General features: G+C 29.7%; 5 protein-coding genes and 1 long non-coding RNA gene across 8 annotated transcripts in view; 2 read left to right on the top strand and 4 right to left on the bottom strand.

The window, feature by feature from the left end:
• The window catches only part of rk (G-protein coupled receptor rickets), a 133,290-nt gene extending 115,912 nt beyond the window's left edge, over positions 1-17,378 (bottom strand). For both annotated transcript variants that reach the window (XM_088186143.1, XM_088186144.1), the window contains exon 1: positions 17,270-17,378. The gene's annotated coding sequence lies outside the window, so the exon portion shown is untranslated. The remainder of the gene's footprint in view (positions 1-17,269) is intronic.
• Positions 17,379-25,181: 7,803 nt separating this feature from the next.
• On the top strand, positions 25,182-26,913 carry LOC148235002 (uncharacterized). The gene is made up of 3 exons (XR_015809488.1): positions 25,182-25,252; positions 26,509-26,667; positions 26,775-26,913. It is a non-coding gene; the product is annotated as an uncharacterized LOC148235002 (long non-coding RNA).
• LOC148235001 (uncharacterized) lies at positions 25,898-27,644 on the bottom strand. Its single transcript, XM_088185364.1, has 7 exons — positions 27,559-27,644; positions 27,397-27,493; positions 27,196-27,329; positions 26,967-27,132; positions 26,759-26,892; positions 26,363-26,675; positions 25,898-26,283 (listed from the first exon to the last, which is right to left on the bottom strand). Exons 2-7 carry the CDS (start codon positions 27,472-27,474, stop codon positions 26,089-26,091), a joined length of 1,020 nt encoding a protein of 339 aa, XP_088041490.1. The 5' UTR covers positions 27,475-27,493; positions 27,559-27,644; the 3' UTR covers positions 25,898-26,088.
• A 2,156-nt stretch (positions 27,645-29,800) lies between these two features.
• LOC148235000 (uncharacterized) lies at positions 29,801-35,622 on the bottom strand. Its single transcript, XM_088185363.1, has 7 exons — positions 35,078-35,622; positions 31,235-31,331; positions 31,033-31,166; positions 30,804-30,969; positions 30,600-30,733; positions 30,213-30,525; positions 29,801-30,132 (listed from the first exon to the last, which is right to left on the bottom strand). Exons 2-7 carry the CDS (start codon positions 31,310-31,312, stop codon positions 29,938-29,940), a joined length of 1,020 nt encoding a protein of 339 aa, XP_088041489.1. The 5' UTR covers positions 31,313-31,331; positions 35,078-35,622; the 3' UTR covers positions 29,801-29,937.
• Positions 35,623-38,508: 2,886 nt separating this feature from the next.
• LOC148234999 (transmembrane protein 53-A-like) lies at positions 38,509-55,811 on the bottom strand. The gene is made up of 8 exons (XM_088185365.1): positions 55,693-55,811; positions 44,592-44,718; positions 44,376-44,521; positions 43,474-43,639; positions 43,282-43,412; positions 43,088-43,225; positions 42,840-43,017; positions 38,509-39,139 (listed from the first exon to the last, which is right to left on the bottom strand). The coding sequence occupies exons 2-8, from the start codon at positions 44,688-44,690 to the stop codon at positions 38,999-39,001; spliced, it is 999 nt and encodes a 332-aa protein (XP_088041491.1). The 5' UTR covers positions 44,691-44,718; positions 55,693-55,811; the 3' UTR covers positions 38,509-38,998.
• Positions 55,812-57,685: 1,874 nt separating this feature from the next.
• On the top strand, positions 57,686-71,444 carry LOC148234998 (uncharacterized). 2 transcript variants are annotated; one of them, XM_088185944.1, is made up of 12 exons: positions 57,686-57,939; positions 63,178-63,361; positions 63,422-63,567; positions 63,638-63,957; positions 64,022-64,191; positions 64,265-64,401; positions 69,050-69,367; positions 69,530-69,666; positions 69,735-69,942; positions 70,034-70,184; positions 70,556-70,659; positions 70,731-71,444. In XM_088185944.1, exons 2-12 carry the CDS (start codon positions 63,199-63,201, stop codon positions 70,800-70,802), a joined length of 1,926 nt encoding a protein of 641 aa, XP_088042070.1. In that variant the 5' UTR covers positions 57,686-57,939; positions 63,178-63,198; the 3' UTR covers positions 70,803-71,444. The 2 variants fall into 2 exon arrangements, with proteins under 2 accessions (XP_088042070.1, XP_088042069.1); XM_088185943.1 differs by having other exon boundaries at positions 69,735-69,966; positions 70,731-71,381.
• Positions 71,445-72,089: the final 645 nt, after the last annotated feature.

Raw genomic sequence — 72,089 nt, 5'->3', positions numbered from 1 at the left:
AATAAATTTCAGGGACAATGCCTTATAATTGACAGTGTCAATTAAAAATCTAGAGTGGGCCTATTAAAATGATTATTTTTTTTAAATTCAGACAGTAAAATAAAAATATTGTTTGTGATAAGCTATTACAGTGGTTATGTATTGAATATACTAATACACAAAAAAACACATATTTGTAATAATTTAAATCATTGCTATCTTTTAACATCTCAGTTTCCAGTTAGAGTCTGAGCAACACCTAATATTTATATATATGCTCCATGTTTTTTTTTTATTTTTTTGCAAAATTAAAATACAATAAAATCTCGATATAACGGACTAATGCAGGTGACGAGCTGTTATCAGAGTAGGTTTTCTGAATTTGTAAGAAAATAAACGTCACAATACAATGTCAGTGAAGTTTCCATAAATGTATTGAAAATATCATCTGATTTTAAGCAATGATAAAGTAGGTATAAAAATTTATTTCACAGAATTTTTTTCATCAAATTAGAATAAATAAACATCTAAAATACACTTTATTTGTATGTAGGTATCAAGCTAGAGGTATGACGTAATTATCGTGAGCAGAACGTTGTTTACAAATAGTTACACTTGGATTTAAACATGCATAACATTAACAAGATGTTTTTAACAATTTTTCCATTTGATCAGATATTTATTTCATTTTATAGAGGTCCGATATATCCTGATTTACTGTACTCATTTACACTACTTGATGTTTTTAAGATTTCTCAAGAAATTTTAATTAAAAAAATGCAATATCGCTATATATTAGATAATCCCGTAATGAAACAAAAAAATACATTTAAATGTTTATTTTACCCGTATACCTGTAACGTAGAGAAAATTGTCAATAACAGCTGCAATTTAACATTTTTCATATTTCAAGCAAGATAAAGATAAAAATCCTCTTTTGATTATTGATTTTCAGGCAAATTTTATGGCTCTGGCATATAACTCTGTATAAAAGCGCCCATACATTTACGCAATCTGCTGATTCCCACGCGAAAGTGTAGAGAAGTTGATAAAATCGTAAACAATTTTTTGACATTCAAATACTTCCGACCTGTTTTACAAGCTTTTAAGAAAGCATGTATATTAATAAGCATCTGGTACGGATCCACCCTTACTTATGCAGCGATTAAAAAAATCAGATACTGAAAAACGTTTTAAAATATTCCCTCAAATTTATTTTTTAACAAAAAAACGCTTTCAAAATTTTTGAGAAACCACCAAAGATCTCGAGAAATGAAAATTCCATATTGGTATTTTTTATTTTTTTTTTTGTAATTCTCGAAAAATAATTCCCAAAAAGAAACATTGAATTTCTGCTTGTACTCGATTACTAAAAAGCATCAAAAAAATAAAAGTTAATTGAAAAATAGCGTATAATTTTATATATACATACGTCGAGATTCCATATCTTTGTGAAAAAGCTTTGATGTATAGTGTTATTAAATTGTATATAAAATAGGTATACATGTTTCGGACAAATAACTTGTGTATTAAGACAATAATTAATATTGAAACTGCGTCTCAGAATGGGTTAAAGGGATAATTACGGTATGATCTTGTTTATCACTTACGCTTAACGCTCCCATAATTCAAGATTAACACATAAAGTGTTTTGATAGTGAAAGATGATAGACGAGCGAGCGATAAGCATATTGGCCAACCCCAATCCCAAATTAACCATTGAGAACCGCGGAGGTTGGGTCCAAACTGGTAATTAACCCAGAGAGTGGGGTGCCAGGTGTTACGTAACACACGTGGTAACTCCTATGTGCCTAATCAACACTTTAATGTATGAAAAACATGACAAAACACGTGGACCCTCCCCGAGCAATTAGGATCAAAATGTATTCGATTAAATAAAACGATTTTTAATATATTTATGTAAGCGTTAATGGATTATAAAATATGTTTCGTTTTAACCCAAATTCTATTAAAAGCGAATCAGTTCAAAGTTAAAATTGCATTAGCATCACACGTGCAACTTTTACGCACGCTAACGGCTAAATATGTTGATCAAAACGTTTAAATATTATTAGTGTTACCATTTAGTATATATTTATACATGCGTGCTACCAATCTAAACATGTTATAATACAATATTGATACTCTTTCGAGATGTTGTTTTTAGTAAATGTTTCAAGCTATTCAATTAATATTTCATTCTAATAAATATGCATAATTAATTAGATCTGTGCTGAGATTTTAATCAAAGTAAAATAAAACCGAGTGAAATGTGATTAAGGAAGGTCTTTAACTTGAAAAGTACAAAAACCGCTTGGATTATGCTGCGATTAAGAGATTAAGAAAAAATACTAAATAATGAGACTACACAGTCTTAAGAATCTTTCTGTACTTACATAAATCGTGTTAATACTTACTATATAATATTAAAAAAAAATTAAATAATTTTTAATAATTTACATTATTGGGTGTATAATAAATAAATCAGTGAATTTGATATTTAATTTAACAAATTGAGTTGTATATGCAACTTACAGTTAAATAAGTATTCTGTTCAGCAACAGCCAGTATTTTATGATATTTATTATAGCACCCGAGTATATTGGAAGATTTTTTGCAAACGTCGTTTACGTCTAGAGAGACCTCCATTTGATTTTAATGGTAATTCAGAGATCATTAATAAAAATTTCTCTACAAAAAATAGATGAAATCGGTAAATATTATGTCATTTTCCGACACTAAAAGGCAGGCAGTTAACGAAAGCCCATCTCCATAGAGAATCTAAATCACTATAAAAAAAAGGTAGAGAAAAATAATACGCAACAGATCGAATGCATGATATAATGAAATACAAAAAGTTAAGTAGATTTTAGATTTCTATTAATAACTGAAGTGCTTAAACGTTTTTGAAAAAGCTATCTATATTAAAAGTCTAAACTGTAACTTTTAAATCGAATTACTGCCTATTTGTATTATATTACATTTATTACATTCATTCCAAAACTAGCTTGATTTTTTGAGACATTTAAAAAAAACAATAAAAAATGCCTAATTGGAATTTTTGGTCTACGTGCTATCTCGACAACCTCTGTCAGGACTACTTTAAGGGATTGGATCGGCATTGAAAGTAAATGATTAGTACATTTTAAATTTATTTTTAATTAAATCTCGATAAATATAACATTTTCTTTCAGGAACTTTTTAAGCAACACACGTAATTGTGGATAATATAAATACAATAACTTTCTAATTATATGTTTAAGAGTATACTTCAATAAAGAGGCTTTAAAATCGACTAGAAACTTTATTTAATATTAGGAAATATTAATTTTCTTATATACAGATGTATGTATATAAGATAAACTCAATAAAAATACAGGTGCATTACATCGCTTTAACTTAAAAAGTATCAACCATGTAATAACCAATACATACGAGTGGATTTTGTCACAACACTCCCTAAAGTAACTAAAATTCGTATTATCTATGTATAATAATTTTCAATAAATAATGTCGTCAGAGTTGTTTTAATAATAGTTGCATGGTAAGTTATATTTGATTCATCTGTACTATCTTAAATTTAGCTATTCCGAAAGAGGAATGATGACACAGATCAAAATTGATTAAAAACCATGACGTGTACATATTTTGCCACATCGGAATTAAAAATAACCCACTCTTAGATATTTTGACTATCGATTATTCCAGGTATGCAATCACATATTTATAATCATTGTAAAAGTCATGAATTAGATAACATCCAAGAAACTACACATATTTATATTGTCGTGAAAGATAGTATCCCCAAATATCAATAAATAAAAAAATGCGTTTTATTAGCATTTACATGGTTTGATCGACATTAACCTCAATTTTCATAAGTACTAAGTATATATTACATGTTCACATTAAAAACGCACCTGATTCAGTCAAATCTAACGTATATGTGCATTAAATCGGAAGCAATGATAATGTATATTTATTATAAAAGGAAAAACTCACTTTTCGGCCTCAGAGCTTCAGAGCAAATTTTGAATTCGGCCGTTGACGGGAATTCAAAATTTGAAGATTTCATTACGAAGACTGTTTTATGATTGTTTATCTAGTTTAATCAATGTCATATTATAATCCTTACACATATTATGTATATATTTCATTTTCATAGTTAAAACATACCTAGTTAATTCGCAATCCGAATATTTATATTCAGTCAATTTGAACAACGTACATGACGGTTATTGTCGCGTAGCAAAATTTTATAAATAAATAATAATTATTTAAAACTGTTGTCACGTTACTGTCGGCCATCTTGTTTTATATTTGAATACTTATTTTTCATTGGTCGAAACAACAGAATGCATTACCGGTGGCTCAAAAATCAATCGAGCTAACTGAATTTTTATTTTTATTATTATAATTAAATATATTTCTTTTGTTTGCGTGTATTATTATATACACCGTTTATACAAAGCGATACGATTTACAAAGTAGAATATTGAGCATATAATGTTTCATTTTAAGTTATGCGCGTCTGGAAGCGGCTTAGAACAATTATAATTAAAATATTGTTTTAAATGATTTTATCAATAAGGAAACAATACTCTTGGGAGTTCATTAGTGAGTAAATATCTCAATTCATTCCTTTTTTTCATTATTGAACATAAACGATAATATAGACACACGTTTGTTTATTAAACCAAGTTATTACCATTATAAATTATCTCGTCACTCATATAGAAATATTCGCAATAACGCCGAATTACTCTACAGTCCCGGGTTGTAAAAAAAGTATACGTTCGGATCGTGCGAGGCGATAATGTGTACGTGCCACCTGAATATGCAAATAAAAAGAAGTGGACGGATGCTGTAAATCAAGCTGAAATAACACGATGAAAACGGCACACGACCAAGAGACCTATAGTACGAATTAATTTAGTACGTGGGACGCAAGCCGAAAGCGTACCTAGATACTAAAAGGTCAACTGATCACTATGCGGAAAATGGACCGATTTGCGTTCGCGCAAAAAGTACTCATCTTCTTCAATTTATGTTTGATGAGATTTTTTTTATATTCACTTTTATTTTGTTTGGTCTTTTTCATACGTCTCCACCCTTTCCGAGCGCCGAGCCGAACTTATTATGCTGATTACCCTCAAGAGATGAGAAGGGACTCCTGGTAATCCCGAGATATATTTGAGAGTATTTCGTCTGACGTTCATGCTTGAAATTCCTAAAGTATATACATGTATATGTACACAATGTGTATAGTATACGGGCGAATCCCGAATTACGCGGTTAATGCGTTTTTGCGGCGCGTAAATGAAAAACATTAAATTCGCCCGAAATAAAGCCGAAGATTTTCCGAGTATTACATACAAATAAAGGATATTTGTGTATTGTTATTACTGTAAATCTACCGCAGGTGTTTCAACGTTACCCAAAACGTTTTAACGTTAAAATAATACTTAATACTATAGAAAAATAATATACGGGTGTAGTTTAATAAATAGAGACATCTATTTTTGTTGTTTAATGCTTCAATCAACAATTGATTTCCTCAAATTAAATTAAATATGTATTACTATCTGAAAAATCCAGTTTATTTTTCTGTTTATATTATTCATAGCAAAATAATAAAATATATTAAAAAACTGAAAATTTTGCTTTTAATGTGAAACAATACATCGTAATTCAATTAAATATATATTATTTATAATTATTAAGCTGTTTCTAAAACATTTATGAATTTCAAACAAATCATTATCGATGAACCTTTTCATGTAAAATTAGACATATTGTATCTATAATCTATTAGGAAAAAATTGAGATTAATTTAATCTACATACTGCGTTTTTAACTGTCTACACTAAAATAATAAATGTATGCTGTAAATTTAGGCACAATTTTATCAAGCTTATGTATTATAAAAACATATAGGTGTATGCGATTGGCAGTTGTTTGAATCGGATGTGTGCATATTTACCTGCGAGTTTATGCGGAAAACGGCAATACAATTGTCAGTTAGAAATTCACCGATTGAAGTGTGACAGGTTTGTAACATTTACATAACATTGGCAAACCAGGATAACAGCAAAAATATAAACAATTATCATGATTTAGGTGTGAACAATAATCATTAATAAATATAATGGATTTGGCGTTGCGATTCTCAAACTGTCAGCAGATACAAAAATTTCAATTTAGCTATTATATGTACGCATGTGTAATAGTATTGTTATGGATTTACACGTATATTCTGGTATTAGCCGGTACGCTGGGCTCTATACGATTACACTGGTCCCCAGGTTGCAATTGGGGGAAAACTCCCAGGACTTTTCTTAGCAAGGCTTTTCTTATAAAATATCACATCAATATAACTATTTCGGGATAGCGGCGAATAAGTGCCGCTACTCTAAAAAAATCACAGTTTGACCTAGAGGAAGTCGTCGTTTCTTATCGGGTAGAAAGGACTCGTAACACCACCTTTAAAGAAGAAGACAACTGCGAAGTTAAATCTCATAAATCTTGGCAGACGACTTATCTAGGAGAAGATAACTGTGAAAAAGTATCTGGGGAGATTAGCCTCATAAACTTTGAAAAGTTACTTGTCTAGGAAAAAGTAACTCTGAGATCAATACCTGATAGCAGCACTAATCAGTACTGTTACATTTGTTACAATGCTGAAGATGATCAAGATCAGTAAAAATTGGAAACAGAAATTCACAGGGGGGGTTGTATCAAAAGTATGGTTGTAGAATTACAGTATAGAAGGCAAAGAATAACCACTTTACTAATTTCCCGAGAAAACCAAAAACCATGACCCCTAACTTCTTGTGTTCCTCACACAGGGATAGGAGTGCAAAAAATGTCCAGACTTGAAATAGTGGATCTTTTGATGGTCACCAGCGTCTGGAATTAGACATGACACCAGAAGAAAAAAATACAAGCACACAAAACAATGTTCTATATAAATTGAAAAAGAGTTAGTGGAGCAACTGTTGATGTTATTAGGAACGCAATTCAGTCCATAATGGTATCTGACCCAGGACTTTCATGGCTCGCCGGCACATCATTTATGTAACATACTGTGCCGTACAAAACATAATTGATTATGCCTATAATTTTATTTAAAAATTTACTTGCTTAATATCTCTTCAATTGGGAATAAGTAGCAAATAATAATGATTGAGTTAAATTACAAGATTAAAATACTACTTTCATCCGACTTACACAATAAATGCACCCATATGGACAATTGCCAGTTGTGAAGATTCCGAGTGGCTTAATTGTAATGATCTGATAATAATTTAAACTCCAATCTAGCACACCGCACAATACCGTCTTGATTAATTGCCAAAAACAAAAAGTCACCGTGCTTCGAGTACCAGTCTATACACTATGAGTTATCTATCTATTATAGATCCACAAAAAGTGATTCACATGCGTCACATTAAACTGATTACCAGGCTAATTTATAAACCGCGACAAGCTCAAACTTTACTCGTTACATTCATAGTGTAGTACTCTTACGCCGGTTTTAAGCTTCTAGATGAACTTTTCTAAGAGCTAACCGACGCCGCTTAGAGCAGGTTAAGTTAGTCGTAATACAAAGTGCGCGTTAAACGTGAAAATGGGTAAACGTTGGCTAGGAACTGCGTTTTAACTTGTGAAATTATGCATTTTGGTGTGCCTGGAGTATATAGTTAATATAATTATATGTGATAATCGCGGCTACTGAATGAGCATATTCAAACATTAAAGGCACATGTGCAAATGTAGCTAAACTAAAAATGAACGTAACTATTTGGCTCGTTTGGCAAAACGCCTATTTGGTATTTAGTTAAGGAAAACGATGCTTGAAATTTGAACCTGATTTCCGGCAGAATACTTATTACTTTTGGCATAAACAGTGATACTACTTATACTTTAGCTAGACATTTAATTAAATTATCAAATTGTAAAAATAATATAGCATTTTTAACTCGTTCAGTCGAAGCAACGTTTTGCTTGAAATATGTGCTTAATATGAACGTATCAATTCTTTATCATTTATTTAGTAATAATTTTATGTTGTGCCAAAAGATTCAATGCTACTTAAATGAATCGCGAACTTGTGTATGTTATATAAATGCGACAAAATTTTATCATGAATTTTAGACAGGAAGAAGGGACGTTTATAGTGAAAAAGAGAGATGAGGTCAAAAAAACAAATGATGAACTGTATAACATATGACAAGAAGTTTTCAGAATCGTTTTGTTATATGGAACAATAACCGTAAGATTCAGCCATTGGAAAGTTTTCGTGCGTTAAGTGCTGAAAAATATAGCAAGTTCTATTACATCTATAAACCTGTTCCCAGGCCCACAAAATCGTAAATATATATAAAAAAAAATTGCGCCATATATTTTCTAGGCTTTCTAATATTTGATTTTTGAATATCCCTCATACATATATAGGTACGCTACTAACTTTATAAATAGTACATATAATTTGAGAAACCATCTCAGATTATATGTATTGTAGAATTACGTATTAGTTATCAATAAGTTTTTGTTTTGGTAATTATTAAAAATATTATTTTTTATGATTTATAAAAAAAACAGTGACTAATTTTTTTTTCTAAATTATAATTATAATTTACACAATTTATAAATTAAAATTATAGATTTTTGAAGTTAAAAGTAAAATTTACAGTAGTAATAATATTTAAGTCTAATACCGTTTTAGGTAGTCTATTTTAAGAAAATGCTACCTATTTTGTTATTGTCGATTGTATGGCCTTTTTCAATGCCATTTTTAATACATTTGATACTCATTATTTTGCTGTGATTTAACATAATTACAATTGTTTTGCCACAAATATTCATATTCATGCTCATATATATGTAAAATTATGCGTTTATTTTAAGCATTACATTACAAAGTAATAATCTGTTCATATTCCCTCTATATTTTTTGTATAACCCTGTTCTAAATATTCTTATATTAAATGTGTAATATCAAAATTCTTCTTTTTTACATGAATTAATATATAAATTGTCTAATTTTTACGCGAATTTCTTCATTGTTTTTATATTTCTTTGAAAAGCGTAGTTCATGTTTATTTCCGTACTTATCACTGTAACAATTATAAAAAATACCCAATATTAATATTTTATAAAAAAAATACAATTATTATTGCTGTCTCCTTGCAAGCGAATAATACAGATTTAGGCCCAAGCGAACACATCATAACTTCACATACTCAATGATCAAGAAGATGAAAAAATTGGAACCAGTACCTGGCTGCTATAGTAGCATGTTGATTAAAACTCGTTTTAAAACGTTCAATTTATTGGTTTACTTCTGCGAAACACCAACTTAAACTAATAAACTTAAACCAAAGATAATTTTGCACAACTTTCAGCCACATTTTGTACATTATATAAATATTAACGTAATATTTTATGTATGCTAATTCAGTATATTAAAATCGGATACATTCACGTGAGCATATAATACTACTTAAACAGGTGACCACAAACCATTTAGCATCTTAACTGCTGTGTTGATATTCAGATATATAAGCAAAATACAGGAGAAAAATAAGGATCATAACGATTTACGATAATTTTTTTTAAATATAGCACTATGGAATTTTCAATATTTTTTTAATTCGCTCGATAAGGACAGGCGCGATTTTCAATAAATTCATATTGTCTCCAGAGGCCTTATTACGATTTTGACGTGAAAAAACCTCTTCTTACATTTCCCTTGATTCTCTTGCCTTCCTCCGGGATGCTATTGAATTTGAAATTATATTCGGCGACCTTCGTCATTCTTTGCCGTCAATAAATCAACGGAAAAATTCAAGAGATTAGAGCTTCTAGCCGACGACACTTTTCAATTAAATTCGGCTCGAATGAAAGTGCCATTTACCCAATTTGTCCTCCTAATTAATTTTTCCCATTGTGTAAATGAACTATAATATATAAAAAAAAATTCATGTTATAATAATAATTTATACAAATGATTTTTTTTAATTTTATGTGTTAATTTTTTTAAATTTTGTATTAAATACATACATAGTTTTTAAGGTTATAAGCGATAAACATAAGTATTAGAACAGTAGAAACTACGACCCTTTTTGACCGTAATTTCGCGTTATTCGCTCCATTTGAGCTTTGAATCTAAGTGTATCCCTAGGTATTTAACGTTATGTTTCCTATTTTGCTCTTTGATAGTATGGGTTTGTTTTCTCGTTGTAAACATTATATTAGTTTTGAATTTGCCTGTTTGGGCTAATTATATATTAAAATATGAATAGTCAAATAATTATTAAAATATAAAGATTGCTCATATGTTAATTACATCCGACAAATATTTGAAAAGTAAAATGGTATCAATATTTTAATCGGTTAAAAACACTACCGCTCCTTATGCGGGAAAGAAGAAATTGCTGCTGAAATTCATCACAAAATTATTCTGTTTATGCCAATGGCTTTATGATCAGACAAAATGGTGTTATGAATTTAAAGCAGACATTCGTGATAAAGTAAAAAATGGAATGTTATCAGCGAGGAAAAATATTTTTACTAAGCGCTTAATGGTCCAGAAATGTATATTCTATTAATTATAAGCTATTATTACAGCTTACAATTAATATAAGCCAATAGGTCAATTTTATTTGTATTATTAATCTATGAGATAAGGAAATTTTAGAAAAACATCATTTCGAATCATAATTAAAAATATTAGAATTAAAATTACAAAATAAACGATAGAAATCAAAAAAACAGGGTCCATATTTAATTCAAGCTTAGATTTATTATGACGTTAGAATTAAAAAAAACAGGCTCACAAAATGTATTAATATATTGTGACTTTAACAAAAAATAAATGTCCTAGGCTTTCTGTCTGAGGTTTACTTTAATAAAGCAAAGTTTGCTGTTACTATTGTTATTTAATCTGTTATGCAATAATTGGAAAATCTTTCCGTGGGTGCGTCCGAAGACTGCAGGCGTTTTCGGCATGTATTTGATCTGACTTTGGACCAGTGGATGCGAAGAGAGAAGCAGCGGCTTCTACGCTGATCTAAATTAAGTCAGTGTAGTCCAAGTTGAAAGACTCTTGAAGATCTAACGCCTTGATCTCCGAAATGGATGTTTAAGTGTAAAAGTCTCTGAGAAAGTCTCGGTATAGTTATTAGATGAAGTGATTCTTGTTTGCCCACGTTCCCATCCCTTCTCTGTCAGATTTTATTGTTCGCCCTTTTTTGGTGGGACGACTAATTACAGAAGGGTGACTAGTTTTTTGAAACAAATTGTTATTAGCCGCTAGAGAAGATTAGCAATCGCCGTTTCGAGTGCAAGCCCGAATGTACACGTTATCTTTTCTCAAGGTGACGGATATTTTTAATCCTTCCAAAAAAAATGGTAATGGCGCGTGTTTTTCAACTTGAGCTTTTAAAAGTTTTTACATTCTAACAAAGAAACCAATTTTTTGTTAGATGGTTAAAACACTTTATCACAAGACGAACTGGCTTTTTTATGAATTAATTCCTCCAACTATCCTTTATAGATACAGTGATAATAATTAATAAAAAAAATATAACACAATTAGATGTAAAACCTTGATTTTCGCAAAAAAATACTTAATTTATTTATAAATATAATTGCATAATATATCAGATGGCATTATTTATATATTTGATCTTGATTTTTGACTGAATTTTATTTCTAAACTACAATTGCAGTATAAAGTAACATTTGCAGTACAAAAAAACAAGACAATTTACTGTAGTTTTTATATAGATGATTATTTTGCTTAAAATATTAATTTAAAACAATCACATTTATATTTATTAAAAAACTTCTTTATTTAGCGGTGAAATTAAAGCAATTTAAAAATTCTCCAGAGATCTTATTAAAAAAACAATTATTCATTCCCGACAAAGGGCTATTAAAATCGATAGATTACGGTCGGTCTTATCGACGTATACTGAATTCGGCAAGGTCGTGGTTCGGACCCTAAATTCCTGTAAGTAAGCGTGATTCCCGCGGGTAATTAAGGGCCGCGTCGGCGTTTCAATGGCAGATGGAGGTCTATAGGTTCTGCCGGAAAGGTTAAGGGCCCGAAGGGAAAATATGGCCCACGACTTTCGTTGCGCATTTTTCAGATGGCATAAAAAACCCAACGTCGTTAGCGTACTAATCCCACGATTTGTGGTAATTACCATTATTTTTTAGTTCACCGCAGTTGTTTTTTTTTCGATTTTCCTTTAAAATCTAACGACTCTATTACGCAAAAATTAGCATCCTTTGGGGTGCGTATTTTTTACTTAAAATATATACACTTTTATATCAGCAAGACCAGGCTGCGCGATGCGAGGAAAGGGCCAGAGGTTGAGAGTTTAATTTTACCCTTTTCTGACTTTGCATAAAATTTATTACCGACGTTCTTGCTTATGCCTTAAACACTTTAAAATATTTTATAAATAATAATAAGCGCGTTAATAATTATTAAGCTGATGCATAAATCATTTCATTAATTTATATTTACAGTATATGGAAAAATAAAATAGTATTTTCTGGCAAACGATCTTCAAAAGGCAATTTTTCTAGAGGTTATGAAGGACATAAGAATGAAAAGCAAAAATGCTATATAATATGAGAAAATTCTGTGCTTATATTACAACGCTAAAAATTAATTAAACATGTTTACATTCAGTGCTATTCACTTTTTATTATTACAATTAAAAGCAGATGTGTACACACATACCTCTCATTTGATTTATTCTTAACATCATTATTCTCAAATCTAATCATAATTTAATTATTGAACCATAATATAGTACTGCTAACTATTAGATTTCGTAAAATTAGTACAGTTTTTGAAAATATCATTATTTGCTAATATTTAATTGAGCCATAACCATTCTATATAATTCATTAAAAAATAGTAATAATTTAAAGTAAAAATTGTGTTTGTATATTTTTTAAGCAACAATTCAATATGTTGTAAACAATAGTTTTGAACTTGAAAAATAATACATGCAAATACATAATAAGCAGCAAGACATAATGTATGTTCCGAAGAGACGTTATTGTTTTGAATTTAAAGTGTTGGTTAAAAAAATTGTATGGGTAACATTAACCTTAAAAAAAATACCTCAAATAAGACCAGGGGCGTAGCTATGGGGAGCGGTCCGCCCCGGGCGGCACTTGCTTGGGGGCGGCATATTCGCGATGGAATCGTCTAGTGTGGTTCTTAACCCTGAATAAACTAAAATTTATGTAAATCAACGAATAGCAAGAGCTTAACAATAATAAATTTATTATTTTAAGAAATGCTGATTTTATGACCCTGCAAAATATTTATGAGGGGGCGGCAATTTTAAGAATTGCCCCGGGCGGCACATACCCTATCTACGCTACTGAATAAGATACCAAATTGTTGTTAATGAAGGATAATTAAACAACTTTGTTAAATCCACAAACAACTGCTCGAACACTTATAATTTACTTAGGCTCTGGCTCAACATTTTGGATGCCACTAAGTTAAATAAATAAACGCATTGCACCGTTTAAAGGTCACAATTAATAACTTACTACAGCAAAATAATTAATTGTGTTTTTCCTTTCATACTATATATTCTTACAGCTTTTTTAAAAAATATACTTGTTCATAATACATTAAAATAGCACTTAAAACTTCAATATATTTTTAAGAGGAATAATATATAATATTATTAAGTTGACAAAAGACAATTTCAGTAAATGTATCGCTTTTTATTTATTTCTAGCAACTATTAAACTCTTATTAAAATTAACGTATTGATCGTATATAAAAACTTGTCACAATACGCGTTAAAAGCGCAATAAACAATGCCACTGCTATCATAAATTCGAGATATAAGCTAAAAGTACAAGGAGACATACACAATTACACTCCAAATCTTCGTATTTGGCCGTCAGGTCGAGAGTAGAAGAGCAATGTAATCTCCCCATATCAGACTAAGCGTATATAGACGCATACATGGCACACATCATACTCATATTTAGAATTCGCTTTCGATAGCACTTCCATTCGGAATCTAATTCCGATAAAAACTTTCATTAGATTTGTCTAACTTTAACGGCCGCGTTATACTTTTTTTGTATTTTTTCCTTCATAATACATATTCTTTTAACTTATTTCTTAAAGATAGTGATTTGAAAATATAGTTGTTTCATTTTAAAATCCTAATATTAAGTCTTTTGTCGAATTCAGAATCTCCGACGTAAAAAAAATATTAACAGAAGGCATACTATCTTATATCTAGTTAAGAGAAGACAATCGCTGTGAATGCATCATATCAAGACAAAAACTTTCACCAAATTTTTTCTCAAATATTCACTCCAAATTTTGCAAGTCACATAAACCATACTTATAAGAAAAACAACATAATTCCAGTTTCTAATAGTCGCAATTAGTGAAGGCCTCGAGAAAGACAAGCATAAAAACCTCCCTCATTTCGACTAAGCGTGTATAATTGTTTATGTAGCGTACATTATTCACTTTCGTCAGATACTTCCAACTTGAGATACGCGATAGTTTGTCGAAACTCGCACCGTCAAGCATCTAAAGAGACTAAGAAGACCGAGAAAGCAGCCACTTCCCTCTTCACGTCAAAATCCAGAGTTCAACCCGACCTTCAAAGACGACTGGATTATTTAGGCGCAGGCAAGTCCACAAGACCTTCACGTATAAATATTTACACAAACTGTACAGCGACTCAAAAGTATTGTTACACAATAATAATAATTTATAACTAATAACTGACACTGGTTTAATACAAAAATATAAATATTCCCACTAATAATAAATTAGGTATTAAAGGCATACATAGATTAATTTATATTAATGCACTTTCTAAAGAACTCATATGCCTTAAAATAATCATCCTTTATTATTCAATGAAAGGATCATGTATGAAAACATATTGTTAATATAAAATTTTCATTAAATTAAATTGAACACGTTTTATTCCATTATAGATTATAACTACATATATACACTCGTATATTACATATTCAAAGGCGTCATATTACACCGTTGATATATTCAAACCTTCACTTACATAGAGCGCTCGTAATAATTGATCTACGCGACATTTACGAAAAAAGCTTGATATTAAAAAAGATTTTTTTTTTATATTAAATATATTAAAACGGCAATGTTAATCTGTCATTTCTGAGTTACGCCTTTTAACTTGGACACGGTCGATCACTCTCCATACACCATAATATATTATAAATCATGGTGATGACGAAATTACACTTTCGTTTTCTTGAAAATTTTGATTTATGCGTAGCGGGAGCGATTACGTTCGATCAAACGTAAATTGTAACCATACTATATATCAAGCATTTTCAATTTTATGGTTTGGTATAAAAATATAATTAATTACAAATGCTATGAATTGGAAAATAAGTTTAACATAGGAATAAAATACGTACCATTTCCAGTAGTGAAAATAAATCATCAACAAATTAAAGAATCACACAACTCACAAAGCACAATATACTATACAATTTTACAATTATATAGAACAAAATCAACCGTATAATCTATGCGAATGAATTGCCCAACTTTCCTCTTACGGTCACGAACGTATTTTTAAACATATGTCTTACTACTACTAATACTGTTCTTTACATAGGTAGAAACAGTGGATGCGTCATGTTATTTAAATAACCATAAATTTAATAATTATATTTTTAGGTAAATATTAACGTGAGATTAGCCTAAATTTATACAACAAAAAAATGTTAAGCATATTCAGCCCCTCGGCGTCATGTTTAATTAGGCTCTTTATTGTCCAAATTGCGAATTGCTTATTTTATGTACGGATCAGGCTGTTCTGAATCCATGAGGGGAAATAACGCTGAATGGGAAGATAAATTAATGTATGTATGCAAATATATCACTTGTATATAAACACGCATTAACTTCGAATTTTCGTCGTCTCGTAACGTCATAATCCTACTTCTTTGAATTAATGAGAGTATGCGAATGAAAAAACGAGCATATTATCAATGATGAATTGGCTGTAAATTTAACAGCAATTTATGAAATTCGCACTGAAGTTATTATTGCCATTTTTTCAGCGATGATACGTGGGCTTTAATGGGTTATTTTTCATATCGATTTATTACGGTTTTATATGTGAATTTTGCCAAATAATATAGTACAAAATAAATTTATTTAAATACTGTTACAGGTTGGATATAAATAAATAAAAATAAGATGAACAATAATATTAAAATTATGATATTAATATTGTTTATGTTGTAGAGCCTCTCACCCATGAGCTTTGGAATCTGACGTAATCCAATCAAATGTTGTAACACTATTCATCCAATAAATAATAAACACCAATGAAAAATTTATGCTAAATTTATAGAAAATATTTACTTATGAAAAATAGGGCATTTTTAATAAATTATAAAAACCTATATTAGACTCAGTCAATTGTGCTCTAATACATGAACTACAATAATTGCCGAAATATAAAAAGTTTTATTAAGAGTTTTGCCCCCTCCAAATGATTCAGCTTAAACTATTCTAAATCGCAAAAAAACAAAAAATACATTTGTTTTTCACATGAAATGTAAGCAAAACTAATAGGTATACTTTGTTTAACAATATACTTTTTGTCTAACAATATCTCGGTGCTTCTGTTTAAGCTATTGACAAAAATAGATAGAACTTGGCAATTTTTAAAAAAATATTTGCTACTATAAAAAGTGATTGATTTCAGTACGTTGTAAATTTTATTAATAAACATATTGAATTGTCTAAGTTAAATATCACATACATTTTAAAGATAAAATATTGTAAAATATAGATAGAAAATATTTTCCAAGTACAATAACTACAACATTTTAAAATTGTTTTCAAATTACTGCATTAGGATTTTTTTATATAATGAGATCAAGTTCAAAACTGGTAATACTTTCCCAAATATATCGATAGGGAAAGAACACTTCAATCGATTAAAAAACTAGTATATAATTTCGTCACTTTTTACAATGAAATGTCACTTTATCTTCTTGTTCTCACTACCATCAGTATCTAAATATGAAGCCTGATTTGTTTTGATTAAAATCTGATTCATCGTTTTTTGATCACTTTGCGCATATGGGCGAGAGGTAAAAACTTTTAAAATAATATCTCAGACACACGTGTACATATGTACTAAGGTGGGCGTGTATTGGTGATATTTATCGGTCGTGTGTGTGCGTGTTTTGTCTTATTTTGACCTACATGTGCGGTTTGGGACCGGTCCGCGAATCTGTCGGAGAGCGGCCGATCAAAACGCGCTATGTCCGCGACGCGGTGAGAGAGCGCCGTGAACGACGAACGGATCGCGACTGAGGCTACACACTAGCCGTGTACGGCGGGCAGTAGTCGCCAGCGGTGGCTCGCGGGCCACTCATTCATATCACGCACATTCCCACGGAGGACTTCTTTCTTCGGACACTTTTAACACTCTGGCAGTGGCGTCGTTACTAGAGGAGTTTTAGACGAATCTGATGGATGCACAAGGGTAGGGAATAGTACGTAGATAAGTGAGGTTAGACAACCATCAAGGTTCTTAAATTATTTTTTATTTACCAGTTCAAATGCAGCCATACAATTAATGCAACGAATAGAGAGCTGTGTTGAGAGATCTTCAAATTGTCTCAAGGATTTTGGAGATTTAATGTGCTGCATGGCTGGATCAAATCTGACGATCAAAGTGGAAGCGGCTGCTTTTCTCTAAGCATCGATGATGATATCTGTGTTGCGTCAGCGTAAATCCTCTAGATTCGAGTTCGGTCTGAGCTGCCATGTATTTTCAAATAAAAGCGAAATGGTTGAAGTGAAAGTGATTTTTTTATGCCAACGTTCTGGATTATATACGGAAAATAATGAACGATTCTAATCTCCCTACTCATTTGAGTCTCTGTTTTGATTTTTAATATATCTTTTTAAACTATTTCAGCTGTTTTAGTAAGTACTCGTCATGGGGAGCATAAATCCGGATTTGATTAATTTCATTATTTTCTCAAATAAATCGTTTTTAATAAATCGATTTTATTCAGGTAGCTTATTTACATTGGAAGTCACATGAACTTAAATCAACTTTCTGAATAGTCTTAAGTTCCGCAGGTTGATGAAGGATACTCACTAGAATGTTAATTCCAGCTACTTTTTAAAATAAAAATAGCAAATTTAGTTTTTATCTGTTTTAATTGAATTGCCATATAACTATCCATTTAAATCGTAGATCTAAAAATATTTTTTTTAATTGTCAATTGTGATCTATCAATTTAAAGTGTAACATCAAAATCTGTGCTTAATTACGGTAACTCTTCGCGCAACCTATTAAATTAATGGCATCAAATCGTAAGTAAAACTGGTATACCTACATAGGTGTATGTAATATAATATATACAACATAAATTCCTAGAAAGCTATATGCATACCCTTAACATTTTTTCAGCACACGATGTGATAGTGCCATACTTATTTGATAAAGTTAGCAATGCCTTTATCATCAATTACAATATAAAAGATTATCATTTTTTTATAGACTCAAAATAAGCGGTTTCAACAGAATGGGGCTAAAGGTCACACATGTGAGATACAATTTTAGTGCTCTGCATTTTTAGCCAAAGTCATGCGATTTAACCCCATTAAATTTATTTGGTACGGAACGTATCCGTGTTTTTATCTCAGTGGGTTTTTTCGCTAAGAGGGTTGGGTCAAGAATACAATACAGTGTATTTTTGACGTAGCGTGTACTCAATGAATTTCTATGGGGATAATTAAAATAAAACATTAGCAAATGCTAAAAATCTATAGAAAATCTATACAACAATGATATCAAAAAATTATGAACAATCATAGCAATCCATAGAAGCCATTTTAGTGATCTTATTTTATTCGGATTTATTAAACTAGATATTATTGGGACACTATTTGATTAATATATTTATATAAAATATCTTAATTTATATACATGAAAACTTGTAAGCTGAATTTTAATTTTAACATTGTAATTATCTTTATTAAACTTTCTCTAGATAATGTTTTGATTTATATGGTTACTTTGTAGTATTAGATACTACGTATTAATTTAACTTAAACTAAGAAATGATTTTGTTAAGCACAGATTATGTGATTTAAATGCTCAACGTCTTTTCTGCGCTTTTAAAAAAATAATATCGCGAATTAGTTGCCGAAGGATATGCGACACAGCACAGAAGTGAAGTAGCTTTACCTATAAAGCAACATTGCCTCGCATTGCGAAATGTCTTTAAACCCAATGACTTATTTATTTGATAGTTCAAAAAGCATCTTCGGCAAATAATAATCTTAACGAACTGGCCGTCGAATGTCACTCACAGAGAGAGGGCTTCGTGGCATCGCATATGAGCTTGAGAAAATCTTCTTAAAAGAAAAACCCTCACATTAACAGATAATATGACTATGTATCTATTGTAACTCAATATAAATAATTGACAGATATCAACATTCAGATATTGCTATATTGAGAAACTTAAAAAGATATCACAGCGCATGTCTTTGTTTTTTGATATATTATTATCGATAAAATTTGTCTAACTACGCCACTGCACTTGGGCAATGACCGTTTTGGACACGTTCTGTCAAATTTATAAGATGTATTCAGTTGGAATTTTCGCACCGTAATATTATTATAAAAAGAGACGCCCAGACGCTACTACATTCGTAAATATGTCCGAGCGGTAAAAATACGCTTCATTATTATATGCTATGTGACACATTCAAAATAATTGATAATATTCATATTTTTTATTACAACTCTGACCATTATGACTTGACAGGTTTCCCCAATGCGTCATGATGGCCATTAGATAAACAATTCAATATTAAAAAGAAATAACAGTTGAGCACCATTCCACATATCCAACTCCCCATAGTTATCATCAAAAACATCATTGTATTTGGCAAGCTTGTTGAAGCTAGATATCTCATGCAAGAGGAGCGTTTTGAAACACTAACGTCCTGGCCGCGAGGGTCAAGAATAATGGACGCGATCGCGACTCATTTTTATGCATAATATTATATATGAAAATCTCACATTTCCTGAACAACAAGTAATTATTAAAAAAACGTTCCAATAAAATTCGACAACTTTATTGTTACAGACAGCAACAATGCAATATTTCAAAAAATATTTATATAAATTTGTTCGTAGACCTATTAAAAAAGAATGTTTCTGAATCAAAACTATATAAAGAACAGTATAACTAAATACATCTAGAATATTTATCTGCTTTTTTATAGTACATTACTCGATTTCAATGATCTAAAATAAACTAAACAAGTATCTTTAGTACTTTATTTTGTAAAATAAATAATAAAAATATGATATTTTAATTAAAACTACATACGATTATGATTTTTTGTATAAAATACGACTGCGATGTTGTCGAGAATGTTGCAAGTTATTTTGCAACTGTGTTCAAGGTAAGTTATTGTTTTATAGTCGTCAAAAATAAATAAAATGTATTGCTTCTAAGATTGGTTTTTAAACTTAGCAATGAAAAATATAAATGCAAACAAATCCTTTATTGTGCTAATTTTTAAAAAGTCACAACATTTTTCTCGTTTCTGATTAATTTTCGATGAAAGGGTTCTTAGGATCAAACAGGAAAAAACGGTATACCGTCAAACGAGCTTATAAACATAGCTGCCATTGCAATGCCATCGAGATTGATTAGGGGTTTAAAGGATTTCGTTTACCTTTTCGACTAATATTTACCATTCATATTTCATAAACAGAGCTCCATGCATTTGCATACTTCATAATCAGGTCAAATCCTATAAGGGTTATGCGTATCGTTGAAGTCGATAATATTAATGGTGTAATATTCTTTTCCCACGTATGTACTCGTGTGAAAGTTTTTTTTAAAGACTTATGCATTTACTTAAGTGTTTTCGAGTTAAAAATAGTTTTTGTATTGCATTTCGTAATGTCACTCTAGTCTAACAAGTTCAAAATAATATTTATGTTTTTTGAAGCGGCAATGGCCTTTTAGATGTTTTCATACTAAAAATAACAATCTGTGACATAATTCTCTCCATTAAGCAGAAAAAGATCCGCGAATAAGCGTAGAAATTCATTGCGTTCGTAATTCAACCTTGACTCACTCTCACTATCTCGTTTATTGCTTCTTCTCAATTTTTTGAACTAGTTCCATTTGCAATTCTAAATATATTATATGTATATGTATAGTAATCAAACCTTTGCCGTTTTATAAAAAAACTTATGTTTGATAACATGTTTTCATATAAAAACATTTTTATATTTTACAGAAATTTGCTGAATATAAAAAGTTAAATAATCCATAACTGTTAATATTTAAAATTTATAATAAATTAGGAAAATTAAAAATCCATAATAAAATGAAAAATATTTTTAAAGTTGAAAAAACATTTTGAATAAATCTTGAAATTTTTTTCTGAAACTTTATAATTTAAAAAATATTTAAATTAGTGTTATACAATTTTGTATAGTTTCATTTTAAAGGCGTCAGTAAGAGGGATTTTTGCAACACCTATGTGCTTAGTAGTTGGTTGGTAATGAATAGTACTTATTTTGAAATTCTTAAAATCCAACGTATATGTGCATTAAATCAGAAGCAATGATAATGTTTATGTAATATAAAAGGAAAAACTCACTTCAAAATTTGAAGATTTCATTACGAAGATTGTTTATCTAATTTAATCAATGTATTCTTCTTATCCTAAACACATTATGTATATATTTAATTTTCATAATTATAACACACCTAGTTAATTTGCAATCCGATTATTTATAAAAGGAAAAACTCACTTTTCGCCCTCGGGAGCCTGTCGCATGGAATTCAAAATTTGAAGATTTCATTACGAAGATTGTTTTATGATTGTTTATCTAGTTTAATCAATAAATTTTCTTAATCCTCAACATATATGTATATATTTAGTTTTCGTGGTTATAACACACCTAGTTAATTTGCAATCCGATTATTTAAATTCAGTCAAATGACGAATTAATGAAAATTATTGTTGCGTAGCAAAATTTTATTATTAAATATAATAATTATTTAAAACCATTGTCACGGTACTGTCGGCCATTTTGTTTTATATTTGAATGCTTATTTTTCATTGGTCGAAACAACAGAACGCATTACCAGTGCCTCGGAAAGCAATGAGGCAAATTCAATTTTTATTTTTATAATTATTTATTATTATAATTAAATATATTTATTATTATTTTTGAGGCTTATTAATATTTAAAAACGAAAAAATCAAAAGCAAAATCGTTGAGAATTTGCTTTAAATTATTAATTATATGTTTTTAGGAACTCCTATTATTGCATTAACAATTATATATAAGATTAATAATTTAACGAAGATTACATAATGATAAATAAATTGAAAAAAAAGGTAAGTACTTACTACCCATTGAAAATTTAATCTATTCATAATCAACAGTTTAATTTAAAAAATAAAAATGAACCGAAAATAATAAATTACGACAAATATGTTGATATATATGTATATAAATCTACCCTACATATAAAAAATATAATAAAACTGTCAGTTAAAAACCATTTATAAAATTTCTGATAAGCAAGCTTATATACATTTTTGCTGCAATAAATAAAATAACAAGAAAAATCGATGTTCCTACAACTGCTTCCACTAAATATAGTAACTTGTATATTAAAGTAAAACTAAAAATAATGAATGTATGTAATTGTGTACTCTCGACCTTCAATTGCAAAAAAATAGTGAAAAATTAAACATTTAACAAACACAATTTTCTTTAGGCTTTCTTTACATATCGATCGCAATTAAATTCATTTGCGATCACAGACATATAAACATAATAAAATATAGTTAATAATCATATTATAATTTACAATGTTAATACGATTGTCGTTACTTTAAAATAGTAAATACTATAACAAGAAAACAGAGGACAATTACATTTTTTTATATTGCAAGTATACATTATTATAAAGTAATTATTGATCAATATACACAATAATACATTTTTAAATATGCATTGTATTTAATAATAAACAATAAAAAAAATTATATTCATAATAATATACCGTCAATGCAGAAATATTACATAAACACAAGAGGCAGACAAATATTTGTTTGTTTTTCATCTCAAAGCAAAGAGGCCGACTGTTTTCTTTATATTAGCACTAAATTCTGTTTTGGCGTCAAGATGTCGCTGCAGATGCATCCTTCATCCTCAGGATAACTTCCGCCATTACCGGAATCTGGGTTATCAAATCAATTTGGCTGCTATGGGAAAATGGCCTTGTTTGCCATTTCTACATCTAATGAAATTCGCTCGTAAAAAACTAGAACGTGCAGAAAGCAAAACACATTTTCGGATATTACAGCAAAATTTAATATTTATTACGAACGAGGAAATTTGCTACTTTTCTCTTTATAAGATTTTAATATGATTCAGGGAAAAGTTTCGTCACACAAGTAGCCAGGCATCCTGTGATTTTCAGGAAATCGTTAAATTTTATTAATCCCGTTGACCTGGATTTTTAATTCGTTATTTTGAGTTGAAAATGTATATTTATTGTAAATACGCCCAAGAACACGTGTATTTCGGTTTATCGCCTTGACCGTGAGTGGTCTTTGAAGGATATTTTCCTCGTTACACTCCAAGATTAAAGTTGCAATCTATGTAGCTTGACTTTCCCCACGATACCATTTACTTCGATGGAAATCTCCTCATGTTATTTAGTCTAGACGTCGTTTGGAAGAGCAATATTTGACACAAGAAAACCGTTCGAAGTGCATCTTCTTATCACCTGTGTTTAAGGTTCTAAAATATTTATTTTTCACAAGAGAGATTTTAAACATACGAGATCTAACTTAGGGCGATTTGAATAAATTACTTAGATTTTCATCATTGACAAAATCTGCATTGAAATTATATTTTTTATTTTTATTTATATATTATTTAATATAGCATAAGCACCGAATAATATTTTAAATGCAAATTAAATAAAATAACATCATAAAAAATATAAAAAAATAATTTTCAGCTTTTTATATTGATATTATAATTTAAGGCACGCCATAATTTTTTAAATTTAATTATGGCCAGAAAAATGTTTTAATTATTTATAAAATTAAATAATATCGTGTTTCTAGTTTCATAAATAGAGACATCTACAGACCTGCTAGAATTATTTATAATTTAAATTTATTACGAAAATTAATGCCATCTTTGAATTCTATATCTAAAATAAATCTATTTAACGTTTTAAATACTTTAATTTTATTATTTTTTTGTATTATTAAATATAAAATATATAAGATAACTTTATATAAATTGAGATAGTTTGCTACATAAAATTTTTATTGTTATCCACATAACGAATTCGCTGATTCAATTTAGTTTTATTTTATATTATTTACAATTAAAATATAATAAAAAGATATTCATTTATTATTTTATATTATACGTATGTATATTAAGGTAGCTCTTACAAACAATCAAAACACAGTTTTAGAATAAAAAAATATAACGCCAAATATAACGCCAGTATATTAAGAAGCTGGATGGTGACAGCCAAAAGCAAGTAAGCTGGTGCAGATATCCTTATTCTAATGGGCCACAAAAGAAGACGCGTTCGTGAAAAACTCTTAATTCTTCGAGAATATTTGGATTATCAATGTAGGGAGTCCAACCAGCTGCATCACTAGCTCTGGGGACATTCAAACGACCATTTAAGATAATATGAAAAATAATTAACCAACTCTCCAAGCAAAGGAAATATCAATAGAGAATATACCCTTATGCTAAAGAATTGCATAATAATTCAAAGGTTTCACGGATCACCGTGGCTAGCGCGTCCGTCCTGTTAACTATTCGCAAGCACTGGAAAAACTACCTTTTTGTGCATAAAGTTGCGCGATGGACAATGCGTCTACTGCATAAAAACCGCTATTGTCATTCAACCCTTGTATTGCCAATCCTCATAAAATTCACATTACAGTTTTAGTTCAGGTGTTTCTTTTGCATATTTCGTTGGTGAAATCATCTCTAGTGTCTTTAGCTCTTCTGATAGGGGCAGCTGGTCAAATACAGAGCTCCAGTAGTTAGTTCGACTCCTGCGTCTGTTCTCGATGCAGTGTCCAAGCTGCTATCATACTGCTTAGACCATCTGTTTTATCTTGTCTCTTCTGGTACAGACATTTTTTATTTATATATTTTTTAAAGCGATATGAGATCATTTGGATAACTATCGAAATTCCCAATGATACGTCATCTCTTATCTTACGGCTTATGTATTGGGTTTTTGTTACATATTCTCGTCTAGCAATATTTATTATTTTTTTAATATGTAATTATTTATGTAGTTAAAAAAAATAAGTATATAACTTAAATCAGCAAAATAAAATATACTAAATATCAATTATAATGAATATCAAATTGCTAATTGACTGATTATCATTTTTTAATATAGACAATTCACTTTTTTATAATATTTTTACATTATTATCTTAAGTGTAAATATTTACATTATTATCCTAATTAATGTAATATATTTTAACTAGTTATATTAATCAATATTAATAATTATAATAAATAATATATATGTATCTAATAATATAAAATAAATTTATTTTAAAAAATATGTACTATAATATAATAAATTTAAGTATGTGTAGGTATATCTTGTATCTGTTGTGTATATATTCAAGGTTATAAATGTATTACATATTTTATTTCACTAATCACTTAGATTAGTGAAGTAATAAAAAAAATCAGATTATTAATAAATAATATCATATTTTTATTTCATTATATAATAATTATTACAATATTATAAATACGAATTATCGTTAACTTAAGATGTATTATAATATTATTTTCACTTAATTTAAATATCACACGATAATCCAATTATGAATTAACAATAAAGTTAGTTAAATATTATGTATATAATATATAGTAATTTACCATTTTATATACATATACTTTAAGATCTAAAATGTTAAATTAATTATGTTTATGATATTTAGACGTTTGTTGGGATGATTTTCGCTTTTGCTCTGATCTTATCCATTTGCTTTTCAATTTTTTGCCTCAATAACTCTGGTTTAAACAACAATTCATGTTGATCCATGAAGTTGTACAATTCTGTTAAATATTCAATGGGATGATAGTGGTAGTGTTGTACGTGTGGAGAATCATCCCAGCATTTAGTAGTTATCTGTAAAATTACACAAATTATTAACACAGTGATACATGAATTTATAATGCAAATACTATATCAATGTTAGAATACTAACCGGAATTCCCATTTTTTTCCAATTATTGTTGATAGTAAGATTTGCTTGCATCGTTCCGACTTGATCAGTCTTACTCATTAAATGTAAGATTGGTGATTTGCAGTAGTTGTGTTGAACGCGAATATTAGCTTTTTTATAAATTTCAGATATGTCTGCGTTGTTCTTCAAATGATACGCGATATACCACTGAACAACATTCCGCATGAAAGGATTATCGGGAAACACAGCTTTCGCTACGCCAAAGTTGAAATCGTCAACCCCAACAAAACTGTCCCAAATTTGGACTTTAAATTGATTCACAACAGGTTCGTATCTATAAAATAATTAATATTAATATATCTCTACAATTTATATATTTGTATGTATATATGTATATAAGTTTAAAACGAGTAGTACCTTTCCACGTCTTTAGATATATGTGCCATCAATTCGCTCCACATGAATGTGCCGATGGAAAATCCTGAAAGGATTGCTGGTTGACATGTGTGAATATTTTGTTCCATAAATTTGAGCAAATTTCCAGACGTATGCTATAAATAATGGTACACATTAATAAGCAAATCTATAATATATAATTTATAAAATTAAGATATTAAATGCTTACCATGACTTGTGGTATGGGATATAATGCGTCCTTCATTGTGATCCTGGCCGTTAATACATCATATCCTTGGTCCAAGTATATGGAAGCATATTTCATGATGTTTTTATCAGTTGAACCCAACCAAACCAACATGAAACATAATGGTTTTCCACAAGGATCAATCAGTCTATAAAAAACATTTAAAATTAAATAAAATACTCATTAAATTAATTAAATAATTTTAACTCACTTCATCGTGTTTGGGTTAACTTTAACCGTTTTTTTGTCGTCAGTTAGATAATTAATGTTTTTAGACAAATGATGCACAACATAAGATCTGCTCTGAATTTGAGCAAAAGCATTAGATTGAAATTGCGTTAAGCCCTAAAAAAAATATAGTTAGCAATAATTTATCTTAATAACATTTCATTAAAAATTATTGTATACTTACAGTTTTATTAGAGATGGCGTTCCTTACAGGAGCCATTCCTAAGAATTGGAGGTTTCTAGCCATCGTCCTAAGACTCATCTTGATTTTGTTCAAGATTCTATATTTGACAAAAAAGCGTTAGTTATTGTAAATAATTAATTATTTATTTATTAATAATCTTACTTATGGTAGAGTAGACTTATTGAAGTTTATTTCCACGACCTGCTAATGCACAGCTCAGGAATGGAATTATATTTATTGTTGAAAATCCGACGTATATATTTCGCGTTATCTCAACAATGAGTAATTATAACGAATTTTGAAAATCAGATACAGCTTAAACAGAGATAAACAATGTTTTGGAAAAACAGAATTTTAATTATAAATCGTTGATAAGTATTTTAATACATATCAGTCAATGATCGTGTTGGAAAATACAAGTAGGAACAATCATCTTGATATTATAATACGGTACCCACCGGCGAAGTTCGATCATATGATATGGTTTAAGTGACAACAAAAACTACAGTAAAATCAGATATGGAAATATGTAATTCTTACATAATTCTTTAAATTTTTTAGCAAATTATTTTCAATATTGCGTATTAATTAAATTTAAAGATATAGCAGTAGATATCCAATATTAATATATATGTAATTTTGTAGGATACAATTTTTCCCAAAATATATTTGCATCTCATATTATAATTTAATATACGAGGCGTAAACGCCTGATATATTAAATTAATTTGAGATGCAAATATATTTTAGGGATATGGATATTTTAATTCTTCAAAATCAAAAGTAAATTAATTTCATATATTACATCATGAAAAGTATCTAGACTAGACAGACTGCAAAAAATCGTTTGTAATTTTCAATATCAAAGTAATACATTTTAGAACTATATATTATATAGCGACTAAGGAATCTTTACAATATTGAATATTAATAAATTTATTTCTCGGTAAATATAATACTAACTTTAAAAAGTGGCCCGACTTAAAAAAAATCGAATCACTACTCACAATCAACTTATGTATGTTGAAATTTGGAACGTCTACAATATGTGTGACTTAATTCGATTTTAATTATACGTCAATACTTAATATGTGTGACCTAACTCGATTTTAATTATACATCACAATATTCATCCGTAAGATTAGAAAAATCTAATGAATCAAATCTGTGATGATCAATCAGAATTATTACTATATAATAATCGCAAATTCTGACTTCACATACGCGATAGATATTTAAAATCATTAAGGTACATAATCAGGTCAATAATCAGAAACATACAGCATTCGTCTATCGTGTTAGTTATTAAACTAAAAACCTTATCTTTCACTTCTATAAAAATTAAATCTAATTTTCATATTGGCTGATAAATTATATTTTTTTTATTATTATAATGATTCTTCATATTGAGAAACATTTTAAATAATTTTTTAACAATATATTTATTATATTCTATTCGCATTTTAAAAACTGTTTATAAATCTCCTTATTTATGAATAAAAAATGATAAATTGTATAATGATAACTTAAGCCATAAAATAGTAAATATTTTCTATAGGCAAAAAATATTTTTAAAGCAAATATTTTTTTTAATAAAAATTCTTATTACTTGAGATTACATTTTAAGATGGGCCAACTTACTTATCTGCATTTTAAAGCAAACGCGTTTTAAAGTTTACTTATCTTTATAACATACAGAAAATACTAATACGAATTAATATAGTCCAATCCCATAATAGAAATAGAAATGGGCCAACCAGAATATACAAAAACATTTATTATCTAAGTGATTTTACAAATATAATTTAAAAAGTGAGGCTTCTTGTTTTTGTCTTTTAAAACAATGGCTTTTTGTGTCTTCTTTTGGTTATAGATTTAGGTGGGAAATAGTTTCAAAATGTTTAATATACATATCAATAACCGAAAATGATATACAAAATTACAACATACTTGTATGACTTGAATCAATGTTTTACAAATATATTATATATAATTTTAAATCCTTTAAATTATTAATTATTTAAAAAAAAAATATTCTAGAATAATATAACCAACTTCAAGCTTTGAAAAGCGGGCCGCATCCTAAGGCTTTGAGGGCCACGTGTTTAAATTTATTATTTTAATAAATGTCATACAATACATGTATATAATTAAATTTAAAAAATAGAGTAAATATAATATAAATGTGTAGGTATATTTTGTATCTATTGTGTATATATTCAAGGTTATAAATGTATTATATACCTTATTTCACTAATTACTTAGATTAGGGAAATAACAAGAAAAAATCCGATTATTAATAATTAATATCATATTTTTATTTCATTATATAATAATTATTACAATATTATAAATACGAATTATCGTTAAATTAAGATGTATTATAATATAATATTGACTTAATTTAACTATCACATGATAATCCTTTTAAAAACTAACAATAAAGATTGTTAAATTATATCTACATTATATATAATAATTCACCATTATATATACTTTAAGATCTTAAATGTTGAATTATTTATATTTTTACATTAATATTCAAACGTTTGTTGAGATGACTTTTGCTTTTGCTCTGAGTTTTTCCGTGTGTTTTTCAATTTTTTGCTTCAATAACTCTGGCTTAAACAATAATTCGTGTTGATCCATGAAGTTGTACAATTCTGTTAAATATTCAACGGGATGATAGTAGTAGTGTTGTACGTGTGGAGAATCATCCCAGCATTTAGTAGTTATCTTTAAATTTTATACAAATTATTACCAAAATGAAACATGAATTCATTATGCAAATACTATAACAATGCTAAAATACTAACCGGGATTCCCAATTTTTCCCAATTTTTCTTCATAGTAAGATTTGTTTTCATCGTTCCGACTTGATCAGTCTTGCTCATTAGATGTAAAATTGGTGATTTGCAGTAGTTGTGTTGAACGCGAATATTACTTTTTTGATAAGTTTCATATACATCGACGTTTTTCTTAAAATGATATTCGATATACCACTGAACAATATTTCTCATTAAAGTACTATCGGGAAAAACAGCTTTTGCTACGCCAAAGATTAAATCGTTAGTCCCAACAAGACTGTCCCAAATTTGGACTTTTAATTGATTCACAACAGGTTCATATCTATAAAATAAATAAATCACTAAAATAAATATATTTGTAAGTATATATGTATATAAGTTTAAAACGAGTAGTACCTTTCCACGTCTTTAGATATATGTGCCATCAATTCGCTCCACATGAATGTGCCGATGGAAAATCCTGAAAGGATTGCTGGTTGACATGTGTGAATATTTTGTTCCATAAATTTGAGCAAATTGCCAGACGTATTCTATAATGGTACACATTAATAAGCAAATCTATAATATATAATTTATAAAATTAAGATATTAAATGTTTACCATGACTTGTGGTATGGGATATAATGCGTCCTTCATTGTGATCCTGGCCGTTAATACATCATATCCTTGCTCCAAATATATGGAAGCATATTTCATGATGTTTTTATCAGTTGAACCTAACCAAACCAGCATGAAACATAATGGTTTTCCACAAGGATCAACCAGTCTATAAAATACATTTAAAATTAAATAAAATGTTCATTAAATTAAATAAATAATTTTAACTCACTTCATCGTGTTCGGGTTAACTTTAACTGATTTTTTGTCGTCAGTTATATAATTTATGTTTTTAGTCAAATGATGCACGACATAAGATCTGCTCTGGATTTGAGCAAAATCGTTCGATTGGAATTGCGTTAAGCCCTAATAAAAAAATATATTTGGTAATCATATACCTCGATAGCATTTTATTAAAAATATTTTATTCTTACAGTTTTATTCGAGATAGCGTTCCTTACAGGAGCTTTTCCTAGTAATTGGAGGTTTTTAGCCATCGTTCTGAGACTCATCTTGATTTTGTTTAAGATTCTATATTCGAGAAAAAAGGATTTGAAGTTTGTTTCCACAAGCTGCTGATGCACAGCTCGGGAAAATAATGACACTTGTCATTGAAAATCGAACGTATTTATTTCGCGTTATCTCCGTGAATAATTATAACGAAATTACAAAATCAGATGCAGTTTATTAGTCGAGATAAACAGTGTTTTGAAAATACAGCATAATATTATTAAATCGTTGATAAATATTTTAATACATATCAGTCAATGATCGTAATGGAAAATGCAAGTAGGAAGAACTTTTCCAGCAACCTTGTATCCAATATTGCATATTATTAATACTTAAAAATATATCTTGTTTAATATTTATGTACATATATATAAATAAGTAATTATGAGATTTTAAATTCTAATAAACCGTAAATTTCAAAGCCATAAACCATCAAAAATTAATATTTTAAATGTATAATATACAAAGAATATTAAAATTTTATATAGACTGAATCAAGATAAATTACCTATTAACCTAAATGAAATCAGATACATTTTTTTTATATCTTAAAAAAATAGGAACGCCTACATCTCATTAATATTTATTTACCACAAAAATAAGACAATTATAATATCAATAATTTATTTTATAATATAAAATATATTGTTTTGAATAACTTTGCTTTTTTATACAAATTTTGCTAGTTCAAAACAATTTGACCAAAAAGTGAAAAATCATTTTTAGATATTTTCTTAGAAAACCGTCGAAAATTGCAAAACTATTTGCAATTTGCGCTGAGATCTTAAATATGGCTTTGAAAAGTTTAAGATGAGGCGTTTATCTGGGTCTGGTTTGGTTCCTGAATTAATTTTTTTCACGCTGCACCTATACGGTATTTTTGATCTGATTCTCAAGACGTCGTCATTTCATGATATTTTGAAATGCACAAAAGTCACCCCTAGTCATCAACTTTTACTAAATTGTTTGAAATAATTGTCCATAGATATATCACTTTCGGCAAGTTTTGTTGGACGATAAATCTTACAAGATGCTCAACTTTGTTATGAGGAACACATTTCACTTTAACGATCTGTCAGTTATTGGCGTCCTATAGTTTATTAATGAATAGTGATATATAAATTGGAATACCTGAATAAGCAAAAAAGTTCAGAAAATGTTGTTGAGATACCTTTATAAGAGAATATTTTGTTATTATCCAGGAGGAGTTCCAGTTTTGGGTTGTGAAACGTTTTTATTTCTGATGTCACCATCCGGCTCCTTAATACAATACATTAGTATTGCACATTAATATATTTAATGCCTCCTACGAGGAGCTGGTCCGGTTCGTAATATTTACTTTAAATACGTAATATTTTATGATATTTTTTTTTTCATACTATGTATTATTTTTTATCTTACTTGTATAATTTTTTTGTGTATTATAATAATATTATGTATCGTTTTTTACTAATCGTGACGCATTGAGGTAACCTATATTTTAGTATTATTTAATATTATATTCTTTTTAGAAAGGTTTTAATAAAAGGCGTTAAGGAGTAATGAAAAAAAGTTTATTGCGTGAAATCAGATATAATGCATCAACAAAAATTTTTTAACGTTATGTAATTTTCCCGTAGTCAATTAGTATGTTAAAAATTGTAAGACATATCATGAGACATGACAGGCTCTAACCTCAAGCGTTTCAGAATTAATCATGTCTGTAAATCATTGACATCTGTTTTAATTTAATCAAAGGCTATTTAAACAAAGCTTTAATTCATAATCCCATACACCAAACCGGTATTTTATAAAAAGTGTAGTTATTATATAAATGCAAATCAAAAAATAAGATAAAATACACAATTTTGTCATTGAAATAGTATTCATTTTTATTCGTGGTTTTCCTTCTATAAAAAAATATCTTATAAATAAAACAGACGTAATAGAAATATATTTTTCTTAAAAATCAAATATTAATAAAACCGCAAGTGGTAAAAACAATGTTAATTATTTAACGTATTGAAAACGCTAACAAATATAATAGATATACAATATATAAATACACCTCTTTCAATGGCAAATCACATTTTAGGATATACGAATTAGATAATTGTATAATATACGTAAAAACACAATGATTCGATTGTAACCATATCTACAGATCAGCTTATAATCTATGATTTCCGGTCGCGCAGTCGAATATTTATTATACACTATATTCTTAAGAAGTACTTATAGGAAATTACTTGTAATTTTATATAATATATTGAATAGATATTATAAATATGTGATACAGAAAATATTTATTAAATTTGTATTATAACAATTAATACCTTTTTGCAGACACAACAAAAACACGATTTTTACTCTTTGCCCCTGCACGTTCTATTAAATTATCATGTTATTATAAATTTATTAATTGATGATGTTTGCTTTCATAATAATTAGAGAACTGGTTATTTTATTTTAATATTTAGCTAGAAAGATATTTTAAGAACTGATTATTATTTTCAGAGTACTAAATAACTAATAAAAATCAATGTCATAAAGTTGCTTAAAAATACGTCATATAAAATTCAATGGCAATTGACAACCGTTATCAAGAAAATTTATCTGGTAAATACGTATTCCACCGAAAAAACCCATATCATCCATTACATTGATTCAATCTATAAAGACACTCAATTATATGTGACATATTGCTCGAATATTTATATGATGCTAATAATTGTAATTTATATTAATATATGATTGATTGTATTGCGTATATACTCTTAAATTAAATTATAATCATAATAATTCTTTAATCCCATGTACTTTCATAATAAATAAATTTTACAAATCAAAGTTCATTCAATTTTTTTCAATAATATAATTTACATAATAGATAACGAATGAAAAAATTTAGATAAAAATATAATTTAAGAGTTGATCACGCAACAATATAAAATATAATACTATTTATAACATTACTGAGATAATTTTACAAAATTTTAATATTTTTATTATCTTGGGTATTTTCTGTAATTTTGCAAATAATAAATAAAATATTATCTTCGTTGTTCTAAGACACTTCTTTTAAGATAAATACGAAAAAAAAACATATTATTAGATTTGCTAATCTTTAAAGATGCTTCTCTCGAGATTTATTTTTGAACGTCATTGAAAACGTCAAAAATATATTTATTTATATAATGTAAATATATTTTTTACATTAGAGTTTTTTAATATCATATTAGTTACTCTTAGTCCAACGTATTTTCTATTCTTATAATAATCAAGTTAAAATATGATTGACAATTTATTTAAAAAAATAATAATAAGTATTTCTTTACAATATTTTATTTCTATAAATTAATCGCTTTAATATATTACGAAAATTTATTGTTTTATCCAAAAATTACATAGATTTTAATCGTAAATTTGATTATTTCCCATCTATAAATATCGCGTGTTTTCCGTTTTAAATTAAATTTAATAATAATATCTATCTAAATTTAATAGTTAGATAATAAAATGTATAACTATAGACGATATAATCAAAAACGTCTGATTATTTTTCTACGCATTTTATAAATTATATTTTTTCTATATTTACAACTATTATTACTACAACAATATTTATCAAATATGGTATTTTGAGACATCTGTATTTTTTTATTTATAGAATAGAATTCGCAGCTCGGACAAGTATTTTAACATAAAATTTCTGCTGCTATGAATCGAAAATACGCTTAAATTATATAAGAGTATTTAAATATTTAATAGATAAAAAATATACATACCTTTACTTATATCTGACTCAGAGATATACTATCGTTAGCCACACCTAAAAATATTTGATATAATATTTTTCAGTATTATAAAATGGTTAGTCAAGACGTCGACCACGAAGCAATCCGAGTGACTGAATAAATTCATAAAAATATTCTCATTGTTTAACCTCAACATATTCATTACAGAAACTGGCAATTTATAAATTTAATAACTAAAAAAATGACCTCTGCAATATAATTAACAACAATCACAATATATAAAAAAAATCTTTACCGCCAATTAATAATTCCTCAAAAAAAATAACACGGTTAAAAGTAATATACTAATTTTAAACGCTGACCAAGAAATCCTCATTATCTTTAAATATCGTTTATGAATTTAAATCCATTTCTAAATGAATATGCAATAAAGCGATACCTAATAGTCTTACCTCGCTCATGCCATTCCTTTGACAGGTCTATAAGTGGCGTAACATAGATTCAAAAGCAACACTAATTGGTAAACTTAGTAATATTTCTAATAAAACATTACAATTTGGATATATACATATACAATATTTATCACAAGTCTTATAAATATATTGTAATATATATTTGATTTATTTTCCACAATGATAAATTTTCAGATCCATTTAATTTTCCATATAACTTCAGATATAAGTACACATTCAAAATTTAAACTATTATATTATCCAACCACTAATTAAAAATTTTCAATGAAGTGACCAATTTATTTTTAGTGTGATACAAAACGCTCTATTTTTTAAATACAGTTTTTATAATAAAAATACGCTCTTTGTTTTTTAAAGAAATAAGTCTGACACATGTTTAAAAAGGTGGTAAACTGCAGGTGAAAAATCAGTTGAATATGATGACACAATATTTTCAATCCTAATTCGTTTAATTTTGCAACAGTAAGTGTGAGGTCTGGCATTATCATGGAGTAGCGTGGCAGCGGGTGTACAGCAGAAGTTGATCCCTCTCTGTTACGGTGCTTGTATGGTTAAGTTCCTCTCAGTTGCTGGCGGGCGGACGGGCGTCTGCTGGTCTCTTCTAGTATCCGCCAGTCTGCGAGTAACTGCTTGTGACTGCCCTCTCCTCATCGGAGTCCAGGCTTAAATATCCATGGCTGCAAAGCTAGTTGACCAATCACAATCATCCAGTCAATAGATGTACTCGTTTCTTAGAGCAGCGAAATAGGTATACGCCTTTAGAAAGCGACTTTTGCTTAATGGGTATTGTCCAATGTCGTATATTGCAACGAGGATCTTGTGAGTCCGGTGATATGTTGTTTCCGTGACTGTTTCGCAACAAAGAAATATTCTTTCAATGACAGGGAATATTTATAGTAAGAACACTTGCGTGCTATTTATGCAATTCTTTCTGGTCAAGGTCATTTGTGTGATCCATTCCTTTACGCTATTGTATTGTTTCCTTGTTGATGGATGATCATTTTGGTCACAGTAATTTAACGTTGGTTTTAAGAATAAGATCTCACAGTTACTAACCCAATGTAAAAATTTACAAGTATATAATCTTCATTTATCCAATTTCATTATTTTGAAAAAAAATTACAGAAGTTGTAATTTCGAATTCCCTTCGTGACAAGACTACTAAATAATACACTGCAAAGTCGAAATACGTAAAATGTATACAGATATGATGTTAAAACTAAAAAAATTATATACATAAAATAAATTAATATAAATATTAAAATTAATATAAAAACTACATATTATAAGAAAAAATTAACGATCAAATCTCAAAAAATCACACCATACTGAAAAAACAAAAATTATTGCGTCAATATTTCATATAATTTTATCACATACACATTATCTTAATACATACATACACGTGCGTGATAATCAGTTGAGATTTCCCCATCAATTTAATATATTTTAACATACAATCACTACAATGCGATATAGATTAGCTTAACACGCGATTCACACGCGATTATTAATCCATAGATTATTCTAGGGTTATCCCTATATTGAATTGAATACTATTACGATAAAAAGAGTGCATAATTACTTCTGATTAGAATTATTTTGTACTTTTAATTAGTGTATAATTAAAAAAAAATTAGTGATTGGGTGTACAGTTTCTGACTCGACTCGTCCCGGAATTCTTGATGTGATTTTTTTATCTCGTACCAGATATTTCAAATTTTATTCGATAAACTCATTATTAAAAATATTTCACAGTTGTTTATCGATCGAAATTATATTTGCAAAAGCATGTATGTATTTGCTTTTACCATTCTAATAATCAAAGACTAACCGACACTCCACTGGTCCTTTATTTACCGACAGATAAGATTTCTTTTGAACCTCAGCAACATCATTCATTATCTGTATTAAAATTTATTACTTTTTGAAGCATGTTAAAATAATCTTAAGTACCCGAAAATCCCCAGCACTACCCCTGAGGTACGACTCATGTTCCAGGTATTCAGAAACCCTACTTAGTTGTCACAATTACAATCGCAAATTTACCATATAAAGTATATTAAAAATATTGACTTTTACTTGTTATAAAATTATGAAAAAATAAATAATTATTAAACGTAAACATGTGTATTATCGCAATTATTAAGGGTAAAGGTGAAGTGCATGAGAAATCATTCGATTAACTTATGATGGTAATTTTATCTATTTTATTAGTCTGTGATATATTGGAAAAGAAATATTGTTGATGCAAGCTAATTTTATCAACACGTGGATGTTTTTAATTTTGAGACTTGATCACGTAATCATTAATGCTCCTTGTAGTCATTTTTATGTTTATCATATATAACTACCTCATCTTAAAAAATATAACATGATTAAAAACGTTAAAATATCAAAAAAATATGTAATAACTAATCATTTACCCATAAAATTCGAAACTCCAAAATCTCAAGAAATATTACTTTAATACTTCTTTATTTTTAGTTTTGTAGATTCAAATAACCTATAAAACACAGGAAATGTGTTAATATAATTAGTTCATAGTAAATATCACACTAAAATTGTATATAAATAGATTAAATTTAAACTTATAAAAAATATGAGTATGTATCATTTATACATAAAATTTAGTTTTTAATTATTAAAGCAAATAATATTTTTTTTTCAAACTTACATTTCCAATTAATAAAATAAATTCTGTTATTAAAATATATTTTACCATCTATCGTTAAAATACAAAATTAAAATTATTAATTTTCCCGTTACGCTTATTAAATCACATTGGGTTTATATCAAAAATATAATTTAAAATACCATATAAAATTTATTCTTAACTTCTGAATTTTTAATCATGTTTACTTTTTGCTTTTATGATTAATAATATATTCAGGGTTATTTTTTCAACATCGCAGCAGGTAAATAAGCAAATAAATCTTTCTATATTTTAGGAAATTTGAGAGGTATTTTGTAATAAATAAAATGCCATTTATTTAAGTAAATATGTATTGAATATTATAAATCCCATATAGAAAAATATCCAAAGGACATCCTCATAGCGATTTTAGATATTGACACATTAATTTGTGAATATATTGCTACCTTGTCGACATATTTATGCACTATCAATATTTAAAAAAAATAGCATGTGTGCAATAGTATGAAAAAACATGCATTTTATCTACAAAGGAAATAAATTCTTAAGTTATCAAGATACAAAATTATGTTATTGAATAATTATTATTATTATCATGTAAATACATTGTCATCTTAAAGGTGCAAAACGCTTCATCACTTAAAAAAATCATTTCAACATCAATTTCATCACGATCTACTAATTGTAATATACTTTATAGTTTTTCAATCCTAATAGAGATGTTTGCCATAGCTTGAAATAGACGAGCTTCGTTTTTTATTATACGAATAGCATCTTATAATGACATAATTAATTATCACAGTTTTTCAAATTCTTCTCATTCTATAATCGCATTCTGATTTTTTCTGGTTGAGAGATCAGACCGAGTCCGTCCAAATGGTCGTTCAATGATCTCACATACTCTTTAGGGTGTTTGGTGAAATGTTGTACATGAGGAGATTTATCCCAGCACTTCCACGATGTCTAGAAAAAAAAGAAAAAATATATTACAATCTGATAACACAAAGATTAATCACAATGATTTGCATAGTTATACACATTATTTGTTGAACTTGCCACAATGCATAGTTATACACATTATTTGTTGTGAACTATTCGAAAATTGCTAACGAAGACCGTTTAATTTTTTTTCACCATTTTATCTTGATACCATATTGTGCTGTAGAAGTCTGTCAAACAAGCTTGTTTCATATAATACTTACTAGTTAAGAAAATTTGTGATATGCTACCAAATAAACCTTTAAACATTCTTAAATTTATTTTAACTCACAAAATATTTAATATGTCAATATGGGTAATATAAAATATTACATATACATATCGATTGTGACAAAAATTAATTATTATATCAGTCTCAAATAAAAATACTCAAACAGACGTTCGAAAATATTATAAGTATAAAATAATCAAACTATGGATAAATTTAAAAATGTAAATAATTTTCTATGGGTTTTAGAATTCAAAAAAAAATGTGGAACTGAATCTTCACTGAAAGTTGGATTTCTTCAGCTAAAAATATCACTATGTTCAAAATGAGAAATTGTAGTAGAACTAGTGCTGGTAGTAACCAAATAGTTAATTTATAAATAAGTTGCTTTATGATAAAGTTTTAGTTACCATAAAACTCAAAACATGTTATAAATTTATTATGTGATCAGCATATAATGGGGATAATATTATTTTAAAAAATCGAATTTTTTTTGAATTTGGGTAAAATATAGAAAAAAAACAATAAGAATTTTATCAACGTGCGAATAGTAATAAAATATTCTTTGTTGCGATGGTTCAGGTGTAACGGTAAAATTTGGAAAATAAGCTGTTTCAAAGTCAAACCTGTTATGCTTATTACGATATCTTTAAAAAATATACTGTTGGTTTTAAAACTACTCATAAAATAATTAATATTGACATATAAAAAAAAACATAATATTGCTTAATTGGCTAATGGTCATAATACAATAGTTATGTAAATATTGCCAGGGCCCTCTGGGGCTCAATAATATTACTAAACTAGAATTTATGTTTATTATGTAAATTATGTTATCCTTAACCCTTTCTACACCACGCGCAACTGAATTGACTCTCTCACGCCATGCGCATCATATGATGCGTTCGTTAAAACCTTAATTTTTTAAAGATAAGGAAAGGTTAAAGTTGGCAATATATGTTTTAAAAATCAGTTTGAATTCCTAGTAAGCGATTTCAGTGATTTTATTTATAGAATTTGCAATGAAACAGTGGTATATATAATTATAAAGTAACGCCTTAATTTTAGTCGTTTGTATTTTGCGCACAGTTTCGATCGTGTTACTGCAGCGCCACTTTTGGCGTTGGCACAAACGCGTCGCGGAAATTCGTTTTTTTTATAATCGAAATTAAATTATGTCATCAATATTTCAATAATTATTGTGATTTGTAAATACTTTTGAATAGTTATACGTTATTTCGACTGTTTTAATATTGTCGACTGTTTTTTGATTGGTTTTTATTGTTTGTAATAATTAAATAATAATAATAATAATAATTACTAATAAATAATTATTAATAAACATAAATAAGATATAATTAATAAAATATTAATAATAACTCTTAGTAAATATTATATAATAATAATAATAATAATAATAACAAAAGCGATTCCTCCTCCTTGAATCATTTTATTTTACTTTTTCTATTATTTTATAATTTATTTGTAATATATTTATTTAATTAGATTAAATTAAGACAATCGTGACCTAACAGGTTACCTGGAAAAGTTTATTATTTATTGTATATATATGTATATGTGCATCCGCATGGAGTGTAGATACGTATGTTGCACTCTTGCCGGTCCCAAGCCCAGATAAAGGAGGAGGGTTTCTATCGTGGAGCAAACCAACCAACGTGGAGAAATCCAAATAGTTACGAAAAATCACAAAGAAATAATAAATCCGCCCCAATTCATAATGACCTAGACCAGAGGTCGGCAAAGTGCGGCTCCGGAACAGCATGCGGCTCTTTGGCCCCTTAAGCGCGGCTCTGGCACAAATATCCACCGGCATTTACGCGCCGGATTTAAAAAACAAGGAAATATGGAGCTCTAAATTTGAACGTCTTTGTGTTGATTTGGAAAATTATAATAAATGTTTGCTAAATTAATAAATAAATTTGGCTCTCAATTTTTTTTAATCGTTGTAATGTACATATTTGGCTCTTTGGCTAATAAGTTTGCCGACCACTGACCTAGACAATCAAATTCTAGATAAACGTCTGAACTTTAATTTTGGAACCTGGAATGTGCAATATTAAAACCAGGAAAAATGCAAGCAATAGTGGAAGAAATACTAAAACTCAAGATATATCTAGAAGCCCTACAAGAAATTAGGTGAAAAGGGCAAAACCGATCGTTGTAGCGCCGTGGAAGAAGAAGAATATGTATATATTATAAATTATACATATAATTATATATAGTTAAATGTAACATCGTATCTTGCTATCAAGTTTTATTATTTTTATATATAAAGAAATATGACAATCCTCAACAACAAACAATTGCAAATTCTTATTCCATATAAGAACGTGTTATAATTCGTAAACACCATTGATCAAAAACAAACGGTTTGGTTATTAGGGTTATTTTTGTGTACGATATATGTGATTTTCTATACATCTAAGAAATGTTGTCGATTTGTAGATTTTTACAACGGAATGTGGGTCAGACAACGAAAAAATGCGTTGCAGATTTATATATTAAAATTGTCTTAGTGTGGAAGCATGACCCTGCTTGTCATTCGCTTGTATGCATACATGTGTGTGTAGGTGTGAACACGCGGGCCGGCCAATTGATTTAAATGCATAATAAGTTTTGTTTACTTCATATTATCAACAATACGATGAAAAATGTTTGTTTATTGATATAATTAGAATGTTTAAATCATATTAATCATACATATATAATTTTAAAATATAAAAATTGAGTATTTTAGCTGTAATGATGTGTTAAACAGAGTAAGTAGCCAAAAAAATATATCGCTAAAAACACATGGCGTACAGCAAATAATTAAGAATTTACCGGTCGGCAGTGTAAGTGTTAAAGCTGATTAAAATAGGAATCGAAACACTAAGCCAAGGAAATGTTTCTTACGTTTTTATATTTATGTACAGAATCACTTCTAGAAATCACAAGAAGGCCAGTTTGTTTATTATAAAACTCCGTACAAATTGATAGAAGTAATCAGAAAACATTGTCATTTTATGTTTTAAAAAATATATGTTAAATCATTGTCAAATGAAATATATATTTGTTTTTAGATTGACTGTTTTTAAGTAGCATTGCCATTAAACAAAGATAAATGAAATGCTTTATAATTTCTGTCTGTCGTTCTAACACATTACTTTGGTATTAAACCTGTTTGTTTATTGACACATCAGCTTTGTCATTGCGAAAAGTACGAAGATATGATAGCATTTCTCCGTTGATGTTAACAGTAAAATACAATAAATTTAACATATCTTTGAGCATAGCTAAGACTGTTGCCTACAACAGTATACTTTAAGAATTGAACCATTCATATGAATAACAATTTTCGTCCAGTTCACCTAGACTCTAGGTGAACTGTCATGTATGTTTATCACTCTAGGTCCTAGAGTGATAAACATACATTCGTGTTGTACTATAAATTACCTTGATTCCCATGCTTTCCCATGAATCGTGCACACGTCGGTTGGATTGTTCCGCTCCGACAGGATCAGTCTTACTAACAAAGAAGAGAGCAGGCGCTTTGCAAAGATTTCTATGAAACTGTTGGCTAGAGCGCATGTAATGGATTGTAGCAACTTCATGGAAAGTCTTAAAGTGATACCTGAAAAACAAAAACAAATTATGAATCCAATGTAAAAAATAAAAGAAACTTATTTAAAAGCAATACTAACGTGAAGTATTTTTTAAGTGCATTCTGCATGACTTGATTTTTAGGAAAGACTGCCCTTGGAATTCCAACCTCCATCTCGCTGATATCAGCGGCGCTATCCCATATTTGAGCAACTATGCGATCAAGGGTCGGCTGATACCTTAAAAATGGCAGGATTAATAAAAGTAAATGGATAAATATTTTCTATTAACTTACTTCGGCTTGTCGTTTGAAACGTGCATGCAAACTTCACCCCACATGTAACCTCCCACAGAGAAGCCATGCAGAATCAAAGGATTGAACATATCGTTGACGTTTAAGAACCGTAACAAGTCAGACGCTACTAACTGAAAATATAAAATCCGATTAGCATATGCATTCGCATGAAAAATAAATTTTTTAATTTACTTGCGATCCTTTCATCGGCCAGAGTAACTGCCACGGAGTGCAATTGACTGACAGTACATCATATCCTTGATCCAGATATATAGCTGCATATTTATGAACGTGCTTTTGCTTGGCGAGCATCCAGTTCAACATGATGCACAAGGGGCGATCAAAAGGATTGACAAGTCTATAAAAAAAACATAATGATTCGAATCACATTTAAATACTATATTTCGAATAAAATGGCATTATTAATAATGAACTATTTATATCTTTCCTTACATCTACATAGATATTAACGGCTGAGAATGAAAATAACTTTACTATTCTTCTCTGATATTGATTTTATAAGTCACATATATTCACATAAAGAACGTGAACTTTCATAAGCTAAAAAGATCATTATCAAATCTATAGTCCAATAAATTAGATAAGCAGGTGTGATGTACTGAAAAATCAAGTATGACAGATACAATACAAAATCTCATATCATATTTATCAATGAGATCCAATGTGATAACCTTGAATTGTAAGATTTATTCAGTTGTTGAAATCTATACATAATAGATATACTTAAAATAAAATACAATCAATAGTTCCTAGTTATATTATTGTCTTATTAATAAATGCTTGCATCTGAATTTAATCAAACATTACCGTTTATCTAGCAATATAATTGACTCATTCTGTCAGTCATATAATTATAACTCATTCATAGCAAAAATAAATACAGTCCAATGTAGGCGTATAACAATGGATTTATGTACTATTAGATATCGGTGCTAGCATAGCTCACTTCAGGCTCATAATTCGTGTTGAGTTGATATGCACAGGTGAGTTGATTTGAAGCTTTGACTAGATTTAAAGTTTATAAAACCAATCCTAGTACATGTAAATAAACTAGTGTATTTAAAGAAATTTACTTCATCGTTTTTGGATCTTTTTCGAGGTTCACTCCCTTGTCATTGCTGATGTACTGAATGTTCTTTGTGACATCTTGGGTGGATAGCGATCTGCTTTGTACGTTGGATATCAAACAAGTGGCTGAAAACATCTGCGTCAGCCGCCCCTGAGAGTCAAATTATACTATATTAATATCAATAGTACTAAATAAATAAGCGATAGATTCAATAACTCACGTGTTGTTTAAATATGGGGTTGCTGCATTTGCTGGTATGCTGACCGAGAGGCGCAGCATTTTTTACGACCAGCGCAAAGGCCATTTTCAATACTGACATGATTCAGTATTTTATTTCGGCAATGGATCTGGAATTAAATTTAATATATTCATTAGTCATAACTATCAATAGTAATGGTTTAACTGTGTTGAATATCAATGAACCAATTTTTAGATTAACCATTAAAAACAACAAAAAATATACATGTAATATACAAAAAATAATAACAGTATAAGCTGGGTTAAATAGAGCGCGTGTCCAAATAACTGTAGTTTGCCGATACAGATTAACTGACATACATTATAGGTCCAAAGTGAAAAAAAAACAATGAATCTGATCCATGAATTTTATCCATTATATATTTTTACAATAATACTAAAATTGAATAATAACATGTTTACAGTGTAGATTTTTTTTAAATAGTTAACCTAGAACTTGAATCAGCAATTAAATAATAAAATCAATTTACTAGGTCACTAATGTATCATTAGTGACCAGCAATTACTGCACCAAGATTATTTACAAACATATTGCGTATTTTTTTGGATACTATAATTAGTTTACTAATACTAAGATTATTATATGCACATTTTCCTTAACATTTAATCATATTATTTATTCTACTATTTTGATAAATATATTTTATCTTTATTTAAAATAAATTTCTTCGCTTTTTTTTGTGATATTTATAATTTATTTACCTCGTCATATCTTGCTAAAAGAATATTGTAGTTCTACATATATATAATATAACAAACAATAATGGACCCAACTTAACCATGTAGTACTCCACAGGGCCGGCCCTAGGTTATTGTGCGCCCCAGGCAAAAACTAAATTTGCGCCCCCCCCCCCCCCATATTAATACTTTATTAACTTATTACATGAGCGCAAAAATATAATTCAAATTAAAGTAATTTAATATTATATTTGACACCATATTTTTTTTTGCGATTGTGGGCATTCAATAATTTGTAGTTTTATTTTCGTCGCGATTTTTTACGCATGAAATAATCTAAAGAGTGCACAGAAGTGTATACAAAAAAATAATATCAGATTATATTCTTTAACGATATTGTTTGATAATTTTAAGTAAATACTGCGCCTTTATTTGGTATCACGGCGCCCCACAAGATCTAGCGCCCCAGGCGATCGCCTGTACTGCCTGCCCCTCGGGCCGGCCCTGGTACTCCATGATATACTTAAATTTAACTCGAAATATCTTTTTTTATATATTATATTTTTCTTTTAATTGAATAGCTATTAAAAATAATAATACTTTTAACTTTATATATGTAATACCTAAATTGTTTCAAATCTTCTTTTGAAATCTAAAAAAACCGCACCAATTTTTTTATATTATTTAACATATAAAGCAATCATATTAATTTAGCACTTTTTGTAATTATTTTATAAAATAAAAATGCAAACCCTTCTATCTCCCAAAGTTGAATACCACGTTAAATTCCGGCAAAAACATTAACAATGACGTGTATATATTGTATGTATACAAATAGTCATTCTTAAACAGGCGCGCGATAAAACATATTGCGTCAAAGTCAGCGCGATTATTCGTTTCTAAAAAAAATACGTAATATTTCATTTAAATAAAAAAATGTGAAGAAGAAACTATGAACTGCATTAGTCACACCACAGCACTAACTTCCGTCTATACTTTACCGGACTACATTGACCAATGGGGATATATTATGTGCATTTATAATAGTGCTAAGAAAAGCTCGTACGGATATTCGAAATAAAAAATAATAGTTCGGATTATCCATGTCTTTCAATTATTCATACACCCCTTGCCATTCATTATCCAGGATAATCAATAATCCACTGCATCATCAACGATATTTGTAAGTATCGATAACCCTCAATTCGTATTTAATTATTTTAATTCTCAAACCGACAATGAATAATCAATTGCTATACATATGTCTGATTCGTTTCTTGTTTGTAAAAAAATGGAAAAAGAAATCTCAATTTATAAAACAAGTCGTCAAAATCGTATATAAACTCAATATAACAGTTCCAATTGTTTTGATTTGATTGTGTAATGTATACAGTGGTACCTCGGTTTTCGTCGATAATCCGTCCGAAAACAATCCGACAAAAACCGAGACAATTATTTGTAGTATGTATGCACAGCGCGTAGGTCGCGTACGCTGACGAAATCCGAGGCAACCGACGAAAACCGAGACAAATTTTTCGAACGAAAACCCAAGTACCGCTGTATTATTTTTAATAACTACATTGTTGATTAGGTGAGGGTAACTGTAAAAAGAACCAATTTTTCGACGATTTATATATATATGTATAACGTAAAACCATATGTTGTCATTAAATTTGCAAAATTATGCACATTTCAATATCCATAAATTGAACTGGTATTTTCATTTTTTATTAAAATCTAAAAAAAATATTGTCATTTTATTTTGACGTCGCGCTATTTTTTATATAATTATTTGGGTTAGTAGATATTTCTTAAAATTGAAATGTATTTTCTGTTTTTTAACAGGTACGTTAATAATTTATCAATAGTAGTTTATATAGGTTGCAATAATTAGTATTGCAATATCGATATCGTTATTTACTTTCTATAATGGCAACGAGGTGATCGACATTAAGAAATCGCATAGGGAGAGAAGTATGCACTTCGCCCGTTATGAGGATAGTACATGGTAATTGCAAAAAATATGCGTCAAAATTACTAATATTAAGAAAATATAAACAAAAAATGATACAAGAAAATGCAATTTAATTAGCAGATTCACAGATAAGCGTGTAAAAAATAAGTAAAAGTTGATAGAAACCACAAAAAATTCTATAAATTTTATGTGCATGTGTTTGGTACTAGGTAATTTTAAACAATTATATAATATATAGTAGTCGGAAGCTATTCAAACTTTTTGTTTCATATCGATTTTTTGAATAACCTTCGAATGCACAACCAACTACACGCCTATGCATTTAACGATTTTTAAGTCATAAGAAATACATGTCGAATACGTTTTCATCTAAAATGAGTTAAATATCCTCTGGAATGATTTTCGTGTGCTCTTTCAGAATTGACTTTTGCATGGAAGACGAATTTATCATTTACGACAATAATGTGTTAAATTATATGTTTTTATCATGTTCTTTCCCTAAATGTATTTTTGCACGTATTTTTTTTAATGAAAAATATTCTTCTATTTTATAAATCTGAGGAAAGATCAGATAAAACAAAAAAGAAAGGATCAGATTAAACAGTACAATAGATCAGTAGTGTAAGTCGACGACTATTGTCTAAAAGACCTGGGTTCAAACCCCATATCAACTCGAGTATTTATCATTTTCTATCGTATCTGGAAGATCAGAATTAGTAATTATTATATAATTATAATTCATAGAGTAGCATTTTCTAATCTTACGGATGAATATCGTAAAAAAAATTGTTGTAAAATATAAAAATATAGATTAAATTTTTAATTTAATAATTTACCCGTAAATTTCGATAAAGTTCGTACAGAATTGTTATTTCTATAAAACAATTGAACAATTTTAACGCGTTGAGCAGTGTTTAAGCCGTGTGGTTAAGTGTGGAGTCGTTTAAAAAAAACACGACTCCGACTCCGACTCCGATTCCGATATTTACCAATAAAACGACTCCACTCCGACTCCGACTCCAACTCCGACTCAGACTCAAAAAAGTTTCATTTTATCAGGTATTTTTGACGTTTTTCTACGCGTTTTATGTTCATACGCTATACACATTCATCATTACGCAATTAAAATTTTATAAATTTCATAATTTAAAAAAATGCATTTTATATAAAAAATGTTCGGGGTCGCTCATTTTTCACGACTCCGACTCCGACTCCAACTCCGGCCAAAACACCACGACTCCACGACTCCGACTCCGACTCCACAGCCCTGGTTTAAGCGATAAATTTCTTAAATGTGTTGTTGCAAACTAACATTTGGCTATTTGAACACGAGTGAGTATTGACAGCTGTCTGATTTTCAGTGCTGCCAACATAAAAAGCTCGAATTGGATCACCTGTCTGAATATTAGATATATGTCCCTACCTCGAGTTCTTTAAATATTGGTTGCATAATAATAAGATTGATTTTCATACAAAATTGGGGCAAAAGTACCGATATCGTTTGCAATATTGCGGTTTTCCTTTTAGATATAAAATATCTATCATTCATTATACAAAAATTATGCAACTATTGTAATAAAACATGCTAAAAAAAACTCATTTGTATTTATTTAATTATATACGATTTTACATATTTTTTACAATATATTTTTATATTTTTGTTAATTATTTAATAGTTTTAAATATAAACATACAAGTAAATAAATCAAATAATCGTCACAATATTACATGCTTTGTATATTATGTTAATACGATGTCGCCCATATCAAGTAATTATAGTCCTAGTTTTCAAACTAATGAGTACCATTGATCGATGTTTGCATTAAATATCGATAAAAACTTTTTAAACCTAAACACAAAGTTAGTTTAACAAAAACGTAGTTTATATTTGAACTAATTTATGACGCGAAAAATAAATACATTCATAAATAATTTTTATTATGTATTTATAGTCAATGATAACACAAATTAATGACAAGTGACGACCTTTGGTTAAAAGAAAAGCACAGTCGCTGTAAGATTATTTAAGTTGTAAATGGTAAGCGGCTACAATTTTACGATGTTATCATTGTACATTGTGAAATGCTTATCGCGAATCGATGTAATTACAAATTAAGTCAAGATTGTCTTTCATTAGTCTTAATTGATTTTGAAATTCCAGTTGCCATGAATTTTGGAATTTGAAATGTTATCAGATAGCATCAAGTTGTAAAAGTAACGATTACAATTTTTATTAATCATTAAAATTTATAATTTTTTTATAATTGAAATATCTATTATAAACACAGTAGCAAAACTTATAAGATTTAAAAAAATATCTATTGTTTGCTCTAATCGATTTTTCAAAGTAAAGCTACAACTTTTTTTGATATCGCGACTATATAAAACACTTTTTAGTGCTGACAAAAAATACGATATGTACTACGAAATATGTTAATTATTTAGCTCTCGATTGGATCTGAATTTATGAATGCAGTTTCAACCGGTGACTTTTACTCATCTTTACTGACCGTACAGATACGCAAATCTTAAAGTCCAAAATAAGTCCTGAATAGGATCATTGGACTTTTGATCCATCGGTCACCGATTGTGTGTTCGCCAAGGCGGAAACAAAAGTTCATTGTCATGTGCGAGGACATTGCTTTAATTAATCGCCAAAATCTAACAATATAACGACAATGCAAGTTGTTCTTAGCTGAAAACAAATTCATAATATAATCAAATTGGACCTTTTATACTCGCTTGCCACCGTATCACAAAAGGTACAAAAGTACAACATTACAAAAACGATGATTCATGTAAGATTTAAGAGTAATATCAACACTCTTTCTTATTAAATCAATCTGTCAAGTACATTTGTGCAAATGAGCTGCTTGAGAAAAATTGCATAATGCTTTAAAGGCGATGCGCAATACTAAATTGTATATGTGCAAACATGCGATACAAGTACAACAAAGTATGGTCCGTTTTATTTTATGATTATATTAATACATCAGTGGCCTTGTGGCTCTTCGGTAGCTCCACGCACATACACATTCATAATTTAACAAAATAAATAAATGATAACTGTCGATGGATAGCCAATAATAATGACAAACTGTAAAAAATGCAGCAAGACAATTGCCGGTTACTCGATTGCCCAATTGAAAAATCGCACATGTTCGCGTACCTAACGTCTCGTAGTAATTGAAGTCAAGTACCGCGCTGGTTACTTTCCTGAACACAGGGTATCCCCAAAGCAGTTTCATTGCAATTTTCTGTCTTTTAGACAGGACCGCCACGTGTCGGGATTTTGAGAATTTTCCCGAGGCCCGCATACATAAAACCATATTCATGCATTATTTCTACCTTATATATATTTTCTTAGCATATATTTTCCCGAGGCCCCGCAGAACCTCCAGCCAGCCTTGCTTATAGATTGACAAGCATGTATATCTAGCCCTACGGCTTTTTTAAAACAAAAAAGACACCGGAACTCACTTCTTGTTAAGCATTTTACTAAAGAAAATTATACTCAAATATCATTTAAATTAAATTTAAAGCAGCTTTTTCTATCCCACGAGGCGCTTAAAAAAATAAACAAAATTTATATGAGAGATTTATTTATATCAAAATTTATTGATATGAGAGTATTGGTCAAAGTGTATTCAAGCCGAATTTTGGTCAATAGGAGGGTGCAAAAACAATTATCACTTCTCAGAAGTCAAAAATTCACGTAAAAAGCAAAAAAATCGTGCCGACGCCGTCGCAGTGGGAACGCTCGTTACCGAGCGTTGTTCTTCATTTGATTATCACTCATTGAAAATCGTAATATTGTAAAAAAAAATCGTAAATTAAATTGTAGGTTTTTATATTTCCATATTTTGCATCCATATTTTACATAGCTTCTTATAATACCAATATTTCCATATTTTCTTTCGTCGTTTCTGTTATTGTTTTTATCCTTTTTTAGTGGGACCGACGATTGAGAAGTAACCGAAATTTTCTTTAATTTTTAATCTTGAGGTTAAACTTTTACACTCAACTATAAAGAAAATAATAATTATTATGTAAAAATAAAGAAATAAAATGTTACGCAGATTGTCAATCGATTTTAAAAAGTAAAAAGGGTGCCGGAACGCCGTTCCATCGGTTTACATGACAAAATAACCCTAATATAAACCAAAAATATTGTTTGCAATGTCGAAACCTACGAAAACCATATACTAAAACGCTATAGAGAATTTTTTATGTTTACAATTTAAATAACCTATGAAGATTTATGTGAACTGAATCAAAAGTGAATAGTATATGAACCGAACACGAATTTAGTTTCTGTGAATCCACTTCATACATGTGGATATTAATGATATTCGATCATTGCCATGTCGAGATTATAAAAAAGATGATTGTTAAAAGCGCGAGATAAGACAATGGTCCAGAGACACAAGTACTTATAAATTCAGAAATTAAAATACATCATGAATAGTTTCGTATTTGTATAATTCGAATTAAAAAATTGTAACATCTAACTGTCACTGTTCGTAGAATCGGACACAAATTTAACGTTTATGTGTTTTAAGATAGATTTTAAAATTTCAATATACTTTACACACAACGACAGCGACGACGATAAACGGCACAAACAGTTGTTTATCGATCGCCGAATCGCGCGATCGATAAACACCTGTTTGTCTTGCGCCGAAACAAACGATGTTCCTATCTGCCAGTACAGCTCTACCTCCTCTATCCATGCGACCCTGACAATCGATAATATCTACCAGTAAAAAAGTCGCCTATCCATTCAGTACTGTGCAAAAGTCCGCGGCAAAATGTGTTTAGATTATTGATGTATACATTTGATAAAATATACATGATATAAAAACTAAAGTGGATAAAATACATAATTATCTCGGGGGATATTTTGCGCCTCTCATCTTCAAGAATTTCGAATCTTTGGAAATGAACGTCCTTTTTGATGACAATGGTTTTAATAACATCGAGTCTAAAGACCAAAATAGTATTGTTTTTTCTTCGGTGTTCCAAATATTTATCTATTGCTTATTTTGATTTATCTCTAATTAAGATATCCATGACTTCATTTTTTTATTTATGTTGTGTTTGATATTATTGATTTAATTTAATTTAATTGTCATAATATATGTAAATATTATTGAAAATTGAAGGGTATTATTATTTTTTTTTATTATTCAATTACTGCGTTTTTATCTGATAGTTTTTGTTGAATAAGTAAAACATTATTTGGCATTGATTTTCATTTTTTAAAGGTATTACTTATATGCTTAATTAACGTACTGTTTCGATCCCTCGACAAACAATGACCCTAAAAATATTATTGTTTGTGTTTGGTGGGATATTTTGGGAGTAACTCATAATGAATCATCATTAAAACAACATCATATCACCACAACAGAGTATTGTGTATAATTAGAAACATTACGAACTTATACTGCAACATGGCTATGTTAATACAGGATGATCGAATACGAGTTTCCTATGTTTGCAGCTTTGTAAATCAGACAGCTGACAATAATCACAATAATTAACCGCCACTCAACGCTTTAAAATTGTTCAATCGTTCTACAGATATAATAATTCTGTAATAACTGTGTATCAAAATTTACAAGAAGATTACGGTAAATTTCATCGTCCTACTGAGCGAACAATTCGAAACGTAGGGGAAAAAATTGAAGAGGCTGGAAGCGTTGGAGATAGGCTAAGCCTTAACCTATCTCCAACGCTTCCAGCATCTTAACGCCTATGCATCATAAGTAAAAGACTGGCCGAATATCCGGAATTGACGGTTCGTTTGCTTTCGCAGCTTTTGGACTTTTCTTGTGGCTCCTTTTGGGGCATTTTGCCTCTGGACTTGCACCTATAGTCCATCCAAGAAGTCAACGCTCATCATCGTTGTGTTGGAAATAAGGGTGCGTGTACGCATGCATGCACACATATAAAGTCTTCCACGAATTTGTTTACACGAATATGAGAACTTTGCCTAAATAATAAATTAGGGCTGGCTTGAGAGTAGGGCGACCATACGATGGAAATTGAATTAAAAATTATAATGTGTTATATTTTTATTATAAATCATTGTCATAATTTTGTATTATTATGTAATCAATAAAACAATTCCTGTAATTTTCTATTGGTATTTTTATTGAATAGTATATTAAACAGATATTCAACATAGAGAGCGATTCCAATACTGCTATCATGTTTTTAAGTTAAATATGTATATAACTAAACATCATAAGTAAGAAAGGGATATTTTACATTTTCCTCGACAAATTAAATTAATTTAACGTGTAATTTCACATGGTCACCCTATTATATTTCTCACCAATACTGTGTCGATGAGCGTCAACATCTAGGACGGACTGTACACACGTATAAAATTCAGATAACACAAGAACTGAAACCCGGAGACCATGGACAGCGAAGAATTTACGCTGATTGTATGTTAGAGCAGGAAAAAGTTAATGCTAATTTTTCAAAGAAAAGTTTCTCTGATGAGGCACATTTCCGCCTCTCTGTGTATGTTAATTAGCAAAATTTCCGCATTTGGGGCGAGGAAAATTCTCAAGTGATTCACGAAGGACGATTGCATTTCCACAAAGTGATTGTTTGGGGCGCATTGTGGTCAGGCGGCGTCATTGGGCCTTACATTTTTTGATAACAATATAGGCCGGACTGTAACAGTCAATGGTGAGCGCTATAGGTGCATGATAACCGATTATTCTTGGCACGAATATTGATGTAGAAAACACGTGGTTTCAACCAGACGGTGCAAATTGCCACACATCGGGTGCAATGTTGGATGTTTTGCGTGAAAAATAAGTTCGGAAACTGAAGTTGGATCACCATATTCTTTTCCAAACTTTGCTTTTAAATTTAAATTTACTTTTAAATATCGTAAGTTTTATGTGGGCAAAAATTTATTTATATTATTGATGAACTTTTTTTTTTAATTAAAATTACAGTATAATTTATTGTTAAGCATGCATCTCACATACGTGATAAAATCATTAAAAACTAACACGAAATGTTAAATTACAGTAATAAATATTTAAAAAATATTATATGGTACACATACACACCCAAGAGATGATTTAAAATTCGGTACTACCGCCATTTCGTTTTGTAATACCGGTAGTACCTAAAGTCGATTTTTGCCCCAATACCGGTATTACCGGTATTGCAATCCCAACGCTCCAAGCAAAAGGCACTAGTACAGGTCTCGGCAACCCTTTTCGGCTGCGGGTCAAAATAATAATTAAAAAGACTATTCGGGTCAGTGAATATATTTGGTCCTAACAACCATATATGTGGTCTAGTCGTGACATCGTAACTCGTCAAAAAAAATGATATTTGCAGAACTGAAATGGGTCACTTCAAATCATCAAACAGGTCACTTGGTGACCCGCGGGTCATAGGTTGCCGAGCCCTGCACTAGAACACAAATGGATATACGACCCATACTCCTTTTGTATAGATATCAGATCAATTTTATTTAAAACCTCTCTAACAATAAATACTTCGCGTCGCTGGGATTCCAAACAATAGAACCATTTTCGAGGACGCTATGAAGTAGCGAATCGCCAATATATTTGTTAAGTGACACGCGCTCCACATAATGAACCCGGGCATTATCGACGCTTATCGCAAACTTTTACGATGTGCGTACAAAATCTCCATACCTGCTCGAACGATTCATCGACGGAAGTATCTCTGCTTAAAACACTTCCGTAAAAATGATGTATTAAAGAATTGCTATACAACAACATATCTAAAAATCTATCACCAATCAAACGAAATTCTAACCTTGTATGCAATCAATGTAATCATGATCAATAAAAACATAACTATATCGTATCATACGTTAGATGTCTCGCGGACCATAAAACACAAAAACTATACATGGTATTCTATTCCGTGACCACGACAATTTAAAAAATGAGTTTTTGTTTAAAATTAGTCATTAAGAATCACTTACAGATAAAAACACGAACAAAACATATCACCGTATGATGGTTATTATTGTAATATTATTGCATATAAAAGTATTTACAAATCTACTTTATAATTGGGTAGTTATTGTTCGATTAATCAAATCAATATAATTAATAGTAGTATATCGTATTTGAAATAAAATTGATCAATATATTTAATTAAAATTTCAAGTTTTATTTATTTTAATAATCTTAATACATGAAAAAAAAAAGAATTGTTCGAATTTCTAACACAAAAAAAAATGCATGCAACCCTAGAAACTGTGACGTATTCAATACATACACATGGGAAGCGCAATGTGTGTGCATCGGCCCGTATGTTGTATTCGAGCTCTTGAAATAACCTAAGCACAGAGCGCAAATTGCGTTCACGAATACGTGGCATGAGGGTAGCGTACCTTGATTATGGCAGAGTAAAGATGCGCTGGACGGATAACTGCAGATGGACAACTGCGTCCGTCGATGGCGACCCGACGCAGCGGCAGCAACCCGGCGCAGCGGCGGCTGACAATAGAGTAGCGGTGAATATACGAACGCCACAAGGGGCAGCGTTTATACTATATGCGCATGTGCGTAGACGACAAGAGTACTAGCCCGCAGGCAACTATTTGTTGCTTTAGCGCAAATATCACACGACAATCGTCAATCGACAAGCCAAGCATTGCCACATATGCACCAACTGGACTTTCAACTGGACGTCAAAAATTTAATTTTTCAAAACTTAGATCGACTTATGTTTCTCACAAACGAATATATATATATATATATATATATATTGCCATTGCCACCTGTCATCTTCCGTCCACCAAATATGTTATTTATATAATTCATTCAAGATAATTTTTGTTCACATTCATCAAATCTGTTAACTTAGCTGATTTTTATAAGTATTTTAATACGTCGCTTGTAAATCAAATACTTCGACAATAAATATTCAGAAACAGTTTTATTATTAAGTTTAAAGTAAATTACATTCTAATTTATTATTTATATTTTTTACGTTTTACTATCTATAATTATTTTTGTTTTTGGTACAATGTACATAACAATTAATGATACTCGATTTTTAATAATAAACATACTAATTCGGAGGACAACAAAAATATTTAAACTTTTTTTTATCAAGTTTGAATTATTAAAATTAATTCCTATTGTGAATTTCATTTAATTTAAATTAAAAATTATTAGACTTAATAATAATTTTCAATTAAAGACACAATGAGCAATTTAAAAAATGCAATATAATAATGAAAATAATTAAATATTATTATTAATAAAAATACGCTCCTAACCCTAAACGCAGTGGTTCCCAAAGTATGCGCTGCGCCCTCTTGCGGTGTCGCGGGTTAAGCAGGGGTGTCACTATTAGAAATATATGGTTTTTAATTATTTAAATTTAAGTCTTAATTAAAATTAATGGGCATTGATTGTCCTGTGCATATTATACGATAACCATAGATTTAGAATTAATTACTCAAAAACCTCATAGCTTTTTTTAATTTATACTACAAGGGCAGAATCTTAAAATAAAATTTTATATTATTCGGTATAAAGTGTTAATGCAACATATAAAAACGTGCTGTCTATAACTGTATATCGCCGTTGGGAGGGTGATGGAAATTAATTTTACTTTAAAAGCATTCTTTTTTTTACTTTAAAAGCATTCTTTTTTTTACTTTAAAAGCATTCTTTTTTTTATATTACAAATTATTTTTTTTATACCTGACAACTCTCTCCATAAATGTATTTAAGGGTGTTAGCAAGTCTCTTTTAGAATTTGCTTATTCATTAATCCACATCTTTTATGAAAAATATTAGGAATAAAAGCCACAACAGATAATACTTATTATTAAGTATATTGAGTCAAATATGTATATGAAATAAGATATAAACATGGGAAAAATCAAGAAATTTAATATTATGTATTGTTTCTGAAAAACGTCGTTGTAAACAATGCAAGAAGTATTCGAAAAAAAATACTTTATGAAAAAAAATTGATTACCTTTCTTAAATGGTTAAACTTTTTAAAGCACAAAATGATGATTTTTAATAGAAATTATTAAAAAAATTCAAATGGCAGTTCAAAATGTATATTATCAAAAAGAAATATGGTAAAATTTTCAACTGCTCGAGATATCTTAAATGTAATTTTAAGTTATAAAAACTGTTTCAAAGAAAGTGAGAAACTTTTTCATTAAATTATCAATTAAAAACACTAATAAAGTTGTTAAAAAAATGAAATTGAATTGTAATGGAAAATTTATTATTTCTAAAAAAGTATTTTTTTTTTATGGTTTTTGCATTTAGCACTAGTAATATATAATATATCATTTTGTTAAATTGAATAAATAAAAAATATAGCATGTTTTTCGGCCTGTTTTTCATTGTGTCGAACAATCCAACTCTGAATTTGGCGACTGGCAACCCTGATTCTCTTGCGAGTCACAAACGATAGAGGGCTGTGGCTGTATCGTGTTATCAAATATTGAGGCACGAAATCCAAGCGCACGATAATTGCATTGCGCCTCGACATTTTAATGAACGATCCTCTCGCTGGTCTACATCAAAATCTTCGCCGTCATTTTCGATCTGACAGACCGACGACTCGGCTTATAAGCGTAAGCGCTACAGAATAGAATGTCAAAGTAAGCTAACTCGTTTCTACACAAAATACAAAAAAACACTACAATCGCACATAGTAACAAATACATCATCGCTATTGATACTCTATATTAGCGTGAATGATTCAGGGTTATAAATAACAAATATTAAAATGGTGTAATGGATTTATGTTCATTGACAAAGTAGTATTATATAGTCCAACACCTTATTCAATAAAGTATAATACATATTATTATGAACATATAATATATCATTTGATATTAAAAAATCTACATCAAACGAACACCTTATAAAACCTGGATTTCTTTCCAAATTGCATAATTATTACAATCGATGGTTCTCAATGAACAAAGAACATAGTTCTGAAACTACCTATATTATATATTATTTGGGTACACTTTTACCGCGTGCTTGAAAAATAAAAAAATATTACACTCGTGTGTGATTTAATATCGCTAAAAGCAATTTTTTTAAATATTTTTTATGCTGATAAACTGAAGGTCGTGTGTTCGAATTTCACACGAATTATAATTCAGATCTTTAAATTATTTACTTCATAATCTCATGGTTGATTTAATCGAGCTAGGTTGTAACTTATATAATATGAAGTTTGTACCATATATGTATAAACAGGTAATCATATTATTAAAAACACTATCAATATTTATCATTATTTGTATAATTAAATGTTATATTTATTATTATAAATACATTCATTGCATATTACATATTAAATATTGGGTAAACTTATAAGAAATGATGTTTATTTACAATGAAAAACAAATGTACAGTACTATTCTGCAAAATTATTTAATATAAAAATTGTATTCCAAAGTAGATCTTCCGATGATTTGAAAAGTTAAGGTGCAATATTTGAGTTTTTCCTGTGTAATATATTCTGCATGTGATCTTATAAAGGCTGACCCAATTTGTTTCCGATTTTTTTAAAAAAAAAACAAATTTAGGGATATCTTCGGATTTTTTTTATTAATTGAACATTTGATGTATTTCATTCATTTCAAAAAAGAATATAATAATATTTTCAGTGGCCGATCTTTTTGATGTAATTTTCGATGACTTTTTCGTACATAACTTGTTTTTTATATGCTCCAACGTTTTGGACTTATAATATATATAAAGTATACACAACTCTTAGCGTAACCCAACAAGGGTTACGCTAAGAGCTGTGTATACTTTGACAAGTCCAAAAAAAGCGTCTTGTTGGAACCGCGTGTCTTCCACATCAATATCTTCGATTTCATGTCAAAAATAATCAGTTATACGCCTATGGCGCTCACCGTTGACTGTTACAGTCCGACCATGTCTGAACATTATCAATTAGCTATAATGTAAATGGTGATCCAACTGAAGCTGGATCATTCTTTACTTTAAAGACATCATTTTTTCAGTTTACCCAATGTACAAAATATTTTTTTTTTACACTTTTGGCGGAAATGATAGCTTTGATCTATCGTAGTATAGTTTCTATTTACTTGATTGCATTTTTTTGATTGCCAGGATTATTGCGACAGACATTTATTACTTTAGCTTGCTATTAATTATATCTAATGCAATTAATTCCCTTTTTTGTGAGCTCCCAAGGAATTTCTATCGGTGAGTACTGGTATTTTGTTAGAATTGAGATACTCAGTAACCCTCTTACCTTATGTCATGGTCCATGGAATAATTGGGAATATTTGAAAATATTCTATCTATTATATATTGGGCTTGACGTACTGTACCATCAATAATATAATATATTGGTGTTTACCCTTTGCATCTTTTTTGAATTTCTCTCTAGATCTCCTCCGGATGAATTTCAATCTGTCCATCAAAGTTTGCCAACCGCTCAAAACCAAAACGAGTGATTTGTTATCCATGGTTCTCAATTTAAAAAGTTTTGATTTTACATTTACCTATATATTTTCTTTAAATATATTATATTACTGTTTATAATTGTACTCAATATTTACACAATATATTTTGAGAGCATTTAATTCTGAATCGTGAAGTTGATGTTGACGAATCAATTGATATATATTTATTATTTTGTACCCTATTACAGGTCTATAACTTCGCAAGGATTAATTAGGCCGAACGTTTTATTTTAATCGAGAATAGTCTTTCAGTTGTACGATAGATTTTTGCGATACATTGTTTACACTGAAGAATATCATATATAAAGGTTGATCCAACTTCAGTTTCGGAACATTTAAAAAAAAAAATTTAATATGAAACTATTTGACAGTTGCGAAACGTACATTTTCTGTTTAAACCCATACCTAACCTAATGAAAGTTCTAATACTAATTATAATTTAAAAAAATTCATTAGGTCAAGTCAAAAATACAAATTAAGCCAACTCATCTCTAAGGGTAAAACAAGCGGAAGAAGAATTACAGACAGACGTTGCATCTCGCATATTGCTCCATCGTTAGTCTACACTGCGATATTACACTATGTTTTAAAAATACGATAGCTATCCTTACTGATATTACTATGGACTTATGATATGAGAGTATTGGTCAAAGTATATTCAAACCGAATTTTGGTCAATAGTAGGGCGCAAAAACAATTTTCACTTCTCAGAAGTCAAAAGCAATAAAATCGTGCTGGCGCCGTCGCTCAGTAACAAGTTTGTTCTTGTTTTTTCCTGGACAATTTTCTGAGTGCTTGACTTCTAATCTAATAATAAATTGTTCCACTGATAATTTTTTAGTCCCACCCAATTCTATTAGTTCACGAACCAATAACAAATGGAAAGCCTAGAGATTTTGAAATTATGTAAATGTACAGAATGGCCACATTTAAAAACAAAACCACTGGTCCTATATGGAACCGCTGGGCACCTACCGACGCAAATCCGCGATTCCACACAGGACCGCTGGGCGTGTAAAGGTTAACCACATATGTCATTAGGAGAAAGTAGTGTTAGTGTAAATGTACTTCATAAAACTTTTCTAGATAAATAAATGCAAAAACACCAAAAACAAAATTTTTAAATTATAAAACAAGACCAAATAATTCACAACCTCACACAATGACAGCTTGAGAGCAACTGTCAAGATGATATCATTTTGTAAATATACTGCTAACTTCACACTAGTACAAAATGCAGTGTTGTGACACTAAACCATAAGCTTAAGCTAACTCTATAAAATATAAAACTAATTTGTTTAAATATCTTTCTGTTATTCTACTTTGTTTTGTTTCTAATAATATGATCTTCAAGTAAGATGTTTTTGACTTTATATTTTTCCTATAAATTATAATCTTTCTATACTCTATTCTGTAATCATAAAATTAATAAATACACAGTATATATCTCAGTATGTTTTTTCTAAATAAATGTTGGAAATAAACATTAATTCGTAAAGTAAATTCTCTTTTGGTTTTTAGTTTTTGTTATTTTTATCGTACATTTTGTATTTTTTACAAGTTATTCTTATCATATGTCCAAACATAAATTGCATAAAAAATGTATTTATTTTAATTTTAATTGAAACAGATTTTTGGTCTCATTTTAGGTTTTTAAAAGACTTCAAATGTCACCTATTATATTGTCTTATCATTTGAAGTTCAATAAATCACGAAATATGGTGTAATTTATTATATTAAATACCCACAAATATATTGTCATACATCTGTTAGACTTGATTATTTTCCCATTTTTTGTTTCACATAGTTCTGAAGAAAGTTATTTCTTATGATGACTTTCTGAAAAAAAATTCTAATTTGAGAAATTGATGCGTTTTAATTGTCAGACAATACAGGGAATTCACAATCTTTATCTAGAAGTTCAACAGATTTTTGAATTTCCTCTCCAGTCATTTTCATATTCATTATCATTTTCCGATTCTTTGCTTGTAACACATAAATCGATTTTCGCACTATTTTTATTTTTATACAGCACATCAGTTACAGCTAAGTATACAGCGTGTGAATAGCATAGTTGATTAATTATAATTGATATTTGCTGCGAAAAAAACATTACGGTGGCACCATCATTATAGTTGCAACTGTGTCGAATGTTATTTAAAGAATTTTAGTCTTTCAGAAACCAATTTTAATACTTTCTAAGCATCACATGACCTAGATACTATAACTAAGCCGAAATATTTTTTTTCTACATTATGGTTAATGTTATCATTTAAATACCTTCAATTTTTTTGCTAGTCTACTCATATAATGTTATAGAGAATTTTTTCTTATCCTTCTTACTGTGATCCAATTTATTTATTGTTTCCCGTTTGGCGTTTTCATAAAATGTATAATTGTATATATTTTCGTAAGAAAGAGCTCATTGTTATGGCGTTAATGGAAATTCCGTCTAATGCAGAAAGTTTTTCTGCAATTACTTCTAAGCTGCTCTTTTTTTTACAAAATTGCGAATTTCTAATTGTTTTTGAAGGCAGGAGGGTTTTCGTGTTCGTCAGCCGTTTCGGTTTTTTTGTCAGTTATTATTTTATGAACTGTTTTAAGATGATTATGAAGATTGCTCGTAGATCTATTATTGCAATGATTGCAAAATACTTTGTTTTATCCAATCTTTTTGATATTATTCCAAATTTCAGATTTATTTGCAGTATTTATTGTGGTTTAAAATTTTAAGGTAATAGGTTTATTAATGACATTTAAAATTTAATAAATAAAAAATAATTTGCTCGCCCCAAAATAAATTGCCGAAAAATATTATTAAATGAACAATAAAATTATTAAAGTACAAGCAAATGTTTATTTTCAATTAATGGTAATTCACCTAGTTGCGATGCTCTACATTTATTGGACCTAAAATTGACCATCTGAGAAATATTAATATTTTAAGTATATTCTTGTCACATTGGACAACTGTCCTTTTAGCTTATTAATTATCACAGTAAAGGCAATGTGAATTGGAACCAAAACGGCGAATGAGAATAAGCACATTCTCGCCTCAATATTATGTTCAATGCCTTAACAATCAACTGCATTCTATTTTTATTTTACACAGCTTTGTTCAATAAAATTCCTTGCAAGTATAAGAGAATAAATTTACGCTACGGTAATCCAGATTCATTAAATTATAGAACTTTTATCAATTAATATCGAAAGCAAAAGAAAGAAAATTATGTGTACTTAAAAAGTCCGTTACTGAATCCTACCTACCAACATTAAATTATTTAAAAAATATGTTAGTCTAATAGCTATCAGAACATTCTGCAAAATGTCATATCAAGTCTTTAATAAATCAGACATAGAAATTCAAATTAATTAATATTTCAGGTTATAATAAAATAAGCACAAATGTCCAAAAAGATGGCATCGAAAACACGCATCAAAATAGAAGAGAACAGCACTTCTCTTATTCAGTCCTACATCAATACTTTTAATAAAGAAATCGAAGAAAATGGAAGTGAAATTAATGTTTCACAGTGCACGGTCCTTCCCGGCAACGTCGAAATCAGGGGTACGTCATTATTAATTTACATTATTTAATGGAGATTGTTCTTATTTGTCTTTATTGTAGAAGTGGAAACCAACGAAGAGAACGTTGTCGACGAAGATGCCACCAATGGGACGTATTTTGTGGATTCGCAGGGCCACTATTACTATCAGACGGATTCGCAACAAGTCATAACTTCAGTCGGCGATGTTTTGAATGGCAACAATCAAGTCAGAATTGACAATTTAATCTTTTTGAATATTTATGTCATAGTTAATCTTCAATTATATATTGTTTTAGATCATGTTGGCTGAAGACTCGAATAATGAGATGCTCGTCGATACAGCTGAAGGATTTCAAACAATTACTTTAGTGCCATCGGAGGATGTGAGCTATGTGTTTGTCGTCCAACAAGGAGATGAAAAGACACAGACCGTCGTACCCGAGATTGACAGCAACTTGACTGTGTACGATTTTGACGAAAACGAAGACATGGAAGACAGCAATCACAAATTAGATTGTATAGACGAAGACGATAAATTGAAAACCTTCACTAAAAAACAGCAGCCAATAACTAAACCTCACATGTGTTCATACTGTTCGTATACAACTTCAAAAAAGTGAGCATCTGAATTTGATTACCAGAATTTTCTAGTATGAAACTTACTTGCTGTCTTTCCTCAGATACCTTCTGTCAAGGCACATGAAGTCGCATTCCGACGAGAGACCGCACAAGTGCACCGTATGCTTGAGAGGTTTCAAAACGTTGGCCTCGCTTCAAAACCATGTCAACACCCATACTGGTACCAAACCGCACAAGTGTCGCTTCTGTGGTAGTGCCTTCACCACTTCAGGTATACTCGCTTAGATCTTAGTTAAATTACTTTTTTAAATTGTCTCACATTTTAATTTGTATCAAATTTAAAGGAGAACTTGTACGCCATGTTCGCTATCGCCACACTCATGAAAAACCACACAAGTGTGATGAATGCGAATATGCCTCCGTCGAATTGTCCAAGCTAAAGCGCCATGCCCGCTGCCACACTGGAGAGAGACCTTTTCAAGTACGTTCTGTGTTATAATTGTAAAAATAAACTTATTTTTACTTAAATGAAACACTCAAGTCTAACAAGGTAAAGACCATCTGGTTAAATATATTTCCACGCTTATTTTCATAAATTTCCTCCTGATAAATGACTTAAAAAAATAAAAAACATACATTATTTTTAAAAATCTTATCTTTCTTATTTATATGCGATACATTTAAAAAAATATATATTTATTAACCCTTTGCACTCGAACTTGTTTTAGTGCTAGATAGCTAGACTACTCGAGAAAAATTGAAAATGAGTAATTTTTATTAAAAATTAAAATCATAAGTTTTGAATAATATTATTAACACATTGCATACCGTGAATTATTCCTAGAAATGCTGATTTGCAAAAATTAGAAGCTAAAGTTTTTTTTTTAAATATTAAACTAACCTCTACAATAATTTCTTTATTTTTAACACTTTACGGTTGATTTACGTGAGGATATTCGCACGACCGTTCGACTTTAATACTGTTGCCAACAAAAAAGTGTGGATACATCGTTACATGTTTTTATCCCAGTTTCTCATGCATCATTTCAATAATCGCTGATTTACACGCTGCCGATTGCTGGCATGCCAGCTGGAAGTTGACTGGAGGATCACTGGCATTCCAAATCACTGGCGCCTTACCGTTTACACGGTGCCAGCAACTAAAAGAACTATTGTTGAGAAAAAGCGCCACTCACCATTCGCCAGTACTGTAGTGTGGTGGAGGGGGGAGCCGGCGTACCAGTAAAACAAAAATATTTGTTCTGATAGAGCTGCTGGCACGTCAGTGGCGCATTGGCTTCTCCAGTGAGTGGCGTTAAGCGTACACAGTGCTAGTCGCTGGCATCCAGTAACTGACAACCTCAACTGGCATTCTGATTGGCATTGTGTAAATCAGCCTTAACAATGACCTACTTCAGTGACTCCCAACCGGTGGTATGCATATGTCCAAGTATTAGCGGCAAACCTCATACTAGAGATTAATGAATACATTCGAAAGCCGTAAGTAATAAAAAAGCAGAGATGTCATTGGGGAGGGGGGGGGGAAGATTGAGGCATTTGCCATTTGCAAGATTGGCGGCATCGTGATATTATATTTTTAAGGGTGTTGGCCCTAGTAGTGGTTGACCTCGCGGCCAATGAGACTCTTGTGTGAATCTAAGTAGACTTTTTATTAGTTAATATTTACATACGATGATGGACGATTAATGGCGAGACATTTCTCCCAACTGCGGTGAAGTTGACGCAGGTGGTGATGCCCGTAGATGATCCTCAGGCTCTTGTGTCTGCGTGCGGCGAGTGTCAGGTGTGATTCTTCGTGCGGCTGGTGGTTCGGGAGTTCCAGGAGTGATCTTCAGGTCTGTCGGTGAGGGCGCTTAGCTGGTCCCTTCGGATGGCTGCTAGTGACTGAGTGGCTCCTGGTGGATCGCCCCTCTCTCGGTGTTTCGGACCGTCTCTCAGGCTGGTTCTATGATATTTGTCTGATTGTTAATGAATGATCGTTTTTGGTCACAGTCATTAACAATGAGACAATGGCCCTTTCAAATGTGGACCTATTTGTGTGGTCGCCACATATTGTGTTATTGTTTTTTTTTTAACCATTTTGTGATCGTTAAAAAAAGAATGAAAGAGAAAAAACTTTTGAAGATCATCTTTCTCAACCTTCTAGTGAAGACAAAGAAGATATAAATAATCCCAGTGATGATGAATGAGTTTTTAGGCCAGAAGTCCACATAAGTGCAAGACCGCGTTTCATGCGTTGATCAGTCTTCAAATATTAGTGTGTATCTCTATTGGAGGTGAGTGCGTTTTTCATTGTATTTGCTAGTAGTTAGTTGAAAGAAACCTGTTTGCCTGTTACATTGTGCAAATGTCAAAGTTGCATGGTTGGGTGCCTTGCGACTATCACCGCGTATATTGACCGTAAAGTGTTAAAAATTATTTAAATACATTTTTATTTTCTTGGTACGCGGTTTACGGTTTTATGATAACTGATTTAATTATTACAAATATATAATATGTGGGATATATTCATAAAAATAAGAAAACACTGCCTTGAAACCTTTTTTACCTGAGTTTTGAGCTTCAGGAATTTTAGGTATCGATTTTTTTAAATTATTTTGGTTAATATAATATTAGTAACATATTTTGCTAAAGCACTAAATAAATACGTTACGGTAAATATGCAGTTTAACGTGTGATTTTGTTTCTGAAACGCATTAGTTTGTGCACACCGTATTCAATGTGCTAACAATATAGCTCAAAAACGAAAATTCAATAATATTCGATTTTTTAAACTTCTTTTGAAGACCACTGGTTAACAATCAATGACATTACACTAATATATAGTAAGGTGACCATTTCTTAAAATATTTATGGACTCGGAACTTCACATATGCATAAAATTGAAATATTTGTGAAGTACAAAATTATCAATTTCGCTTATCTTATATTATTTATGACAATAAATTTGTAAAATATGTGGTACCTGCCCTCGTTTAGCGTTAATTGGCTATAATTCTTTGTTGTTTGGTAATATAATTTTTTTCTACTCGTTACTTATGGGAAGGCTTCATCAAAAACAAAAATTACGCCTTCTTAAGAGGCAGACATAAATGAGAATGCTGGTTTTCACAGATATGTAATATCTTTATAAATTGTCTTTCTCCGTATGTGATTTCCAAAGCGCTAATTTAGCTTTAAATGCATTTACTGTACTTATCATAGAAGCAATATGATGATTTCTACTCTTGTGTTTCAAATTTAATTCCTTAAATTTTATCGACAAATCAGTTAGAAAGCCAAGTTTAATTAAACAAGGTTTTTGCTCTGATTTTAAACAAATTTTATTTCTAGATAATAGAAACTTTTTCACCTGCAGTAATAAATTTAAAAAGTACCTTTCCCCTACTGAATCATACATTTCTATGTTTTTGATAAGATCTTCAAATTCTGCCCATCTTCAAACAAATACAAAATAAGAATTTTTACTAAAACTATTCATTACGACTTTAAGGTTTCTAGCCCTAAGGGGTAAAATCGCCGGTGGAAACTGGTGATAATTTGTTGTATAATATTACATATATTACAACAAACTATGGTGGGCGAGTATAGATTTTCTCCGAGGGCTAGTGGAGAAACTGGCTGAGGGATAATGTCTAGTGGATAATTCTCTGAGGTCTCGTAGTCTGGCAATGTTCCTCTCTCGGTGGCATGTTCTATGTTCCTCTCTGGCTCTCTGGCCGTCTGACCGTCTGCCTTTCGTCCATTGAAGACCAGCCTTAAGTATATTAGGTATGAAAAACTGGCGAATCATAACCATGCAGCGTCCATTCAGCCACTTGTAGCACTTGTTTATTCGGCCAATGGAATATGTCCACGTTTCTAGAAAGTGACATTTGCTAGATGGACATCTTTTGAAGGTCGAATTGTACAACGGGTTAAATGTGACTAAACAATGTTTTTTTGTCGTTGATGGTGTATTGTTTACACACCTGTTACGCAACAAAGAAATGTTTTTTCTCTGCATTGGAAGGTAATTACAATGTGTTTACTTGTTCCCTTCCCCCTTGGACATAACAAGGGCTATTGTGGTGGTCTTTTGTCATGTTCATTCTTATAATTACCTTGGTTACAGTGACTTAGTGCGCGAGTTTCAATAATAACCCCCACACAACTATGAGTGTATTGTTCAAATATCTCAAATTTGGAATTTAGATATTTAAACAGGCACTTTAAAATTACTTTGCGGGCACGATGTTTTGACCCGTGCTCTATAAAGTTCCAAATTAGTATAATAACCATCGTTATACACATAAAAACAATTACATCCAGTAATGATTATTAATGTACATTATTAATAAGTAAGGCTAAAACAATATTAGTTGTAAAAGGATATTTTGAATTATTAAAATTTTCCGATGTAACGTGTCCGAAATAAGGCAAAAAAGTAAACAAATAACCTTTCGAATCAGCTAATACATATGTATATAAAGGAATTCCCCATTTTGAAGATTTTTGGGATTGTAAGTAATAAAATTTATTTTATCTTCAATTTTCAAGTTAAAGAAAAGAAAGGAGTTGGAGTTGGTCGATTTTTTACGACTCTGACTACTTAAAATGCCATGAATCCAACGCTACTTTTGATCACACAGTAAGATGATTTTGCATTTAATTTTGACCTGATACGCTGAGTTCACGTGCGATTATTTCTCTATGATGCAACTTCTTAATTATCTACAAATTCTGCAATTATAGAGAACAGTTGAAAAGTATTATAATATACACGCTAAAATGAGTTCATCAAAACATCTTATTATTTATTTGAGTTTATATCTATATAGTCATTAAACATAGTTTGCAAGAAGGCAAAATATTTAATTAAGAAGATAAACAAATATTATTATGATTTCCACGCTGATTGTTCAAACCTTGCAGACTGATTCCACAAGTACTATTCAAGGAATATTATATTTCTACTCCATACTTTTTACCCACTCGGCCACATTAAGTACATATAATAATTATTTGCTTGATGTGTGTTGATTCAGTAGTTATACTATAATATTTCGATTAAAAAAAGTTTATATTTTTAATAAGCTGTGAATAATTGATTTATTATGTCCTTTTAGTGTCCCCATTGCACATACGCTTCGCCCGATACATTCAAATTGAAGAGACATCTACGCACGCACACAGGTGAAAAGCCATACCAATGCGAGTATTGTAACATGTGCTTCACGCAGTCAAACTCGTTAAAGGCTCACAAGCTCAGACACAACGTTGCTGAAAAGCCGGTTTTTGCATGCGAGTTGTGTCCGACTACTTGTGGCCGCAAAACCGACCTGAGGATTCACATCCAAAAGCTACACACGTCCGACAAACCATTGAAATGCAGAAGATGCGGTAAATCGTTCCCGGATAGATACACGTTCAAAACACACATCAAGGTAATCCATTAAGATCATTTTATAAGTTTTATTTTAGTCATAAACCTTATTATATAATAAAAGCATTGTAATCGAATCGAAAAATCCTATATCAATAATAGAATTGAACATATTTGGATTTGTTATGTAGTATTGCAGTTTTTAATTTAATTAAATTTACAGACCCACGATGGGGAAAAATGTTTCAAGTGTGACATGTGTCCGTATGCATCAGCATCCATGAGGCACCTGACTTCGCACATGCTTGTTCACACCGATGAAAAACCATACGCTTGCGAACATTGCGAGCAGTCTTTTAGGTAGTATACATTTTCAAATATTTATTTGCATGCTACGCTCCCTTGCTAACGCTGATGATATCTTTCAGACAAAAGCAGCTATTGAGACGTCATCAAAATTTGTATCACAATCCCGAGTATATTGCGCCTTTGCCGAAGGAGAAGACTCAAGAGTGCGTCGAGTGCGGTAAACACTTTAGACACAAGGGCAACCTCATCAGGCACATGGCGATGCACGATCCTGAATCAGGAGTTCACGAGCAGAGTCTTCAGCTCAAATTGGGCAGGCAGCGTAAGGTACAGCTCAACTCGATGTCCGAGGTTAGAATAGACATAAAAACAAGATTTTACATTTTTGTATTTAATTATATTAATTGTTGTATTTTAGGATAAAGAAAACGACGAAGAAGAAGAAGATGAAGAGGAGGAATATGAGGAGGATGAATCAAAGGATCCTAACGATGACATGCCTCACTATGTTGTTTTCGAAGTTATTCAGATGCCAGAGGACAGTTCAGACCAGATGGGTGAAAAAGAAGGTGAGAGTGTTTTTTTATCTTGTATTATTGTAAGGCAGTAATCAACTAACCAAAATGATTTTAAAAAAATGAGGTGATTGATATAGAAAAACTCCATTTAGCTATCAAAAACTTAGCAGTCAATATCTTATTAAAATTTGAAGATTGATCTCCATGTACAAGTATTTAAAAGTATTATGAGCTTTATAGTGGCAAATACTCAAAATATTACTATGGAGATTTACTAGCTTGAATAGTAATCAATGCTTTTACCTCTTGTTGTACCTGGAGTTTATTGAGGATTTTATATTTGTCTATTCTCATTTGACTGGTTTACATAGCAGTTAAAGATGTTCCTTTTTATTATATATCATCATTTTTTTCTTGATCAGATGAGAAAGAGGTTGCTACGACTCGTTTCAAGAATATCGAGCTTGTCAATGGCAAGGAGCCAGCGAACACGGAAAAAGATGTGGAGAATTGCTTTGGTTTTGAAGTGAGTGTTTCTCTCGTGAATTTGATTGGTTTATAATATACTGCTATTTATTGCTGCTATTCCTTTTTCAGGTGGAAAATACAGAAGATGATCTCAACGACCAAAAGCTTAGCTTGTACGAGATGAAGATGCTGCGGGAATAGGATGTTATTGTTGTGTTTAGTTATGTAATGGAATGGAACTGTAATTCTAAATATATATTTACATATGTGATGTGTCATAAGGGAAAACATTGATGATCACCGCCTCGTTATTTCCTTATTGCCTCCCTTTTTACCCTGTGACTGTCCCTATCAATCTCTACCATAACTGCATCATGTGGGTGTGCTTTACATGTTGGACGCCAGTATCGATATACACATTGTAGCAGCTTATTTACATTGATATTTCTTTAAATGATGAGTGAGTCGGTTCTGGAATTCAACAACCATCGTAGAGCCGACAATGTGACAAATATGACACTGTGTATAAAATCTGTGCAGGTTTCATATTGATAATGTGCACTATATTTGTTATATTTGGAGAGTAATAGTATATGGACTGTTATCAGATATGTATGTATATATCTGCAAATGTCTAGTTATAGAGGTTTTAAAACTATCTACTATTTAAAAAAATGATCAAGAGTGCAAAAATATACTTAGTAAGGTTAGTGTTGAATTAAACTATGTTGATCTTTGCAGATTTTTTACATGTATGTTTATATTGCAGATAATGAAAAATAATAAGCGTAAACAAACACAGATATTAAAAACTAATAGGTACAATAAAATAATAAAACACAATTTTTATTTTATTTGTGTTATGAATTTTTTAATGTTTAGTTAGTTACATAGAATATTAATAAATTATAAATTTATTTCTATTAATTAATATTTATATTATAAAATCAAGCTAATGTTACAATTGGGATAATATTTCTTAATTTTTATTTTATGTATGCACATATGTAAGTATTTATATATTATTTCTTAATGGATATTTTTTATTGTGCGTATTATTAGAAATTGAATCTGTATTGTATTTTTTAAAATTGTATCTGTATATTGTTATTATAAGTTTCATATTGTGTTGTATTATTTTTAATTTATGTAAAACTCATATTACATAAAAAAATGTATATATGTTTGTTTTTAGATATTTTATACTTTTAAAACCTACATATATTTTAATATAAAATAAAATAAGTAAAAATTAAAATCGATCTTTTATTATGTTCTCATTATTTGTTATTAATTGAATAGTTTTTTAATTTATCTACATTACTATAATATATTATTAAAAATAATAATTATAATTATTCACGTTATCTTAGGTTACAACCTAACATAATAGATAACGTGGTGGTAAGATAAACAAACTTGTTACCATAGCGGCGAAAAGCATTATTGGTTTATATGGAAATGATACAGCCGTAGTCATAGAAAAGT

Source organism: Plectrocnemia conspersa, unplaced genomic scaffold (assembly GCF_051122295.1).
Source record: "Plectrocnemia conspersa isolate PC_06_02 unplaced genomic scaffold, ASM5112229v1 ptg000005l, whole genome shotgun sequence".
Classification (NCBI taxonomy): domain Eukaryota; kingdom Metazoa; phylum Arthropoda; class Insecta; order Trichoptera; family Polycentropodidae; genus Plectrocnemia; species Plectrocnemia conspersa.
The sequence above is the reverse complement of the archived record's forward strand: the minus strand, read 5'-3'. Positions and strand labels throughout refer to the sequence as shown.

Excerpts from the sequence above, each read along its gene's own strand:
- LOC148235001 (XM_088185364.1), bottom strand. The coding sequence starts at position 27,474 with ATGAGTCTTAGGACGATGGCTAGAAACCTCCAATTCTTAGGAATGGCT. Across the intron at positions 27,330-27,396 it reads ACGCCATCTCTAATAAAACT|GGCTTAACGCAATTTCAATC; the intron begins GTAAGTATACAA and ends TATTTTTTTTAG. Across the intron at positions 26,676-26,758 it reads ATATCTAAAGACGTGGAAAG|ATACGAACCTGTTGTGAATC; the intron begins GTACTACTCGTT and ends ATTATTTTATAG.
- LOC148234998 (XM_088185943.1), top strand. The coding sequence starts at position 63,199 with ATGTCCAAAAAGATGGCATCGAAAACACGCATCAAAATAGAAGAGAAC. Across the intron at positions 63,958-64,021 it reads TCGTATACAACTTCAAAAAA|ATACCTTCTGTCAAGGCACA; the intron begins GTGAGCATCTGA and ends GTCTTTCCTCAG. Across the intron at positions 64,402-69,049 it reads CTGGAGAGAGACCTTTTCAA|TGTCCCCATTGCACATACGC; the intron begins GTACGTTCTGTG and ends ATGTCCTTTTAG.
- LOC148234999 (XM_088185365.1), bottom strand. The coding sequence starts at position 44,690 with ATGTCAGTATTGAAAATGGCCTTTGCGCTGGTCGTAAAAAATGCTGCG. Across the intron at positions 43,640-44,375 it reads AAAGATCCAAAAACGATGAA|ACTTGTCAATCCTTTTGATC; the intron begins GTAAATTTCTTT and ends TTTTTTTTATAG. Across the intron at positions 43,226-43,281 it reads GTTTCAAACGACAAGCCGAA|GTATCAGCCGACCCTTGATC; the intron begins GTAAGTTAATAG and ends GCCATTTTTAAG.
- LOC148235000 (XM_088185363.1), bottom strand. The coding sequence starts at position 31,312 with ATGAGTCTCAGAACGATGGCTAAAAACCTCCAATTACTAGGAAAAGCT. Across the intron at positions 31,167-31,234 it reads ACGCTATCTCGAATAAAACT|GGCTTAACGCAATTCCAATC; the intron begins GTAAGAATAAAA and ends TTTTTTTATTAG. Across the intron at positions 30,734-30,803 it reads ATCCCATACCACAAGTCATG|AATACGTCTGGCAATTTGCT; the intron begins GTAAACATTTAA and ends GTACCATTATAG.